The sequence below is a fragment of the Ischnura elegans genome, chromosome 3 (assembly GCF_921293095.1).
Source record: "Ischnura elegans chromosome 3, ioIscEleg1.1, whole genome shotgun sequence".
Taxonomy (NCBI): Eukaryota; Metazoa; Arthropoda; class Insecta; order Odonata; family Coenagrionidae; genus Ischnura; species Ischnura elegans.
The window spans coordinates 70,446,146-70,518,234 of NC_060248.1; positions in this window are offsets into that span (position 1 = coordinate 70,446,146).

Consider the following 72,089-nt stretch of genomic DNA (forward strand, 5'->3'; position numbering starts at 1 on the left):
GCGTCTGACTGGGGCGGGGTGGGGGTGGGTTTGGGTTTTCGGGGCGTAAGTTCTTACACAATGCCCTCGAGTAGGAAGAGACAGAGGAAGCGTTATGGAGCAATGGAGTGATGCAATGTGCTCCTCAACAGCGATGGGACGAGAAGGGGGAGTTGGGATGAGGGGAGGATTAGTAGGAGACAGAAGGACGAACTATGTGTGTCGGAGTACAAAATAATTCTGTCAGCAGCAACCATCAGTTGGAGTGGGGATCTGTGATTTCGAGGAGGCGGTTATCAAGCGTGCAAAACCCGACGCCGCTAGTCGATCTCTCCACGGAGTGAAACAGCGGCCGTCCCAAGAAGCCGAGACACATTCGGTGTAACTGGGGTGCGGGACGTTGTCGGCTCACTTTCGGCTCAACAGCACTCGTGGTGTCTGGGAGAAGTAGACGGGCTAAAGGAGGGGTCAGTAACCACCAGCCCTTCAGTAGAATGTTTCATACAGCCTACACAATGAACGGTTGTAGATTTTAGTCTTCGAAAATAATTATTTTAACGATTAAGAATTTGAAATCGATTTTTGTAGGGTCAACTATTTAGCTTTTGCCCGTTAATTTTGATTATTCTTTAAGCAAAGGGTTTGCGTCCCAATTGCTGCGCCAAATCAAATATAGGGCAATCTGTGGTTTAATAGTTTTCCGTTGCTCCACTCGAGTCTGCCAGAGTTGGAAATAGGTTATAGGTTGACCTCTGCGCCACCGACACCGACGACTTGGATACATAACGACGCGATTCTACTCAAAATGAGACCCTTGATATCCCAAAATTTAAAAAATAGGTAGTTAAAATCCATACTTAATATCCCATCTTTATTTTGCACTTCTTGGCTCATGGAACCCAATATTTAGTCGTTAGTGACCAATCAACACCGTAGAGGTCTTGGAAGCCGGCATGCCACTAAAAATTAACTCCTGACAAGAACTTCATCGAATTTTGCAGGTGGCGTACAAGTTTCTTCGTAGTCACATTAGGTTATTGATAACTTATTGTGAAATTGTAAATATTGAAGATGCGATTTTTTTACACGTTGGAAAGCCAACGAAATCTCATTGAAATAATATATTTCCGATGGTGTGGCGCAGACTCTTGGCATATACCTTTAAAATTCCAATAGTTATTAGTTTTTTTAAGAAAGCGGTAAGTGGTATTCTTTAAAATATCCGTAATTGAAGTCATCTGTTAATGGTTTTATATTATTAAGCATTTTTTTACAATTTTATGCATTTATCACGAATGATGTGATAAACGGTTTTTGATCACTGTAGATTTTTACGCATATAGTTGTATCTACTATCTCATCATCATAAGTGGTCAACAATCCTAAGATTGGTTTGACGCAGCTCTCCACTCGATTCTCCTAATTGATAATGTTATCACACCTACGTATTTCTTCTCTTCCACATCTTTCTTTACCGGTTCCATATATTTTGTTCGAGGTCTTCCTTTTCCGTTCTTATCATCCACTTGTCCCTCGACGATTGTCTTCATCAGGCCATCATGTCTCAAGATGTATCTCAAGTCTTGCCTCTATCCATGTTTTCTCCACTGCTGTCCTTGTCCATACCTCACTTCCATATAGGAAAATACTCCAATGTAGATTCTCATAAATTATTTCCTTGCTTCCATATTTTAGTTTCCCGCTGAAAGCAGGTCTCTTTTTTGGTGGAATGCTGTGGCTTTTCTGCAGATAATTTCTTTCTTGCTTCTCCCATCGCTAGAGATCCTGCTTTCCAAATGACAGAATTCCTCCACCTCCACCAGTGTATGCTTCCCTATTTTTATATTAGTTTCTACGTGACTTCTCTTATGCTGCATACTAATATCTTGGATTTCTTTGCGTTTATTTTCAGCTGATACTTGCCCATTACGGTATCCATATTAACTACAATATTTTCGAATCTTTCTATTTCTGCCTTTACGGCTATGTCATCGGTAAATCTTAGAAGGTTACATTTTTCTACTAGCTATTAAATGTATAATTCTCATTGCTATTTTATTTCATGTTCGTGTCACTGAAAACATGCTAAGGAATAATCTCCTCATTTCATTTGTCACATTTCTTCCCGTGCAATCAAGGTTACTTTAGGTGATAGGCACACTTCAACCCATAGAATGCGACCTCTTATTGCGAACATGAGCCATAAAATGCTTTATCCCATTTTCGAAGTCATCATGATGCTAACTTACTTATGTTTTGATTTCCTGTCGATCCCTGAAAATTTTTCTAATGAACGTCCACAGGTAGCGTGATACTCGAGGATGTTTCGAAAATTCCCACTGGGCGATCGTACCTTGATTAATTTTCTCCGTACTGATTTGTAACTGAGTGAATTTTTCCCGCAATCCGCAATAAAAGGACCCCCATTGCGTTTTATTCGTCGAGGGAGGATTTCTATAAGGAAGGGTAGGGGGACATCGGGTCACATCAATTCTTTGAACTCCATTTTCCACTGTGAATGCCGCACGTCCTTGTGATTCCCTCGTCCCGATGAATGAGCGGTGCGGTGGGGACATAGAAAGGAAGGCTGGTTCGAAACAGAGAGGGGGGGAGGGAGTGGTGCTGAAAAGCTCCGCATTAGCAAAAGGCGAACGCTGCGCCGAAAAGGAATATGAGTTTGAGTGACACGATGGAGGGTGAGTTGGTGCAGAAAGGGGTTTTGGAACGGGAGAGAAAACGAACCCCAAAAAGGGGAGATAGCGGAGGGAAAACGACGCACTATCGGAAGCAAATTTGTTTGAGAAAATGTAAAGGGGTCGCGGGGTTTAAAGAATGTTGTTATGGTGGATCGAGGAGGAAGGGTTTTCCGCGGGGTGAGAATTGGTGCGGAGGAGGAGGAGGAGGGGAACCGAATGCTTCCAGATTCGTAAAGGGTGCGTAACAGAAGCACCGCCGTATATTCGTTGTTTTTCGTCATTTACTGCGCCATTAAGACTCGTTCATCCTCAATTTCGCAAATCTTCAGTTCGGCGGTCGCGTTATATACGGGGGAGAACCGTTTTCCCTCTCTCTCTCCCTTTGAGAGAGCGAACCGTGATCACGCTTGCCGGAGCACGAGAGGTGGAAAATGTTGGGGAGGGGGGGCGTGCGTTCATTTGGGGGGTGGGGGAGATTGTGTAGGGGGAGGAGAGTTTGGGGTGGGTGGCGTCGGTGGTGGGAGTGGGGAGGTTTACGGGCGCCGCGGCGGCACTCAGAAGGACGACTACGGAGAAGAGAAGAAGAGGGATTAGTGCGTTCGTGGTGGTGCAGTGAACAACAAAGTTGACTCTGAATTATATCGCTAAAATCATTACCATTCCTGATTCTGGCTGCCGATTAATACTCCTCCTTCCTCGCTTCTTTGTGTATCTCCCTCACTCTCTCTTCCTCTCAATTCTCTCTAAAGGCCGCAAATGCGATGCTTAGAAGTATTTTCATAGCGATCGTCCGCTATTCACTCACTTCCAGGAGCGTGCCTGTCTAAGAATTGGCTTTTGGAGGGAACGGAGTTGTGAATATAGAAAATTGCCAATGGTTAAGTTACCATTGCTCTGTTTCTCTTTTATTATAAGAAAAATATTTTCGATATTTTTGAGTTTTGCGCTTAAATTTGATAGAATTTGAGCGTGATTAATTTGTATTTTATATGCCTTTAATTTCTCTAATCTTTATTTTTTTCGTTTTTCTTTTTTATCTTCTCTTTTGTAACACTGGTCCCGTTCACAATCACATATGTATGGTTCTATTGGTACGAGCTCCTGATGTAATGGTCACGCATTTCGTCATATATCACGTAACGAGATACTTCTATGCTATCTATTACGTAAAAATTATGGAAAATTAGGAAATTTTCACGATTTCAATTGGTTATTTTGTTGTCTTCTGAAGCTTGCTATATGTAGGCCAAAGCAATTTTTATCTTTATTTAAGCACTTGGTTCTCGAAAAGGTTGTACATTTTCACAACTGCTTTGACGATAATGTAACGCATTATGACCTTTTTTTTAGAGAATAAACGCCATGAAATGTGTCTAGTTAGTCCAAATCATTGCATAAAACTATCATAGGTTTAAGTGTTCACATGTGAATGAATGTAGTTGAATTTCAGCGATATTGGAGCCTGGAGGAGAGATGAGAGATAGCAAGATGTGATGTACTATTATATCACAGTTTTTGAAATCCAACCTCTTGGGTCGATGACCACTAGTCTCACCTGGCTAGTAGCAAAATTGATACTGCATTACGACTTAATTAAATCAGCTGATTTGGTGTATAATTGCTTATGTACGGCATATAACACTCGTTATAAAGTTGGTGGAAACCTTAATTACTACAGGTTATTTCTAATTTATGGTTTATATAGCATAATACCACACGAAAGTACCTACCCCATATCAGTAGTAATATTGCGGTGCCGTTTTTTTCCTATCATGGAGCCTCTGTGGAGAGAGCGGCTATAGAAAAAGTACAAAATGGAGCCGCTCACTCTCGCCTGAATCTATATTTATAGCCATTGTAATGTTTTGATGAATGTTTGATTTAAAAAATTTTCGCTGAAGGAAAAAAGCCATAAACTTCAGAAATTTACACGTAAATTTATTACTAAATTAATCGAAAGTTGCATAGAACTCCAAAGTTTTAGGAATATCTGTTGTGACGTTTAAGGATAACTGCTGCAACAGTTCTCTCCCGTTTAACGCCTCATTTGGTGAGTTGTATCCTTTGAATTAGAACTGGAATATTGGAGAGAAGATTAAAATTTTCTGAAAATGAAAGATACTCGAGAGGAGGGTGGTGGGAGTATAGAGAGGTTAAGCAAAGGAAGAATTTTCCGTGCGTTTTGTGGCTTTTAGGGTTGGCTGAAGGGAATGGGAAAATCTGGGAGAAAAACACTGGCAATGATTATAACTGGGCCCCATAATTCCGTCTTGTTTCCTCTGAACCGTTTACGTTCCGCAATTCTTACCCTTCGATGAACACATGGTTGCCCACTCACCCCTAAAACATTAGCTGCCCGCCTCCCGCCCCTCGAATTCCTTACCTCTTACCTGATCCTGTTGGCGCACCCTGGTGAACGCTACATACTTCCTACGTTTTGTCTTATATCATACGTAGGCCATGCCGTATTCATACCTGTGTGTTATGGAAGTCTCCAGTGGCAAATCCATGAATAAAATTTCTAATGATATTTGAGACTATTGTTGACCGGCTGACTTTTGACGGCTTGACTGAGGGAAAACGTATTTGTATTTTAAAAATTCTGGTTTAGGGCATTTGACTATTCGTTTCCACATCGTCCTGTCTTAACCATCTTAATGCTATCCTTCTTCCTAGGGCACTGGCGAAAATGTGGAAGGTATTTTTATAAAATGTAATTACTAGGAAAAAAACAATACAAAGCAATTTTATTACATATCCATATGCGTTTTTTTTAATTGATGAGGTTTAACTGGTTAATATTGACAAAATATGTTTACGTTTACTCAAATATAATTCTAAAAGTAATAAGCTATAGCCAATTACATAATGGACTACGAAAGAGCCGATATATCGGTCCGCCGCACTTTTCGCCCGAGTGGCAAAAGTCGATTTATCGCCCTGCCGCACTAAAAGGTTTAAATTTTTTGTTACTTCTTGTTATGAGCATTAGTATTCGCCTTTAATACTAACCTTTACGACTATTAATTTTATCCGCTATTCCTGTTATAGGGTAGAAATTAGGCATTATTCTTTAGTTTTATTCTCCCCTAGCTCTAGAAAAGGCATTGTGTCACCTGATTGAATAATAAATTTTTACTCCCTACCAGAACGAGAAAGCTTTCGCTTTGAAACTCAATCCCATCGAATTTCACGTTAAATTCTGTGAGAGAAAATCCGAAAGATGTGGAAATCGACCTAGGATATTTTAAGACGTAGTGGTTTGCGCTTCCATCAGAAATCTTTATGTCCAAGGTTTTATTCCGTCTTGGTGACTTTTTTCCTATCAATTGATATGAAGAGGCATTAGAAATAAGGGTTGATACATAAATGATTGGAAATTGCTGATATTCATGCTTGATTTTCTACACAATGGAGTGACATTGAGATTATTATAGCGCGGATATAATCCATCACCTGCCGAAAGGATTATGACAGCAACGTGGTGTAGGATCGTAAAGGAAAGGCCGACGAAGAGCCCGTTATGGCCTCCGTCCCCTCCTATTCATGTTACAGTGATAGTTCCATTCACTCTTTTCTATATTTTGTCGTGAATATCGCGTGGGAATTTATAGGGTATAACTTATACAATGTGACAAAGACAGCATGTATAACTTATATGGATATACTTAATTGTTATTTTATTTACTTTTTCATCATTTTGCAATTAATGTACCCTCAGTATGCTCGTAGTATATTTTCTTCGTTCCATACTTGCACGGGGAAAATCGCGAGATTTCCTCTTTTTGTTTTCAACCGCACATTGTGTTTCAAAATTGCCCTCTCTCTTTCTCTTTTGCACGCACGCTTACAATGAAATCACTAGTGCAACGAGATGAGGAGATTAGCCTTGTGCATCTGCCCGTAAGAATGGGGGTTAATGTAAAGCGAACAATAACGTCGGAGGAGTTGGAGAACAAGTTAAATGATTTTTTTTCCATTTCGCCATTTGGCGGAGAATGTTTTCGGGCGCGTTGGAAGTGCGGGGAGATATGGCGCGGTTGAGGATGCGTGTGGAGGCTTCAGAGCCGAGGAAAATCCGTTTGGCGTAGAGAATGAGGCAGGCATCGAAGGGGAAAGTGGGCGGATGTTAATCCGCAGAGAAAGGAGTTAAGGAACGCAGAGGGAGCAGAGTCGGTTCATGGGGCTGAAGAGCGAGGAGATTTGAGAAATTTCCCTCCGTTCGGAGGAAAATTAATTCTTGCTTGCCATTCGTGTGGCACTCGCTGCCGTTTTAGCTATACGCCACTCAAAGCAGTCACAATCATCGAGTGGCATCCTATGATACGCATCGTTAATCACTCACTGCTTATAAAGATTGAATTTACTTTCCCTCGCCGGGATCTTTCTATTCCTCCAATTCTCGGTATTACGCTGTTTTAAGATATCGTAGATAATATAAAATACATATAATTTAAAATATTATGATATATATAAATTTAATTATTTATAATAACTTATGGAATAAAATTTTATAATATGCTAATTTTCGAATATGCATTCTATGTTCTTCAGAACGTATAGTTTTTATAAGTTAGGAAAAATCCAAACTCTGGCCAAGCTAGATCTAGGGCAATGATGCACTGGATAAGGTCCACTCTCTGAACTACCTTGAAAATCCAGAATTTTATGCAGGGGTGCTCCAGCAATGCTCCCTTATTTGAACCTCAGACCTTAGGATCAGTGACTCAATCCTTTGCACACGACACCACATCACTTCCTTTTTACCTCGGTAATCCTCATAACTTAAATAGGAAAGAATTGGACTGGTTGCTTGTTAGTCTCTTTTGGTTTATTTGTGTTTCTGTATTAAGTTTAGTGCTGAGAGAATTTGAACATGTCATTCTAACATTGCCATTTTTTATTTGAATTTGATCTGAAATACGGCTTTTGCTTTCTCGATGGAAAGCGTGAGTTCATAGATGGAACGTAGAAAACTGCAAATTAATTCATCGCCAATTTGAAAAATAACTGTTTGCCCAAAGTAATCATAACTCTTTCCATTTAATTGCTCTCCTTTCAGCGTCCTGCCACTGCATATGTGTGACATTTTTCCGCCGAATTCTTACGTTAGGTAAATTATCATCCTTCCCCCTGACGGATTGCCTATTTCTGCGAAATTCAATGAAAAAACTGCAACGGATGCTTCATTGACTGACAGTCCGCTGTCTCGATGGTGAAGCGTTTTGAGGCGCAGTATTTGATTGCGAGAAGGCGACCAATAGAACAAGCCGGGGCGTATAGAAGAGAGGGGGAAGGGAAGGTAGGGCGCCGAAAAAGCATTGAAGTGAGGAAATATGCGTCCGTGCGATGGAACTGATAGGAACTAATTGGAGGGCTGGCGGAGGCGTGAAAACTTCGTCTGGGACAATGAGACTGGGGTGGGGGTATAGTCGAATGAGTGGACGGAAGAGATGTTTGGAGAGGGAGAGGGTGTCTGTGTTCGACTCTTTTCAGCGGGATGTTCCTTTTTTATTTCAAGGGGAGCGCGTGGGTATGGGTTTTTAATGGCGAGGACGAAAGCCGGCCCGCGGTCGGAACATGCTTATCGACGCCCTGGGTAGTGCCCTCACCGACGATTGGCATTTGTCACCTGTCAAGCCGCCATCCCTGCTTCGCCGTCCCGATAGATAGTGGTTCGGGAAGCTTGAATTCCTCAATTAATCATGGGTGGCGTTGTTTTCGTCCGTAAAGAGAGGCTCTTCTTTCGTTTCTTCAGCGGTCCACCTTTTTTTCATTTGGTTTGTGATTCCCTAATTGTGGGGATGTGTGGTTAGTTGAAAGAAATGTGGCACAAATGTCATCGGATTAGTGAGGCATGGGCGAAATTAGGCTTAAAAGCTTTGCTCTCTTAGTTAACGTCGACACTACGTGTAGCGTTGTTTATCTTTCAAGTGGGGCTACGTGTGCCTTTCTTGCCTTGACTCGGAGAATTATAGAAGATTATTTTTACATTAATAGTTGAGACAAAGAAAACGATTTGAAATTGAGAAGTTTTTATCAATTCATTTTTCTTACCAAATCATTAAATAACGTGAAGAAATTCATCAATAGTTTTAATTATAGATTAAATTTATTAATGAAATCGGTATTTACCACAAATACAGTTTTTCCAATTACACCCATCTTTGGATCGTACGAAAGCCGGTCAGTAGTCGGAACATGCTTATCGACGCCGTGGGTAATTCCCCTTCGACGATAAGTGTTCATCACTTGTCAGGCGACCTAATCCTAACGTTGAATCGACCAATGCCATTTGAAGTACATATTAATAAATAAAGTGTTCTAAATTCTTGTAAACGATAAAGCTAATGGATTATGCTCTACTTAGTTGTATCTAATGAAGTATGACAGTTCAAATGGAAGGAACTCCTCTATTTCAACTCAATAAGGACACTTCGTTGCCAGGAATACGATTAGGAATATGAAACGGAAACTTAGTGCGGTTGTTGTGGAAGCCTTAGAATTTACTTCCGAATCTGAGTGTGCAGACTCAACAATCTAGAATTGGTAGAGATTAATTTTCCGAAGTTGGGTGATTTGCGGATTGGCCCCTAGGAGAAAACTCAGCCCATGAAATGAAAATCTTAGCCGAAGTCCGTGACACCTTTCATTAAAAAACATTCTACATAAGATAATAACATCGACGCGGAGTTTCACTCCTCTTCTTTCGTTACTTTCTATGTAACAGCAGATTTCATGAGCATCTCAATGAATCATTTGGGTGATCGGGTTGGTGTGGTGGCTAGAGAGTTGACTTTCCATCTCGTGAGCTTGATATCAAATTACGGCCGTGGCAGAGAATTTTCAGGAACTGCACGGTCCCTGCTTAAATGTTATGTGCAGGACATTTCAAGCTTAGCACTCCGTCCGTCGGATGGGACGTTAAGCTGTTTTCCGTATGGCACCATTCGTTAAGAGTAGGCTAGTACCGATGCCATTCCATTCCACGTTTTTACCATTACCGAATCATTTTTTATTTCGGTTTGGCGTTTTTTTACGTTTAATTTCGTACACTTTTGGTTATTTACTTTGAACATTGTACCATAAATTGGTGCGTGGTAGGTAAACGTAGCTTCCGCTGAATAAAACTTACCAATTTTGCACCTTTCAACACCACAATTTGTATTGCCCCAAGTTCCCGTCCCTTTTTTTACCCACAAATACCAGGCCTCCGTACTCACACAATCGGACTCCATCCCCCGACGACTTCTGAGCACACTTCTCCGACCGCAACTCACCCCTTCCAGCATCCACCTCAACTGCTCTAACTACTCCTTCCACCTCCAGCCCCTCTTATTTTTCCTTCCCCATTTTCCATTTCAACCTGCAGTACGTGACCTGAAAGCCGAATGATTCGCATTTGTTTCCGAGATCCCTCTTTCTCCCTTGACCGAGCTCTTTTCTGAGGTGCGGGTTTTGCGTGTATCGTATGATTACTGTACATGTGAAGTTCAATGATAACGTTGAAGGATCGATGGCCATGGGACGAAAACTTTCGCTTTATCCTGATACATTGTTTCTGACATAAATTTTATTCGCTCCCTATCAATCACTCTCAGAGGAAATCCATTCTTACCAGTTTATTTTCCACAATTGCATACCATAAATTCTATTATTGGCCTCTCGGTCTCTCATATTTAGTGGATTTAGCATGTTATGGCTATTCTTGTAGAAGAGGGTAGATTGTAGCGGATGGATTGCCTAAATCCAAGCTGAAATAATATTTTTTTCCAAAATTAAGGATATTTTCGATGGATCCCTTCGTACATTTGACGCATCACTTAAAATCACTAGGGGTAGATTACTTAATTTCACCGTTTTTTATATATATTTGTATACTCCCATCTCTAGATATTCTAAATCAAACTAATATGCTGTGTTATACACTTCATAGTTTCCCTTTTCATTTATTAGTATTATATTTGCAATGCATCCGCCGAGAGAAAAATTAAGGGGAAAAACCGAATAAATAGAAATGGTCCAAATTGGGAAACTGGTCGCCTAAATGGGGCTTTATAAGTTGGACCGGGGGAGGAAAAAGAAATTAAATTATTCCGAGGCTTACGGCATAGAAATATCTTGTATTAGCGTTGACGGATTAACTGACCGTACTGCATGCTCTTCCCCGTTCAGTAAGGAAAATATTTTTTGATCCCCGTTTTAGGCTTTTTCAATGACCCATCACTCTCACACTACTCAGGCCAGAATGCGTCTTATTTCTCCCTCGTCATGCCATAACCCCTCCCTTCATCTCCACCGATTGACGGAGGGATAGTTATGGGTCTATTTTCTATTCTTTTCTTTTAAAGTGTGTTGGGTGATCTGAGTTTTACTACAATGTTGAAGGATAAAGATGTGTTTTATTGAACACCCTGTTAGCCCAGGTTTGCTCTCCTCAAGCGGGGAACGTGTACGACGAGAATATCCTATACCGACGAGAACCGTTTCCTGGCTCAGAAATTTAAAGGGCTTAATACAGGTACCTACCCATCTCCACAATTGATAAGCGTGCGTGAAAGTTAGCGAAACACCTGGAAATAGGGAAACACCTTTTTAAACGCTATAGAGAGAGCGAGTAGAGGAACTTTGTTTGGAGTTGGCGAGGACCAGAGCGGGAGACGGGAAACGCGAGCGAGGAATGGGATACTGTGAGGATGTGAGGGTGTGGAGATGGGAGGGTGGGAAAAAATGATAAAGTAAAAAAACACGGAAGGGCGATTTGCTCTTTTTTTCTCTCCGTCGAGTGGATCGTTTGGCGAGCACATTTGTATTTTGCGATCGGTGTGTTTTTGCATACCGGAGATAAGACACATCTCTTCCACCGCAATGAATGGATTCCCATGGTCTTGAGAGAGAGGAGACCATGGTTTTTTTGAAAGCGCTACACACACACACACATATTCGCACTCTAAGGCACGCACGGAGCGTCGGTGACTGGCTTTGCTATATGCTAATGTCCGATCGCAAGGTGGGGTGGGTGGGCGAGGTTGTGCTGGTGGAGCGAACATGCACACAAAACTGTTTATGCCGCGCCTGTTTTGGGAATGCCACCTTAGAATAACGGCTGGGAAGAGTGGAAATTCGAGGAAAAAAAGCAAATCGGCAAATAAGCCAAGGGGGAAATAATGAATTTTTGTGTCCTGCGAACGGTATTCGCGGGTTCCTGCTTCAGTATAATCCGAATTTCAGGATTTCTTCGATTAAAAATTACTGGGTACGATAAGTCACCGTTTCCTGTGGAAATTTAGCTCGGTGCTGAAAATATGAAATTTAGGTGAAAGTTGTCCTTGTCACTCTAATGTCAAAGTTAACCCTGGAATATTACATATTTTATTTATTCTACAACGCATCGATTCGCTAAATGTGACGATGTTGCAAGTCTCGTCGTATTGATAATTACCAATGTTTTTGGCACTGAACATGTTAAGCAACTTACATCATTTTACTTTTGGCGGAAGAACGATATGTATCACGTGATAGCAAAAAAACATTAGCACTCATGAGTAAATTTTCGATTTTTACGCTACCTACTTAACACTGTTCGCCTTAGCCATGAATTTTCGGTTAGTTTTATTTTATTACTACGTCAGCTATTTCACCAATTTTTATCATTTTTTTCAATATCAGCTTCGAAATTCTCCAAGTTTTCAACTTTCAGTTGTTGCGGCTTCTCCTTTCTCCTTGGATACCCTAAACCAAAACAACAAGTTTTCTAGTCCCAATAGTTTCATCTTTGTCGTTATTCACTTCGTATGTCCCATTCCAAACGTTCCCTCCACTCACAACGGAACTCAAAAGCTTAACTAATGCTTCTCACCTCTCCCTCCGCAACCATAATCTTTTTCGTTCTGGCCAGTTCAACCCATCTCACGGGTAATACTCACAGCTCTTTTCCTCCTCCTGCTAGAACTTAAGCACGCGAACTGAATTTCAAATGAGCTAGCGGGAGAAGTGCTTGGATCCACCCACGTTCCCCTCATTACGTACACCATTCTCCCGCCATCTCTGTTGAACTTCTTCAGAAACCTTGCTGTCTCTATTTGTAATTTCCTCCCAAAATGCTTTATACTCTCAACTTTTTATTCTTTGAAAACTTTTTCGCGGCAGCTCTCTTGCCACCTGTGTGACGCTCATTCGTCGAAAGAATAATTATGGTTTCACATTTCTACTTAATAATATGGAGTCACTGCTTCAATCTAGTGCACTTTTTCATTTTTTTTATTATTCACTTATCTCAACTACAATTTTTTACTGCTATATTTTGCTGAGAGTACTAATAAATGCCTCACTCAGTTTCCAGTTGGCATTGCAAGATTGATTACATGTTTTTTTTCTCTCTGTATAACCTTTGAGGGCTTTTCTCACAATTGTACTCATAAATTAGTGCAAACTTAATTATTTTGGATTGCTATTTCTCAATTGAATTTAATCTTATGTATGTTGACGTAAAAGTATAATAACTAACAGACACTATATAATATGAATGTATGTGTCTCACCTTTTGCATCTTGGTTGCATATCATTGCGGTCTTGGATTGTAAAGCATATCATGAAATTCATGACAGCTTTCATCCGTGTTGAATTTACAACCGTTACATTCTTAATCTGGTTAAGGTCATAATAAAGCCATGCAAAATATGGAGGAAAGCCATTTTAAAAATAACATAGACATGGAGAAAAAATGAATTGTAACTTATATGGCGTTCAAACGTCGAAATTTCGCTCCGCCTGAATTTAGCAATCGAATTTTGGAATTACCGCCGTGGACGCAAACTTTACCTACTGTTCTCATGTTCAATTTATGATCGAGCGCACTTCCTTCGCATGAAACTTTCGCTCCCTCTTACTTAAGAGAATTTCAATCTTGGTACACCTTGTTAACAGGCGTTGCTCAGGGGTGCTGGAGTAAAAAAAATTACCCTCCCCCGATAAATTCCGGGTCAAATGATTCGAGGAAAGGCTTTTGTTGTCGTAGCATCGGTAGGCAAATATTTGTCCTCTCCGGAAGAGATCCCCCTTTATCGGTCGATATGGCTTCAGCAGCACTCGATACATGTGGTTTTCCTTCCAAGGAAGAAACGACCTCCCACCCAAACCCCCGTCTTCACCATACACACACTTCGCTTCATCCTTTCAAAACTCCTTGAGGAAACCCCACGGCCCATAACTAATCACGCCCCTTTACCCTATCCTCTCATTATACAGTGGCTTTGTTTGCGGAAGGCTTTCCACTTAGGCTAATCTTCTGCCCTCTAGGGTTAAAAAGGGAAAGTGAGACGGAGAGGGAGGGTGGGTTTGGTCCCTCCTCTTCTCCTTCTTCTTAACGGGTTTAGTGGAGGAGGGGGAGAGCAGGGGGCGTGTGTGGAGGGGTTGGGGCGAACGGAAGAAAATAGGCCCGGGAGGAAGGAGAGTTTGCGAAAGACTTGGCGGGAAGAGGTGGGAAAGGGACCCAGTAGTGGTGTGGGGTGCGGGTGGTGCGTCTTGGAAGAAGCCTGGGGTGATCTCTTATGGGCAGGCAGGACGAAAAGGGGGAGAATAAAGACGCAGGGGATGGGAATGGCGAGAGGGTTGATCGGTTTCCACTCCATCGTCTGCGATGGATGTTTGGATGGGTGGATCATTTGTCCGTTCGTATTAGTATTGGAATTTGGAGAAAAGTATCGGGGGCCCAAAGGGAGGTATTACCAGAAACGGAGTTTTGGTGGGTTTGGGGAGAGCCTGGTCCCCCCAACTCTAATGGTTACTTGTCCGATAAAAAGCACAAACTCAGTATATTCAAGTGCAATGTGAGCAAAAAAATCAAAAATTTAAATACATTTTTGGAACACTCCACGTTTCAATAGTCATAATATGTGTTCCATAACCTCTAAACCCCCGGCAGGATTGCTGACCCCCCCCCCCCCCCCAACATAAAACTCTAAACTTCGCCCATGGGTATTAGGTTAGACGATTTGTATCATTTCTCTGCTACCTTTCTTTTATTTAACAAATTTAAAGGCTTTTACTACCTTTCCCCATTCTGTTAAAACTTGCGTAGCATGTACGGCAATATGCTATATATTAGGCTTTTCTACCTATATACCTCTCTTTTATGTTGTTAAACTATGCATTGAATCTCTAGTGGAGGTTTAATTTTTCGTTATTATATGATAACCTCTTTTTGGACACTTCGATTTTTTATATATCGTCTATATTTTGGTTCCAAAGCTCCTTCAAAATATACAGTAGTCCTAAAGTAATTACTCACGATTGGTTGAAAATGCTGTTCTCGAAATGGAAGGAAGGGTATACGGCCAATTTCAATTATAGTAATTTGAAACTCACTGCTTGTATTTGGAAGAGGAAATGACAATTTCTTTTGTTGAGTACCAATACTTCAGACTAGGATGTCTTGTTGTAAATTCTGAAACGATTCTGCCAAGGAAAATCTCCCAGCTGGTATATTTGAGATAATAAACTGTAGTCACGAGGTTTACTACTATACCTACTTCTATTATTACTCGAATTAATATAATAGGAAACTGCGTAATGTGATTCTTCCAATTATAAATTTGATGACGAACGTTGTGGATTACGATTTATCTAGTATGCATACGATGGGTTACAAAGCTACAGCTCCTTTCAGTTCGGAAGGTGTCTAGTCGTGGTACTCCAATCTCTAACTTTATCTCGGAGCTTTGTATATTGATATATTGGATGTTGTGGTAGATTTTTGAAGGCTAGTCATTTGACTCAAATAATCCTAAGATCCATTTTTTTCTCGATGATATATTCCAAACAATAGTTACGTTTGTGCGAAAAATCCACAGAGAAAAAACCATTCGCCTGGACCGGGAATGATTTTTTCCCTGTGAATTTTTCGCACAATTTGTGCATTACGGGTGACTCCCGTAAAATTTATCACCGTGGCTAGTTCCGGTATACTCAAATCAGATATTTACGTTGTTGTTCATTTGTTATGAATGTATCTGCATCGTAAAAGATATTGTTTTTATGTGGTAGAACTTAAGGCTAATATGGGGTGCTCATTAATATAATTATTCCTTTTGTATGTATCAAGTGTTTCAGTCTCGGTATCATAAGCAAATAAGTATGCAAAAAATCTTGGCAACCGCTGTGAAATACCAAATTTCCACCTTTTACGGTTGGCTCCAGACGGGAATTTTTTGGGGAATACCTCATGAAGTGTCTTTTAATTTTAAGAGAGATAAGATGTGAGCAACGAGGCTTCAGAGTGGTGGCCCTCCGTAGGTACCCACGTCCCAGCCGGAAAATTTGCATCCCTAAAGTTTTGCGTGTGGCAGGAAAAGAAAGCAGTGGGCGGGGAGGGTGTAGGGCCTCGGTGGTGGACCTAGCTGAGCTGTGAGAGAGATAGCCGCTAAGGATGAGGAATATACAGGCGATGCCTCTTGGGCAAGGGAAGGGCGTGAGATACTGTGCACATGTTCGAGAATTTTCTCACTAGCCTGAAGAACTTGTATAAGGGTGCTCTCCGCATGAACTTCGAAGTATTTGAGCCTTAAGGAACATCTTATCAAGCTATTCCTGACGTTGGATGACTTTTTGGGGCAGATTATGAATTATTAATTTTATTTGTGATACCGTACTATTTTGGCCTGTCTAATGATCTTCATCACTTTTATTTTCATGCTTCAGTACCTTGGATCTCTGCAAAATTATCTGTCTCGGCTATTTTCTTGCTCATTTAAGAGTGAAAATGTGTCAAAAGTTTACAATTTCAGTCTTTATTGGCAACTTGGAGAGGGCTCTTCATACAATCCCAGGTAACTTGGCATATTTGGGAAATTAATACGTAGTTTTCCGCGGCGTTGTCCTGATGATGTCTCCATGTTTCTGGGTTTCCCCGCGTTTCTGGGTTTCGACCTGAAGACGCCGGTTGGAATACCGGAGAAACTGTCGTCACAAAGAAAATACACGCGGGGAAACCCAGAAACATGGAGACATCATATTTGGGAAATATTTATAAGGTGTACCTTTACTGTTCTAATTCCTTTATCCTTGTAGTATTTCTCTTAAGCTTGGTGCCTTTCAGGTATTCTAATTAACAAAATCCATATTAGGGCGTCGCATAATTATAATTTTTGCCGAATGCTATAGCAATGGGAAAATTTACTTGTTGGGAGTTGGAACTCCTACAAACGAAAAAAATACCATGCTGTAATACTATCTAATTTCATTCATTCCCTCTTTTATTTGCTCTACAAGCTTTTTTTATATCGATTATAAACAGTTGCTAATAAGCGATCAAATAGACACAAATCTTATCTTCACTTGCCATGCAAATCATCAATCATCAGGAAAGTATTATATTCCGTAATTTTGCTCCTTTTATTTTATCATGCGAGTAACTACTGCCACAAAGATTCCCTGCGGACGCATTCAATGTCTTCTTCTTCTCCGAGACCACTTTAAAAGCGATTGATTGTTTGTCGAGGAGGTGCCGGTCAGAGAAGCTTCGCTGAGATCGTGCAGGTATTTCGAGAGACACCTCTGGTCGAGTTGCTTCAACAAATCTTGTGCGAGCGAAAGGAAGTGATTCGTGATGGAATGCTACTTTCTATATATCTCTTCTCGTGATTGTTTTTGGGGACTTCGAAAATAAAACCATTCTCCTTTTCCCAGTCCGCATTGGTGTGATAATTGGGATGAAACTTACAAGAGGGTTGTCACGGAGGTGATGTAGTCTCCGTGTGACCAAAAAAAAGCAGTGAGAGCAAATATTTTCAATCGTTTTACGGAGCGTGATTCTGAGATGTAATGGAATTTCTGTTCCATTGAAGGAACTCATCTCGATAGCTGACATCTACTCGATTACTGGCTAAAAAAATTCGTATATGTGTACAAGGACTAAATTGAAGGTAATTATTTTATGCGATGACTTATGCTATTACCTGCGGTTAAATATCTATATTTTATTAGATGATTGATTGAAGGTATTGGTTTCATGGAAAAAAACATCCACAATTAACATGAAAGAAGTACGTACCTAAGTTTCTTTCGCAAATAAAAATTACTTACGTGGAATCGTTATACAAGCCTTTGCTGATGATAAACTCAATGCGTCATGGATAATTCTTGTATTTTGCCAGGACGAAATGTTGACAATCAGAACATAGTTTCCGTTGTAACAATACAGTTTTATTTATTACTTTTCTCCTCGGAATTGGCTGCGTAAACTTTTATGCTACTCCAGTTCTTTGAAATATTCTTCGAAGTGAAGAGAATGCCGTTGTTCAAATTGACTATATATGACTTTATTTCTATATTTTCAAATTAAAGGCTCTCAGTTTTGGACACTTGAACCCTTGCTAAATGGTATTCCTCCATGTCACTATTCAAATGTTGCCTATGACGTAACTATTTAATTGAAATAATGGGTGTTTTGTAACTCATAAAACTCAATCATGGTAATATTTATTAGAAGGAATCGTGTAAGTATATGGTAGTTAAGTACACTTTTTAACATAAGCCTTTAATGCTTGTTTTTCTTGATATAATGGCATGACAACTCTTCCCGTTTGACTCACACCGTCATTATTCTTGCCGATCCATCACTACCAATTGGCTCTGAAGTTTACTCGTTTCCCCCTCATTTCTAATTGTGGACATGCCTTCTGCTCATTCCTTTCCCAACCAAAAGCTCGCGCAAACATGCAGCCGTGATGATCTTTGGACCGTGACCGAGAAAAAAAAACGGACTTTTCAAGTCGGGGGAGCAATTTGGCAGACGGGAGCCCTTAATTCTAGCTGCCAGACATTCCTGGTCTGCTACAGTTAATTTGCGATTTTTTACTTGCCTTTCAGTTTTACCTTGCAAATCCTCATTTTGCGTGTTTTCTTTCGTCACAGATTTAGCGACTTTAATTCAAAAATCAGCTTTATTTGCCGAGACGGTTAGATCATGAAAACACTTGCGAATAGTTTCCGAACGTAGGGCACTGATGCACTTTTATGAAATGAGCAACATGTGCACAGGTGTTCATTTCTTCACCTCCTAGTTGCTGTAATTAAAATTAACTGTTTGAAATTTACTCGTTGGTGAGATGAATTTTATCTCGTATTCTCTTTCTTTTAAGTACTAACTACTCAGTAGTTTTTTAAAGTCAGAATGGAGAGATCTATAGTTGAATGACTTTAATTTTACGTCATCTACCAATAAACAACGGGGTATTTCCATCGAATTTAGTATTTTTAAGTTAATCATTCAGGAAGTTCACGACGCATCACTAGAGGGGTAAAAATCAAATCTGACCCAGCGTGTACCAGTGTGTCTATTCACAGTATATACCCATTCGTATCTATACTCGGCTACCATCTGTCTTTCGTATTTGTAGTTCTTATTTTGCTTTCTTTTGTTGATTACAGTCATTTTCTCATTTACTGTCTCATTAACTTTCACTATATATTAGCTTTACGGGCTCGTTTAGTTTTTGCACCGGCATTTCTTTGTCCGATATTGTTGTAACAGCCCCAATCTCTGAGATATCACTAAAAATAATATAAACCTGTTACACCAGGCTAATCATATTATGTGCTTCATGAATTCATTTGGCGGTCGCATGTCATGTTCATTGTGATATTGATGTGTGTGTTTTCCAAGCAATTCAATTTTTCCACAAATGAAATATTTCGATTAGTAAGTACCCTTAGAGAAGTATAAAAAGGAGATAAAATGGATATTACGTGAGAAGGAACGCATAGTAGAGAATAAGGTAGGTACGTACACCAAGAGAGAGGGGTAAGAAAGACATTAATACGCAAAGTAGATTTCGGGGTGTCCCCTTCCGTTTAATGATAAAGGCGTTCCATCGGTCTTCATGAATAAGATTATATTGAGGAAAAAATTGAATTCCTTGTTAAAAATTTGAATAAAGTAAAACTATTGCTCTTTTTTATTATAGTTTATTTTTCGTATATCATAGTTTTTTGTGATAAGGTAAATTTCCTTTCCTTATCAATGCAGTGGTTGTGATGGAAGTGCTCCTTCATCAACTTCCTCCCCAAAGTCGTATTCTGGATACCCACTCTTTTCAATTGTCACTAATATTTATTTGGGAAAATTTATTTGATTGTTTAAAAAAACCCGAGAGAAGGGAGGGGGAAAGAAAGGAGGGGGTATGAAATGTTTTAAGCATTGAGGACTGAGAACACGAAGAAAGAGAGGGAGAAAACGGGACGAAACCGAGAATCTATAATATTTTTTTTTAAACTGTCATTAATTTTTGTTTGGCAAATACTATCGTGATTGTTAAAACATAGCCGAGAGAATGAAAGAAGGGAAGGGAAAGGAAACTTTCCTAGCGTTGAAGACACGCCACGCGAAGATGCAGAGGGGTAAAGAGGGTCGAAGCCGAGAATCGATTGATGAACGTTGAAAAAGGTGGATGAAAGCCCATCAGGCGAAGAAGGAGGCTTCACCGACGTTTGCGATCGGTTGAACGAGAACTGTGAGCAAATGGGGCTTTGGACCGACTGGTGTCGTCCGTGCGAAGAGCGGAGCGAAGTGGGGAGAAGACGGCTGGTTAGTGGGCGAAGGAGAGCGACGACGCGACGTGGCCGAGGCGGATTGAAAAGGGCGGAGTGTGGCGGCGTGGGAGGCGGATAGAGGGAGACAGATGGAGAACGAGAGAGGGAGGGAGCGAGGATTAGTGGGAGGTAGTGTGCTAAGTTTGCCGAACAGATTGGTTCCTTTGTACGTCTTCGGAGCGACAATCGCCTGACATCGCCGATAAATTACGGCCCGTGGTCCATAGATTTACGTTCGTCTTCTGTTTGAAGACGGAGGAGAATAAAGTGGGTCGGGCCACGTGGGGGAAAGGAAGATTTTCGAGATGGTGGGCCGAAAAGGTTTGGTGGATGGTGTGCGGTGGAGAGGCGAAGAGAGTGGGAGGGAGAGGGGATGGAAGAGGCTGGGAGAGCTGGCGAAAGGGAGTGACAGTACGAGGATCGCATCTCCACGCTTCTTCGCTCGAATTAGTATTCTGCAATTGAAATTGAAGAAATGAAGAGTACATTACTATACTTCAAATATTACGCATTAAATCGAGGTGCATACGTACACATTTGGTTAGAAAGGATACATCTCATGTTTTGGTAAAATATTCTTGGGTTTTCCACCGTGTGAGTTGCTTGTAGGCCGACATTTCGATGGCTATTCCGGGAAAGAACAAAATCATGTACCTCAGATTTTCAGCCCGATAGTTATATAATATTGGATAGCATTATATCCAAACATTCAAACCGATGATGATGTCACTATTCTTGAAATAACGCATTGAATCGAGATGCATAGGTACAAATTTGGGTAGAAAGGAGACATATCTGGAGTACAGACGAATAATTATATAATCTCAGTTAGCATAATATTTAAACCTATGATAGCGATGGGCGTTGCAGTCTAATGTATTGCATTGCTGCGAGATAGTTTAACAATAGTATTCTGCTATGGAAATTATAGCAATGAAGAGTATATCACAATTCTTGAAATCTAACGCATTGAATCGAGGTGGTTAGATACCAATTTGGTTAGAATTAAGACATTTTGAATTTTCGGCTGGATAGTTATATATTCTCGATTAGCATAATATTCAAATCTTCATACCGATTATAGTGATGGACAGTATAGTCTAGCACAGTGTATTGCGACGGGATAGTTTAGCAATGTTTAATTTACGATTTATTACCCGATAACTTTACGTAATGATCATCCACCGGGGAAGTCTTAGATCCCTCGTCATGTACAAGGCGCAAATTAAGGTAATACCGGAGACTTGTCAATGAGTGAAAATGCACGAACCCCCCTCACTAGTTGAATTTGACTTTCTCTAACCTAAAACGTCGACAAAATATGGATTATATTCTTTGTTTTACATTATATCAGATAGAGAATTAGGAACGAGATTTGCTGCAAAGCAAGGAAAGCCAGAGAAACGCGGATGAAGAGCATGTGTGGCATCGTGACGTGCAAAATAACATCGTGCAAGGGAAAGTGAAAGCGGCAAATACAAAAGTGAGGAACCATTTCAAGGAACGATGCACAAGATTTCCCTTAAGAAACTAGTTTGGAAATATTTAAAATGTAAAGGAAGACTAAGTTATGAGAGGAATGGAAGACCTGGAGGAATTATACAATGGAAGCAAACTTAGCTCAAAAATGATTGAAGAGGAAAGTGAAGTAGAAAAGGATGACATGGCATCTTAAGAACGGAATTTGACGCTGCAATAAGAGACTTATGAAAGAATAAGAATTCCAGCAGAGCTAATCAAAAATGCAGGAGAAAAGGTCTTAACTCAACTGTATAAAACTATCTCCGATAGGTACTCAAAGGAGATTTACCTAGTGACTTCGAGAAGAGCATCATCATTCCCATGCCCAAAAATAAAAGAGCAGAGAAGTGCGAGGACTTTAGGACCATAAGCCTGGCGACACATGCGTCGAAGATTCTGACAAGAATCATTGAAAGGAGAATAGAAAGAAGAGCAGAAGAATGAGGACGAATTCGGATTTAGGAAAAACAAGGGCACAAGAGATGCAATTTTTGCTGTTAGGCTGCTCATAGAGAAGAGAAAGGAGAAATACAAACCGACTGTCATAGGAGTTGTCGATTTAGAGAAGGCATTTGATAACGTGGAATGGAATTCAATGCTTAGAATTCTGAATGAAATCGGCGTACTCTACAATGATCGTAGAATTGTTCATATTTTGTATAAAAACCAAGTAGCTGTGATCAAATGTGGACCCAAATGTGCAGAAGAAAGAATAAAAAAAAAGTTGAGACAAAGTTTTACATTTTCCCCCGTAATTTTTAAAGTTTACATAGAGATAGCCATCAATGAAATCAAAGAGTAAGCTTCGGGTGTCAATATCCACGGAGAAAAAGTTAGTATGCCTCGATTTGCTGACGACATAGCAGGCATAGCCGAGTCAGAGAAGGATTTGAAGAAGATTTTGACAAATATGGAAAGAAAAATGGCCATATATTAGCTGAAAATCAACAAAAAGAAGACTAAGATATTAGTATGCAGCAAACGATAGGTAGCTAAGACCAAAATTAACCTAGGAAAGCATAAGCTTGAAGAGGTAAAATAGTTTTCTTACCTGGGAAGCCGATTTACCAACGATGGAGGAAGCAAGAAAGAAATAGTCAGTATAGGCAGGCAGGCGAAGAGAGCTTTCTACAAAAAGAAGATTCTTCTTACAAATGAGGCAACAAGCATAGAAGTAAGGAAACAATTCATCAGGTGCTACATATGGAGTATGTTTCTCTATGGAAGCGAGGCTTGAACGTTGACAGCAGCAGAAAAGTAAAGGGTGGAAGCACTCGAAATATGGTCCTACAGAAGAATTATGAAGATAAAAGGGATCGACCGTGTAAGTAACGACGAAGTGCTGAGAAGAGTGGGATAGAAGAGAAGTCTTCCAAAAAACCTTAGGCAGAAGACGGGAAAACTTAGTTGGCCACATTTTGAGACATGATGGCTTGATGAAGTCAATCGTAGAAGGATGGGAAAGGGTAAGGGAAGGCCCCTAATGAGTTGCATTGGACAGGTTAAAAAGGATGTAAAAGAGAAAAAATACGTCGCTTTGAAAAGGTTAGCGGATAGGAGAGAGGAATGGAGAGCTGCATCAAACTAATCGTAGGATTATTGACTAATGATTATGATGATGACTCAGACAGTAGAGAATGAGTACTCCCTGCCAGAACATGGGAGAAATTCACGTACAATTTGAAGCGATGTTTGATAAATTGATTCAACGTATGGATACGAGGCATAAGAAATGGATTTTTTCTAAATTTATGCTTAATTTTCCAAATATGATGCTTGTGAGAAAGTATTTTAACGATATCATCATGTTTTAAACCATTTTATCCCCGAGAGATTCATTTTCTATGGCTGTATCTGAAGTTCCACGGCGGACTTCGTGGACATTTATTTCGTAAAGAAATTGCACATTTTTCTTGATTAGCACTCTGGAGTTTTAAAAAATATAGTAACAACCAGTGAAAAAACTGGCGGAATAAAAGCTATTAATGATGGTTCGGAATATTAATGTGTGAAGTGACCAAATCCATGTAATTACTTCATTTGACCTAAAAAATAGCCATACTGCCAAGGTGGCTGGACTATTTAAATAGGCACCGTGGTAAAAACGAGGGAAAAATTAAGACAGTCCGTTACCTCTTCATTCATCTGATTTTATCATCTCAATATCTGCAGCCTTTCGTGCAAAAGACTGTGCGGACCTAAGGAATTCCTGAACATAATTACATTTTGCCCCGAGTAATGAGGGTGAATATTTTGGAACCGGTTCTATGTTAAGAAAAAAAATGTGTAATAATAACAGATTTAGATTTGAAAAAATTGGTGGAAATAATTGCAAAGCTTTTTTTATAAACCTGCTCATATATTTTCCCATCATTTTCCACCTATAATTTCCCTTTGCTTGACATAGGTGACACACATAACGGCTCTGTAAAAATTCAACTTACTCATATTATATCAAAACGGGAAAAATCATGTGCGAATAATTTATTTTATTTAACGTAGGATAAAAATCCCGCGAAATATACTGTTATTGATTATTTAAAACATCACATGTTTTTAATGTTTTAATGGTCTTCATATATTTACAGGGGAGCTAGTATCGTAATTTGAAGAAAAACTCAGCTTATTCGAATCGACATCGGACAGGGAAGTATATTTCCCTCAAATTCACAAGTTATGAAAATATGATCTCACAAAAAATACTCTTTGCTACAAGTGAGATGCAAGTGCATAGGGGAGAATGCAAACCTGGTACAAAATACTTGCTTTGTAGAGGTAAGGGTTGGGAGTAAATGGGGGAGGAGTAGGTGGGGATCTGGAGTGTACAGGTAGGGTGGGTGGTAAGGGTAAGTGAAGTGCGGGGTGGAGGAGGGAAGAGGGGGTGGGGAGACTTAAAAAGAGACAGGAGGTGGAGGGGGAGCGTTCATGGTCTCGAACATTCCGCTGACTTTTCGCTCTGGAAGGCCGTCGTCGCCGGCTATCCCCGCCGAGGGGCAGGACTATCGCCTCGTACAAGCGTTTTTACTCGCCGCGCTGAGACGGTCATGTGTCTTTGTCCCGAAGGTCTAAAGGGAAGAGGAGGGGAGATCGGGGAGAAGGTTGGGAGGGGTGGATTGTGGAAGGTCCGAATGGCGTCCGCGTCTTTCTCGAAACGTGATTTATCCATCCATTTATTTTTCCGTGATTTCAATTAATTTTTCCTCGCTTCGTTTGTTTTCTTTCCACCCTCGCACGATCTTCTCTTGTCTCTCTTTTTCCAGACACCACACCACGCCTCTGCCGTCGTTTTCCCGAACCATTCTCGAACCCCTTTATCCATCTTCCTTTCTCTCGCTCTCTCCAACCCTCTCCTCCTCTTTCTATTCTAAAGCCTCTCTCCAATCGACCTCCCAGTTTTATTTTTCATCGCCTTTTATCGTCCTCCGTCTCTCTCTCCACCTCCTCTTTTCCTTCACATTTTGTTCTTCATTTTTTTTATTTTTACCCGACAATTCGTACATCTACGACGCCGTCTGTCGGCGCAACATGACTTTCATCTCCGGTCCCGTGCATTCCGTTTTTGTTTTTCGGTTTTTCTGTTTTGTCTGTGTGTGTGTGTTTTCTTTGCTTTCCCATTTGCTCCTCCTTTTGTGTCTCCATCCCCGCTTATTTCGTGTGTACGTTTACGTCCGTGTTTTAAATGCATATGGAAGGGTTGTGTATAGCTTTTACCCGAAGATATGTCCTTTTGTTTTTTTTATTGTCCAAGGGCGACAAATACGTGTAAGAAAATTATGTCCGGTGCTATAAATAGGTGAGATAAGATGTTTTTGAGATGAATTTTGTTGTTTAAATCATCCTTCTTAATTTATGTGAGAATATTTTGATCGTTATTACTGAGTGGAGAAGTTAAAACATGCTGCAAAATAATTTTTTCAAATTACTTCAGATTGCGCATTATGATACGATTTACATTGTTAATATTATTTGATACTCGTGTGAATAATGAAATATCAAAGGAAATTTTAAAATGAAAAGGGAAAATTAAGAAATTATGCAAACTATTTCGACGATACCAACCGTAGGAGCCTTCCCACATTCATCAATTGACTTTATGTATGTGACCTATGAATACTCGTAGGCGTTTATTCATTTGCCTAATTAGGTACATATTTAATTTAAAAATGTTAAAATAAATACTTCTTACGCTAAATTCAACAGATATCATTAAACAAAGGATAAATTTCCAGATTTAACCAATATTTCCCATTCTATGGATTTTTATTAATGATCTGGTTTTATTGTCATCATTTTTTAATTATATTACTGAAATATCTAAAGTAGACTTTATATTCCCTTTTCCGGGGCTTTCCATTCGTATATGTCAATAAGTAAGACTCCCTCAAGTGATGCATGCTGATTTCCTGTAGAGTTACTTGACGTATCGCACCTGATGCTTAATTTCCTTGTCGTAATTGATAAATTCAGGCTTAACGGTATGTAACCTTTCTACTATAGAAACCCAATTAATAAACTTTGTAAGGTTCAGTAATTAATTAAAAAAGCACGACCCTGGTTTCAAAGCATGTGTACATCTTAAAATGGGGATCTAACTATGCTATGAAACCGGGGTCGTGCCTTTTTTTAAACACATTTGTGAACCTTACAAAGCTTATTCTTTTCTTTTCCATATATTCCTTGTGTCTAATAGAATTCTTCCGTGGTTTCTATAAATTCTTCTCCCATTCACGTAAGGTTGCTCTTGACGCTCGTCCCTCCGCTCGCTTTCTCCTGCTGCCATCACTACCTACACTTCTCCGTCGCTCCAAATCCCTGAACCCTCCCTTAATGATAATCTTCATTGATCTCCATCGAAACCCTATGGAGGAGGTTCGGTTGATTTTGCTTCTTCTCCCGTGCCCCTTAAGCTCTGGCTTTAATTTTTGGTCTCATTTAACCCATTCATGTTCAACGATTTGAGAGCCGGCATCGATAATTTTCATTAAGATAGCGATTCAGAATGAGTGGGAGAGAATTTCTGATTCACACAGTATTCAACTGGTGGGGATACCTGCTCCAGGAACTCGTTTTGGTTGCATTTTATCGCTGGAGAGTTCTGAAAGCAGATAAACCACACTCGAACAGAGACAGTTCTCTGAAGTTGGGCATATTTTATCACCGTCAGGTCGATGAATAGGGTCACCATGTGGTCATGAAAGCCGTGTTCAAACTAAAGCTGTTCGCTTTCTTTATACTCCCCCTGATTCTTATCCTCTCGTTTTTTTCTCTGTTATAAAATTTAAGTATACCAGGACTAGCCACGGTGAAATCGTTACGGAACCATTCTCAATGCGCAAACTTTGTGAAAATTCCACAGAGAGAAAAATCATTCACCTTGATTGGGATTCGAACCAGAATCTCTCAATTTCCGGTCGAGTGCTTTAGCCAGTACCGGACCAGATAGTGTAGATTCTATGGTCTACAAATTTCCCAGACATGTTTGATTGATTGATCGATTTGACTTGGTAGCTTAACTGGCTAAAGCATTTTACCAGATATTGGGGGGAAATCCAGTTTCGGAACTCATTCAAGACGAATATTTTTTTCCCTGCGGAATCTTCGCACACTCAATTTTCTAATTTCTATGCTGGTGACGCAATCGTTCCTGAAGGTATTTACAACAATTCTGCATGCTGAGCGATAATAGTAATAAAACTTTTCTTCAAACGTGTCTCCAGGCTTAATTTCCATTCCAAGAAGCCAACTCATATTTCCTTTGCATTATGACTGATGTTGACTGTACGGCAAAGTGTTAACTTTTTTTGTTACTTTCGAATGAAGAGATGGTTTTTAGGCATTTCTCAAAATTGAAATTTTTCCAATTCGAAGGTTAAAGTTTTGTAATTATTGTTAAAAACTCTACCCGGCGGTTTAGGAACATGTTACTTGCCATCTAAGAAAAATTTCTGGAACACGTAAGATATTTCTTACCTTTTAGTTCTGTGGCGTTATGTGTTTATCCAACGTGAATACTTAATTTTTTTATTGATGAGAGTATTACGAGATTTGATGTGGGGACATTACCTTCCTAAGCTTCCTCATGTGCTGTCTCTACACAGCAATTTATAATGGAGAAGGAAGGATTTCAGCGAAATTCTTTTTTACTCGTTCTCATTGGTTGTAAGAAGATTGAATTTTTTAATAGGATCGAACCTACCTAGTGTATTAGTGTACTCGTGGAAGATTTTAAAGTTTCGGTTAACATACAGCAAACTTGATAAAAAATACTGTTGGCAATAACATCATTTCTGAAATCGGTTATTTCCACTTCTTTAAACATCAAGGCTCAATAATTCTGAATATGCATCACAATTAAGTGGCATAATAGTTTCATTCTTATTATCCCGTAAAAAGGGTGTGTCGAAGATTTAAAAAAAAATATTTGTCTGTTGTTTTTTGTCGCCTTAGAATATGCGTCATATCTACATTCCAAACATAGAAGATAATGATTAATTATATGCATTAAACCGTATGACTGCGAGGATAAAGAGGCAAGAAGAGGGTGGGAGTTCCTTCCGAATGAATCAGTTTAGCAATATGTAAGGGGTAGAATTTTTTTCCCTGGGCCACCTGCAATTTTGTATGTTCCGTCAAGTGGACGCCTCATCTGAAGAGGAGATGTCAAAAGCTTCTCCCAAGTTAGAAACCAAGCCTAAGCTCCGTGGCCACGCGTTCTGATCTCGAGGTTATGGATAGTTCATGTTGAGCTCTACTCAGCTGCACTCCTCTGGAGAAATTTGCAGTTTTCATTGAAAAGCGACGGAAAGGAATGATGTGATGCGTAGGATCATTACGATGGTAATAGTAAGCGTGTGGCGTTAGTAAATCACCGAAATCATTCTGTTAATAATAAAGAATTAACACAAAAAAATATCCCATATCTGTTTTTTATCGAAAGGTGTTTCAGTATTCGATCAAATAACAATTTTGTAAATATTCAACCTTTAATTTTTTGCATTATTAAAATAAAATTTGTATTGAACTGCTTTAGTAAAACGGGGTCAGCCTATATTTTTTTTACCCACCCGTATCAGAAATTTGAGAGATTTGATAATTTAAGCTTCACCTACCCACACTAAATTGTCGCTGACCGAGTCGTTAGATCTTAGTTTGTCCATCGCATCGCTTTCGTGGTGGTGACGCTGACTCTCACATGATCCCATCTCTTCAAACCTCATCCCTCCGAAGCTACGTACCGAGGGGGCACACCGCGAGCTTTTTTCACCGCAACCAGACCTCAGATAAATAGATTGGGCCAACATTTCCACCATTCATTCCCTGGCCGGACTCTTTTATTCGCCTCCTTCACGTCTCCTCTCCTGCATCCCGATGAATCTGTTATTCTATTCAGATCCCGACTACCTCGCACGCATCACTCATTTGTTTTTCTATTTTTTTTTCCTACACCCTCGCCTTCCTCCCGTCTCCACGTCCGGGGAGGAAAGCCTCCCCTCTCAGAATTACCTCGCAGGTAGGTGTACCCTTCCCTAAAACCCTGCATCCCTTATTTCTTTCCCCAAAGCGTCCGTCACACATGCCTACCGTTAATCCACTGACCCCTCCTTCTCTTTTCGAGTCTTCTCTTCGTTAGGGGATGAAGAGTAGAAATATATTTCCCCGCCCTTATTGTTGTGAATTAGAAAAAAGTACGATGGGTTGGTCGGGCGTTTATAAGTACCTGGCTACGTACCCACCGTAGGAAGTTAAGTAGTTAGTAAGGTAGAAGAGTTAGTAAGGAAAATACGGTTATTTAAGAATTTATGTAGAGGAACACAAACTTTAAGCATTATTATTTGAGGTTAAGCTGATATCTACATTTATAGTTTAAGTAGGCAAAATGCCAAGACCCCAATCATTTCAACAAAAGCTTTCGTCCTTTTTATTACTAAAATAAATACGTCAATCATAAGAGACAATCCTCTGCTGTGAAGACCACCTTCATCCAATCTTCATTTATGCTCACGTTGCTACTCGGGTAAGTTTGGTCTTTAACTGATTATTTTTGTTATATAAGTCATTTTAGGCATACTCTCAGCATCATAAATGTGTTCTCCGGGTATTTTATATTGTTTCCCAATGATCTTACCTGATCTTCTCAACATTCTCGTCTAAGCGGCACAATCGACTTCGCTGTGCGCAGTGATCTGGAATGAATAATTAAAAAACAATGGAAATCTTCTCATAGAGAAGAAATACCTCATCTAAAATAAATTAAGAATAAAAACTCAGTGATATTTTTTTCCAAATATTTACTGCTCATCTTGCGCTTCAAACCGGCGTTAAGGTTATCATTCCAGCTTAGTAAAATAAATGATTCAGATTAAGCAACTTATTATTTTTATTCTCTGAACTAAACACCACGCTGGTATGTATTATTAATTTTGAATTGCCAATTAAACGCTAAACAAAGTTAGATCAAATATTTATATAATAAGGCTAACGGTGTTTTATTTATTTACAAGTACAGTTAGAACCACCAGGTCCTCCTTTACAATGAGCGCAATGTTATCCGCTAAACCTATGCATGCTCTGGGAGGTGGAAAAACCAAAAATGGCGGGATCCGAACACACGACTGCAGGATTACCAGGCGAGTACGTCACCCCGTCACAACCGAGCCTGTTTCCCCACACGCACATGAAACTCACTCACCACGATTTTCTACAGGCCTCCTTGTTATTCATCCCGGCGCTTTCTCTTGGGTCCTTACTCTACCGCCGGCCCTTCTACTCTTACCTTCATGGTAAGCACGAGATTCTCCGGCTATCAGTCCTTCATTGGCCACCGCTACGACTCACCTTTTTTTACTGCGGTTGAGGTGCTAAGCCCCTCTTTACCACCTATGAAATGGTTTTTGAGAGTTTGAGAGAGAGAGAGTGACGTAGGGGCTGAGATATTCACCGGTCTACCGAATTTGTGCGGATTTCAAAACCAAAACTTTTCAATTTTATATTACCGCTCCTCATCTTCATATATAGAAATAAGATCGGAGTTGAATAGTGTCTAAAATTATGGCTTCCTACAAACATGCCCTGGTTTTTAATCGCGGCGCTGACGGAAGGCGTTGGAGGCAATCCAAACATGTTTCGAGGAAGCATACATTAATTGAGTTATCAAAGATTTATTTTATATTTCTTGCTGTGATAGCCGAGTTATGAGTAATTTATGCAAGCGCCTTTAGGATTCATTTCATTAATTTCAATTTCTTTGTGGCTTCAATAAATATAGAAATTTGCTACTCTGGTGAGGCTATAAACCCTCCGAAAGAACAGAAAAATGCCAATTTTATGGCTAGTTTTTCTGAAATTTTGAGTTTGTAAAAGATATTTATTTTTACTTGTATAGGTCTCTCTCTTTTATTTGGTTGGTTTCTTTCATTATTTTCATTTTTAAAGGTTTCCCTCTGCTAATTGTATCTTTCTCAACGTGGTCCTCTGGCCGAAACAATTGTCCATTCTTGCCATAACTGCCCATAATGCATTTCAACGTCTTTAAATGGCTTTATGATACTGAAACTTATCTATGGACGCTAGATTAGCCCATCCGCCGTTAAATATATTTACTTTTGGGAATTCTTTCTTCCTCCCTCACACTACTTCGCCTTGAGCTTCAGCTCAGACAAATTGTCCCTCGGAATTTTGCCCTCAAACACGATTCCGTATTTCATACGTGTTGCCTTGGGTATCCGGCGATTTCTCCGAATATTCCATGTCTCATTCCCCCAGCTTTCGGTGAAAAAAGAGAGCCGAAATCACGTATGCAAGAGTTGGACCCGCACTCGTAACCTTGAGCAGATATATAACCATTTTTTTTCGGGAGATGAGTTCCATTCGGAGGTATGGTGAGGGGGTAGTAGAAAGGAGTCTTTCGTAGTTTCTTTTGAGGTGGCTTTCCATGAATCTTTGACGGGCTATCGTTCATTCAAAATTCATCGCTTTTGTTTATTTCCTTGATGCACGAGAGCAATGATCTCTTTCCATGCGGCTGGTAGCGAGTGGACGTTTTCTACTGGGGTCGATGAGTATTAGACAGAACGGGGTGTGGATGAGAATGAATTTGATGGTGCGATCAAGAAGTGGCTTCGGAAATGAAAAAATAAATCCCTCAAATTCTGATTGTTTCACGAAATAGATACTCGAGAACTAAAAATCGTACTGGAGGTGATACATTCCAAAATTGTGACCGTAAAAATGCTTTTCTTTGCCAAATGCGAGACAATTTTGTATGATCTCATTATGGATACGCTGAAACAATAAATATTTTTATGGTGAATTTTTGAATGATCGTTTCAATTTCTGGCGTGTGATGCTAGAATTCAATTTTAATCCTTCTAAAAAATCCATGGGAACATAACTGACCAATAATATTCCAGGATAAATCGAATACACGATAAATGAAGTAGTTTCCGTATGTTCTATGGAATTATTTACACTCTAAACGGCGCATTTCAATACTTTCAATAGCTTTAAAATAATTTGTAACCGTCAAAATGCATCGTGCATTATTAGGTATGAGATTTTTGTGTGGAACCTTCAATATTTATTTGATTCAGGTTGGAACGGATCCCCAAATCTCACCCATTCTTTATTTATAGGAGCTGTCACAGTCGGAGAATTGTTTTTAGAGTATGTGAAGTGCTCACCTAGTCTTTGAATCCACAACCTTCCTGTCAGAAGCCAACTGCTCTACCCACTAATTATTAACTTCCACTTTTTAAAGCAAGAGTCAGCATTTTCATGATGCAGTAGTTTCTAATTTAAAATCGGAATGTTGATTAAGAAACTTCTTTGTTGCGTTGTGCCCTGTTGTAAATGAATACTGTTGAAAGGGCGTGGGTAAGGCAGTTCTTTCCTAGTACCCACCCATTTGGCTTGGCTAAGGGCATGCTAAATGGGTACCTATGTATTGACAATGCTGAGAAGGTAAAGAAGGTAAAATAGCTGTTTAGATTGGTGAACTACGGGAGGGTTTCGGGGGATGGGAGCTGGAGTAGAAGTCGCGTATGACGGCGAGGGAGGAATTTAAAGGAGTGCACCCTTCCCGGCATCCCCTACGGCCCCATAACTCGGTCCACGCGCCACCTATCAACCCCCTCGCGCCCTCCAAGCGGACGTATAATGGAAGGGAGAGGAAGGAGAGTGAGCTAGTCACCAGAGAGAATTCGGCGGATCTCCGATTTCTCATCCACCTCTGGGAGAAGCATGTGTACGTACTTATATACAAGCACATGATTGTGCTGTGTGTGTATATCAGGCAGACTCTCTAAAGGGTAGGACTCGCACGCACGTCTTCTAAGCATTTCTCTCCTGTCCAAACCCCAATCCGACTTATGCACCCATTTCCGAGATATCCGACCCGCTTATCACCACTTTTCCCCTCTCCTCCTCATGTCCTTACGTTATTCTCGCCATTCCGCGCATCTGAGTAGTCCCGTAGATACAACTATACCCGACACGTCCGGCTCCAAACGTCTCCTTGTTATTCATTCTCTCGCGGCGCCTCAATTCTCACTCACCCGCAGTTTTGCATCGCGTTCCTGGGACCATCTCTCGTCTCTGCGCTATTTTCGTTAGTCATTTGTCTACCTGATGTCTCTCCAGTTAGTTTGCACCCTCTTCCTTTGCGTTCCTTGCGTTATGCTTATTTTTTTTACAAAAGAGAATAGTTGTTCCAAATTTTTTTCCTTCGCCTCTTGTTGAAGTTTGAAGCTGTATATACGGTTGAAAAGTATCTAGAATTGACAATGAGAGGTAAATGTTGGTGATATATAGTCCGTTGACTGTCTGATAATAATAAAAGTGTTGTTACGATACAAAATATCAAGTCTTAGTTTTAAGAAATTTTGCATTCATGCATTCTGATTATTAATCTAATTCACCAAAGACGGCTTTTATCGCTATTTTGCTCTTTTTTTACATTCACCTGTTTCCTGTAGTAGGTACGTTCAGTAAATGCTCAGTATTTTTTTAATGTACTTGGTCGGGCACTAACAAGAATCTCCAGTTTCAGGCCAAGTTTGCGACAACGTGTCCATACCCTGTTCTGAATAATATATAAATTTCTCCCAAGTATTCACAGCTTTCGGTTTTCATGTTTTAGGTGGTGGTCATTTTCATATTCATGAGAAATTATTGAGAATATTTCTTGAAAACACATTTAATTCATTGGCATATCAATCGACTTATTTTTCATCTAGGCTACTGACGTGTATTTCCTTACTACAAGGTTAGTTAAGTTAGTTAGGTAGACATTAACACTTTAAGTTATGAGTGAACATTTTATGGCAAGTATAATTTGATAGTATTAATTGTGACCATACGACCCTCGTGTGGTATTTGTTCTTGGTAATGTGTATGCACTTATTCATAATTCATTGCTGCCCTAATCGTAGAACTCAAACATTTATTATTCGCTTAAATCTTTTTCATTCCAGTTTGGCTTGTGCCATTGGCCATTGAGAATTGACCACTTGAAATCGCCAAATTAGTGTCATGTAGACTGGTGCCATGTTAAAGCAATTCATTTAAGCAAAAGTAGTTTACGCTAACGAGATATAGTGAAAAAGCATCCTAACTGAATTAATAAACCATTTATCCTGTACTTATTACTGAGCCAAGCTATTCAACCAATGAAAAAGGTCAAAATTCCTTGCATAGTTATTTTGAGCTGGTTTTTATGAGATATTCTTATTAGCGAGGCTCATACAAAGCTGCCCACACTTCTTCAGGGTCAATCACCGTCGGTGAAGGTTTTGTCCAAGATCTGCATGCAGGCAACAGTTCGGTACATGAAATAGTGTGTGGTGGGTGGAATAAGCGGGGAGGTTAGAGCCGAGGGAAGGCGGGAGAGGGGTTCAAGGAAGACAAAGGGGAAGGGGTGGCAGTTTCTTCCTGAGTGGGGGAGGAACAGCGGAGGAGCATGGTTTATGGCCCTTTGCAGAGTCACGGGAAATGGGTGAGACTCGGCATGAATTTGAAAATAGGGCATATGAGACAGTCGTTGTCGGGCCTATATGCGGAGCTCAAGTCGTTGGCAATGACATGTGGTCTGGGTGGGTGGGGATGACGATTTAAAAGAATTATGATAAATATGGGTGCGTGCCTCGAGGTATACCCTGCAGGGGAATGAGGAATATGTGCGAGCGATAGTCTCGAAGGATCATATGCCTTATGAGGTGAGTGAGCAAATGCTCACGGATGCAAATGAGATTGTTCTATTCACTTAATGCTCTTACGCCCCGATAATGCTCTTTTACAAAGTATCAATCTTTCACTATTTTTATCGGAGCTTTACTATTATTTTAAACTCGAGGAAAACATTTTGATGACCATCACAAGTATTCGAGCCGTATGTTCTATTGTAAGCGTGCATAGTCTAAACAAAATACGGAAATAAGACTAAGAAACAGATGAAGAAAAAGCAAGTTCTAAAAATAAATATGCGAAAGAAAGGATTAGCCCTCTTCCTTCAAAGAGAACCGGTAATGAGCGAGTGCAGACGAAGGAGTCTTTTTCTTCACTACTTCCTAATAGATTTTCTTGAAAATGTACAACAATTTGAGGTTGGAAAATGTGACATATTTTTCATTGTCGATGTGTATTGGGGATAACGCATTAATTTTGACCCCAATAAATTTTTATAAATGTTTTTTTTTTAGCATTAGTATTGATATAAACTTATATCTTTAATTATATCTTTTTGGACATTGTTTCAAACCATATTTTTGTGCTGACAATGAGTGTATGTATACTTGCCTAGAACTCGAAAGCAGGGAACTGAGGTAATTATTTTTGCTGAGCAGGCGGCCCTTTCAAATCACTTCATCTAGACTTTATCCATACAAAATTGACTTTCTGAATAACGTTACTATGAGTAAAGGCTCCGCGGTAACTGGGAGAACCATATGCCTGAAAAATCAATGAAGTAGCTCATTGTCTGTGGTGGCTTTTCGCAGCTCTCACTTTTGATGCGCCCTGGGATGATTATCACGTCTTATAATTTTAGGCAACCCAAATTTTTGAGTCTATGAATTATGCAGCCTCTGTGCTTGTTCATAGCACCACCAGTCACTCTTCATATGCATGGCAGTTGATTCCTTGATCGCCTATCGACTTCATTTATGGGCCTTCGCCCGAGAAAATAAGTATTTTGCGGTGAAAGGAGGGAGCTCTAAAAACTGTCACTCTTCGGTAAATTTAATGCGCGGACGGCTTCCTTTCCCTATCTTTTTATGTTTCCATATTGTTTATGGACGCGCCACTCCTCTCCCATCTAACCATATATCCATCCTCGTTAAAAACAATTTGAATTTCTGAAATATGGATCGAGATTTCTCGTGATTAGGATATCCACGGAGGGTTTATAATTTTTTTCGGACTCAGGGAAAGAGAAAGAGAGAGAACCAAAGGCTTTCCCACGCGCATTCCGTCGCGCGTCGCCCCGCATGCTCGTAAAATCCTGATTGACGAATGAGGAAGAGAGGTCGGGTGCGCAGCGGGAGACTCCCGCGGCTTTTTCAGACCTCACGTTGCCGCACGGCACAAGGAGCCCTGTCTTCAAATCGTTCTTCCTCTCCCGCTTGCACCTTTCCCTTCCGTCTCCTCAACCGTTTGCCGACAACCGAACCTTTTTTCTTCATTTTGTCCACCATGTTACCCATCTTCCTTCCTCCTTCGTGGTCGTCCTCCTCCTTGATTGTAGGCAATCACCCTCGTATCATTTAAAATTTTTAAATTCTTTTTTAAATGTACAGTGGACCCCTATTTTCGCCGCATACTTACGCTCGATTAATTTTAGCTTTAAATTTTTATAGAGTAATTTATTTCAATATCTTAGGGTTTCCTCTACATAATATATTTCGATTTATTCGCTAGCTAACTGTAATAGATCTAGCTATTAGCATGCATTCTAAAATCGGTTAGCACGCTAACTTTACGTTTTCTATTATTGAATAATAATTTTTTTGCGTGGTAGTATGTACGTATCCTTAGTTTCTCACTCTCTTAGTTTCTTGTCTGACCGCGTGTCGTTGTCCTGTGAGCTTGGCCTGCGTCCGGCAAGTGAGTGCGTTTCTGATCAAGGCAAGGATGAGTGCTGAATGCCTGTGTGTAATCAAACCTTGCCACACGGCCTGGTGGATCCTTATTTCTCATAATGTCGCCGGCAGTGTTAAGAAGCGTACATATGTAAAATTTGCTACTTTTTTCAGGTTAGGTCTTCCATAAATTACTAATAATCTGGTACTATTCCTAGCTCCTACCAGGCAACTTTTATCGTGGTCTTTTCCTTGAGATGAAATTACTATGGCCGCCTTGTTTATTTCCTTCATGACATGCACATTTCTACGTCCATGGCTTTTAACAGTATTCAAGCATTGTTCTTTTCTTTCTTCCATGCTGAATGGTGTACGCTAAAAGTTCTTTTAGACTTCCTTCTATGGCACCACATCTTCGTGGCTTTAATCGGTCTAACTGCCTCTTGCCGAAAGTGGTTGCTTTTACTCCGTGCATTTTGATTGTGAAGTTGTGTCGTCGCGTCACACTCCTCCCAAGTCTTCCCACCACCTTCTAACCCTCGTGGCTGGGCACGTCCGGGGATTTGTAGGATTCGGGCAGGTCGCGTTCATTTTCTGCGGTTCCATATGAGGGTCGAAAGAAGACGGCTCTCCTCCTTTTTTATCTACCTTTTACCACGTGCTGGGCACGGCGGAAGATGGAAAGATTTCGGCGTGGCGGCGATAACATCGGACCCTCCGAACACGGGTGCGTACGTGAGTGCGGGGGTGGGGGCGTGTGACTGTTGAAATTGCGTTCGAGGGAATAGCAAAGTGGAGATGCAGGCGAGGAGTGCCGAGGTTTACCCCACTCCGTGTCTTCGTGTCCGTGTCCGTTGTTTCCAGGCTTATGCCTTGTACTATTCTCATTGACGCCGTTGAATTAGCCAAGGGGACTGCATATAAGAAGTCCAATTCTATCCCGTAGAAGGCTGATTTCTGTTACTACTTCGGTCGCGGCGCGGTGATGAGAGCATTGCGATCCACTTTTTTCCAATATTATGCAGTGTAGTGTTTATCATTGCGTGGAATATCTTGAATAAGATATTAATTTGATGTAGCACATCATAATGTGTATAAATGTAGGTCAAAAACCCTAATTATAACTTATTTCACCGTGAAACTCGGACCAATTTGTCCGACAGCGACACGAGTGGTGACTTTTGAAACCCATTTCAATGCGCAGTGGGTGACGACACATCTTGACTTGAGCATCTCTTTTGTAATATTCGAGCACTGAAATGTGAATGGGCCTAAATCAGTTTTTTTGTACCTATCTACTACGATTATTTTGTTAACGATGTTTATCTTTTTCTTAAATTAATGTGCGAGGCCGTGGATACCAATTTGTTTTAGCTTCGTCACATCGCGTCACCAAGCTTTTTCTTGCGTCGCGTCTCCATGCTTTTGCTCTCATCTGTCATTGTTGTTTTTTGAATTTCATATTTTGATTCAGAGACCAGATTTTTTTATCCTTTGCAATGTTACTTTTGCAGATATATTTAATGTTAATAGTATTATCGAAGTATTCATGTCTGAATACATGTTTAATTCTTTCGGATAGAGGGAATGGAGATTATTCCTCTCATAGCTGGTATGAAATCGAAATTTCAAAATACATACATTAATTTTTTTTCATTATTTATGTCTGCTCACGGTATAAAAATTGCCGCAGTAAAAAGCAGTTTTGGTAAGCACAGAAGGTAGTTCCCGTCTCATTCAACTTTCGTAAGTTGGGAAACCGTGAATTCTTCTCTAGAGTATTTGGGACAATCGATACAATTTTTTCATTCACCACTGCATCCAAAAATTCTTTCATATCTCTAGAAAGAAAGGAAAGAATATCTTATTGTATTCACTTCCTTTAGCATGTGCGTGAAAGCAAAAATATCCCAGCAATATTTTGTGAGTTCCTAAAATCTTATTTTCACCTAACCTTTCTCCGAATGTGAATAGTGTTCGAGATATTTATGCATTTAATCTATTTGGTGATAAGCGTTAATAGCTACTGGAAAACGTGGGGTATTGAGTGAAGAAATGTTTTATGCTCTCTACCAATGCATTGAAGCTATTTACTCTTTATGTTGCGATTGAGCTCTGCACTATGGGGAGGATTGGAGGCCATCAAAACACAATTTTGATATCTTCTATCTAGGTAATACAATTTTAGCTGAGTATATTTTCAGGTTAGATATGTAGCAGTTTCGTATTTTTTGATTTTAGGATTAAAACTAAGATACCTATTTAAAGTGATAATTGGTCAAATGAAAAATTACTAGCTTATGTAATGTTAAAAACTTCAACAAATTCACTAGAACCTAATCACTAAGTTGATTCCGATACATTCCCATATCTTTGTAAATGTATGCATTGCACCATTTCGAATACGTTTTATTGACCTCAATACCGGGTGTTTCAAAATGAATATATATATTTTTAACGATTTGTCATATTTATTACACTTAACTTACAGCTATAAATGATAAATCAACTTAAAGAGCAACTCACGCAGTTTTGTCTTTCGGCATCAAAGCGCATGTGTATCCAATGTTTCCGCCGCCATCAGCCAGACAGCGCTAGTAGCAAAGATTGTGGCTAGTGAACAAAATCTTTTAGTGTTTTACAGTTTGCTAGGACGGAATCTGTTGCTAGTTTACAACTTGTGTTCCGTATTGAGTGCGGTTGTGATCCTCCAGTTGATAATAACATCCGAGTCCTCTGGTGCCAGCACACCTTCCCGAATTTAGAAATAGGATTGAAGCAGCTGTTACAATAATAACTCGAAAAACACTAATCAACATTTTGAAGAACTCGCATATCGTCTTGGCGTGTGCCGTGTGACATATAGCACCCACATTGAACACTTGAAGCCTATATGTGCCACTGTATGAGTTGCTCTTTCTTCTGATCATCCATAGCTGTAAATTAGTGGTAATAAATATTAGAAAGCCTTAAAACCCCGCTAATCATTTTTAAACACTCAGAATAATTCGTAAATACTATGTGTTGAGATAGAAATTATTTCTGGGATAAGTATATACAAGCTCTTGATATTATGCTAGATTTATATGTAACTTAATGTATAATTATGGGATGCATGCATCAACATCGTTTTAGCAATAAATTATCTGATTCTCTGGGTAGTTCGTATTTTCTTTCATTCGGAATTAAACACTTTAAAGATTGTATCTCGGATCACTAGCTACTATAGCATATGGGTTGGCAAAAGATATCCTGAATTGAAACAGTTAATTTTCTCTCTTTCTCTCTGGAGGGAAGTACCTCCTTGGTAATCATTTCTCTCACTGCTTGCATGGCATAAGACTCTTTCTCGCAATATTTGTTTCCGTAGTTCTCCTCAGCTCCGGTCTCTTAAATTTTTCCCATTGAAGGTGCTCATTTATCAACGCACATAACCATGAAGTTGAGGTAAGCAGGCACTAAAACTGGAATTGTGGCACGCTTAATAGTTCCTTTAGTGGTGTCGTAAAAATCCTTTTGGTGATCATTATAGCTCAATAAATCTCGTCTTTACTACTTTACCATCGTAAGCATGAGCAGACTGAGTGTTACACATAAGCATGTGTTAAAGATGGTCAGTTTCAAGGTGGATAGAAATTATGGTTCAGTTAAGGAAAAGGCGAATTCGAACTGTTTGTTAGAGTTGACAAAAAGGTTTGGGCGTTTGTAGCATGATTTTACTCCCAATAGCCTCATTTATCATAGTTCTTACATCATATTCGAAGCCATGACCTCAGTATAGTCCTAACGCGGGCTTCTAATGAAGGAAGGAAGTTTGATGTAATTTAAGATGTAGCTAGCCCATTCGGGCATTACTCCGCGTCGGTTCATAGCTAAGCCCAAATGGACTGGCGAAAAACATTCGAAGAGGCCAAGGTGATATCCTAAGAACGGAGATATTTCCAATGATAGTACGGAAAGCCATAGAGATCACAAAGAAAGAAAACAACTTCAATGGTGTAGTTAACCATTACCTCGCCCTAGCATGGAAAAGTGTTATGAGAAAATGGGGTATCTCCAACAGACGATTAGGAATAGGGGCTGTTGACTACAGCCCATTCGGAGCAGATTGACCGACGGATAGGATATGTAAGGCGAAGAGGATGCTACATCGTGAATTCAGTGGCTTGATGAATGCGGTTACTATATCGGAGAAATTGTCACATATAGCCCCGGAGAAATATGGACTAACGCGGAGTAAATCCCGGAAGAGCCACATCTTCTCTCAGTTTAGTATTCATTATCTCACGTTGGGAATTAAAATGAAAAATCTTACTTGCCTCTTCATAAAAGAAACTCTACTTAACATACATATTCTCGCTGAAATCTCAGGTGAATAAGATTATTTCGTCTTAATTATTACGACCACACATCAACGTGAAGTATAATTCTTTTGACGATATTTTATCGCATTTTTTAGGAGCTAACCATCAATATGTCCATAATTGTTATTTGAATGGAAGTTAATGTTTCACCTATTTGTGTCTGTAATTTCTATTTTACTGTTATCCATTGAAACTCTACTCTAAACCTATTGCAACTAGTTGGTTTTCTGTCAGACTCTGATATTTCTAGAAAAAGCATGAACACGAGGTATATAACTCCGTTTTTGTAGTTTAAATGTCGAATTTTTAATATTGAAGATCTGGAAGTATTGAAGGAGTTGGTTAAATTCATTTTTAGAATCAGCAATTTTTATAAATTATCAGGCAACGGTAAATGTAGAACGTAGCTGGTAATAGCTACAAGTGATAGCATAAATTATCTAAAATGGTAGACTTGAAAAATTTGCAATTAAATGTTGACATTTATTTCACTCTACCGCAAATGGTTTTGAGTAGATATAAATTGTGCCATAGACTGCACTTATTCTTGCGAAAAGTTTTTTTCATTCCGCCTCATCTCTTGAAAAGAATTAAGAAATCGAGTCCGTGGAAAATAGATTTCATGAGCGTTATTTCTTCAGTGTCAACATTTAGACCATCAACCATAATGTTGATCAATTTTATTTACGTAGCTATAGATAAAGGGGATGTGTTCAAATTAAAATACTTATGTCTGTACACATATTTCTGTGGTGGTAATCAATAAAATTCGCAAATTTTTGACTTTGTATGGTTCCTGATCATAGTTTTGATAAATTTAGACACATCAGGAACAATGAGCCTTAACTCTCTTTCTATTCAGCGAATAGAATTTAAGCACTTCCGAATCCGCTAATCCGAATAGTAATCGAGAGACATTAATTTATGGTTACAACCACTTTTAAACTTTATTTGAAGTTAAAAAATCTCCTGTAAATTAAGGTAAAAGAAGCAAAGCTAACTGTCAATTGTAAAGGAATATTTCAGATAGTACCGTTGTCGGTGTGACTCAAACACCTTATTTTCCTTTCCGTGCCCGTTTCAGCTCTCTGTTCTTTCTTTTTGCCTGTCCCATGATGTCTACATATCTTTGGTGAACATCCGTGGTAAAATAAGACAGCTGTGTGTGCTATTTCCCTAGCGCCCGACTAACCTCTCAAGTATCCATTGAGCGTACGCCCATCCATGCATTCCAGTGTCATACTTTCACATGAATCCGTGCTGTAATTGTGACGTAGGGAATACATAGCGGTAATGGTAGCGGAAGTGGGAATTTAGTTCCATGAAATCGGTGCGTTGCCCGCGGAGTATCCTCAAAAGAAGGATGTTGACGCTTTTCCCTCGAACAAAATCAACTAAACACTTCCTTTCTTCTGGGAATAATTGCTTAGTTTCTCTTTGATTCATTTTCTTAATTGCTGTTGACAATATATTTCGCAGGAATTTTTTCAGAGGCATACTTAATGCCGCTTTATTAAGAAATCACTGCCAGAAAATTTACAGAAAGAGTGTCGAGTCTTCACGAGAAAATTAAGTAATGCTGCAAATTTAATTTAAATAGTATATGTAATAATTTGCATGTGTAATAAAAATGTATTATCATCGCAGTATATAGTATGCATAAATTTTCATGCATTATAAATCATTAATCCATTTAAGTCATATGGATTTTCTATGCTGAATATGTGTACTCATGGATATACTCAAGTTATTAGGGAAAAAAAACTTCCTTCTTTGAGATGATTGGGGTTCATACATTTGAATTCTGTTGAAAGATCAATATTATTTCACTTACATGTATTTCCATTAGTTCATTCACACGAATGTAAATAGAGTGAGTGAGTACTTCCGTCAGGGCATTATCGATGTAACCAAATTCCTTCGTTCAGCGAATAAAATGGCTCGTGTACCAACGTTAACATTTTTATTGCGTATCATTTGTACATAATACCTTATGAAAAAAAGTATTCTTATGGATTCCTGCGTTTTTAAATACTTTGTGCTGCGTTAGTGTTACGGGCAGCGGTATGAAGGCGTTATTACATCGTATTTCACCAATGGGCTCAGCCGTTATACTTACAGTGTAACTATCTTCAAGCTATAATATTTATTTTTACGTTTATCTTGTATCTATAATCTAATATATCCTGTCTTTTATCCTATCCCATATTTTAGTTGCCTTATTTATATTCGGTTTTGGTTTCGGAAAAGGTATACGTAACGTGATTATCTTCTCAAAAGAGTTCTCTAACGCCATAATTGCTATGTTGGATTTTACAGGTGTATGCGAAGGCTTATCTTCTTACTAAATTGACTAAGTAATTCCCTTTTGACTTTTCAAAAACAAAAGCTGAAGTTCCATGACTGAGCATAACAACTTTCCATGGTTCCACAGTTCTCCATCTACAATCTTAATCAATTTTTACCCTTATCCGTTGACCCATATTTAATACAAATTACAAAGGCTTAGTTGATGCATTTCATTGAGCGTACGCCCATCCATGCATTCGAGTGTCATGTTTTCACATGAATCCGTGCTGTAATTGTGACGTAGGGAATAAATAGCGGTAATGGTAGGCGGAAGTGGGAATCAAGCTCCATGAAATCGGTGTGGTCATGAGCTTTCGTTTCTGACACTGCGTATGTGAACGCTTGAATATACTAGGTATTCAGCTTTTATTCTCTTTTCCTTTATGAAACGTTTCGGTGAATATTCCATTATTTGTTTTAGCGTTAATAAGGGCAATAATTAAAAAAATGAGAATTGTTTGAATCAAAATGTCATCCATATTTTGTATCATTTTATGGGAAAGTTCTGATACAATCATTTGTAGGATCGACATTTTAGTATGGTGGTGGTACTCAGAGTTTCTTTTATTTAGATAAAGTAAGGAGGGAAAATACCAATTCCATTTTGGTGGGCTGAAATTACGTCGTAATTATGACGTGCTTGCCCGTGGATATTGCCCTGTTAGATTTGCTAAATTGTAGATTTTTCTTACTACAAATTGGAAATTGTGAGTTTGCTATTTCGGGTTATCGTTGATATTATGCAAGAATTTGAGAGAAAACTTTTCGAGGACATCGATACAAACAAAATGAGTTCAGTGCAGTGAAGAGAAATAAAAGATTTCAATGTGAGCGTATCATTGAGGGAATAGTTTTCGCCCACTTAAAGCCGTAAACTTGTTGAAGTATTGCCAGCTCGTTCTTGAGTTTTTAATTGCACGACCAACCGACAAATGTGTATCTGTTGTAAGTGGGTCTTTATTTATACTCTGGCAACTATTGAGCACGGACGACATTTTATGAAGCGGAGAAATTCATTTGAATATATATGTATTACATTGGTTACTTTTGCAGTACTCCATAAGTTTTTTTTAATTGGAGCATAAAAATGTTAGACAGCTTGCTTTATTTGTAATCCGTTTATTTGTTTTGAATGCATGAGAAATTGCAATAAGGAATTCCCTTTCGACTTTTCAAAAAAATAAAACGTAAATTTGCATGACTGAGCATGACAACTTTCCATGGTTCCACGGTTTTCAATCTCCTTTCAATTCAAAAACTCGCCTACCACGTCAATTTAAGTGCAAGAGCCGCCATAACAATATTTTTTATTTTACTTGGGGCGTAAAAGTTACGGGCTTAAACGTTTTTCAATATTCCCACGGTCTTTTTCAAGCAAGGAGGTATATGAGTGGTATAGCGGTTGACTTTCGAGTGGTTAAAGCACTCATCGATGGCAGGTACTTTTCGTTATTGGAATTTTCCCGTCACTGTTCGAGGGAAATAAGGAGGGAGGCATAATTTTTTTTCCAAAATTCAATCAAAAACCTCTCTTTGGCAACGTTAAAGAAACTGAAGCGGTGAATGGCAGTGTTTCTGAAGTGTCGAAAAACTCCAATCGTGGATCCATTCCTTGGTCGGAAAATTTCGGATTTTCTTCCTCGCATTTCGTGAACGAAATTCTGAAGTAAGAGTGGCTGAGAGAGAACAAGTGCTGCTCGGAAATATTTTCAATGTGATCATACAATGCTGCATGAAAGAATGGCGTTTAATAGTATGTAGGGCTATCTTCCATCGGATCAAATTAGTCTTTAGACACCAGCGTAAAGCTTCAAATATAAAATTACTCTTCATAATATATAATCATAAATTTTATCACGTTTTGTTTCCTGCACGTACCATTAATCGTCATCAATGGTAGCCTTTTTTATGAACAGCAACTGTCTCGCCAGTAAATATTGCGTCTCGACACTATGTTTTAGTCATTTAATTTTTTAATGACGATACTGTATTGGAAATATATATGCCTTGGTAATAAAGATTTAGGAAAAATTTCTCTACCTTTTTAAGGAACTTATGATTTATTTGAGCTCTGGGAAAGAACGGAAAACGAGAGCTAAACTTCTCCAATTTTCAGTTTTTTTCCAGCATTGTATACTAAATTCATATTACTAGGTATATGAGAGCGAAGATAGTGTCAATAATCAATATATGATTGAATCATAACTGTTCTATATTTAATTTGTCTTCTATAAATGTAGAACTTATTTTTCATACTTCTTTATGAAATAACGACTCTTTAGTTGCATTCCTAATGAATTTCATTCTTCTCTTCCAAGTTGCAATACAAAATCCTTTTTTGTGTCCGTTTTGTCTGCGTTTATCCGACTAAATTCGAGTATATAAACTCCTCTACGAATCGAGATCTGATGAATGAAATCCTTTACTTACGGTTAGTCATTCGTCGACTTTCTAAATTATGAGGTGTCGACCATAATTCATGATTTCTTCGTAAGATACCAATCGTGACACAGTAATTCCTGATTTTCCGATAATTTTCAACAATAGGGAAAGAAATAAATATTAAATAGTTGCTTTTTTCTATTAGATTGTGAGTATAGTCGGTTTCATTGGTATCTGGTATTCAAAATTTATTTGGCACTTTCCAGAACTATAATACCAGTTTATTTATGTTTACTTATGTGTAATAAAGGCATTGTAACACCACTGATATGACTCCTTATTAATCAAGTTAAGGTCTTCTTTATAGAATTGTTTTCAACGCTTCCGAAGCCACGAGGTTTAATCGTGAAATAATAAATATGGTTTACTGTGTTTTTCTTTGTTGGAAGGCATTAAAAAACGTATATCTGCTAAGTTCAACGCAATCGTATAACAACGGTAGATACTTACCAATGAAGAACACACCAAGTTACATACAGGCTAGTATTTATGATCTATACCACAGCTAATTTAGTTAATATCCATTTCTAAAAATTGCATTTCCATAACAGAGTCTCTTTCATCTCTTCATCGAAAGGTGAGGGAGGTGCAAGTCCAGACTACTTCACACCAGAGGTCTTTCTGTCTTGTCGTTCTGATTGTCTTTCAGCGTTGTTCTCTGAACTCAAATTCCCATTTACCATTGCTTTATTTACCATATGTATATTTTGGTATATATTTTCACATTTTAACTTTTGTTTAACTGTCGCATTTTATCTATTACGCGAAGGAAATCGGAAAAAATTGTCAAACCTAATTTGCCGTTCTCTAGGAAACTCGATGCAATTGAACGGATGAAAGCTGACAGATAATTATTTTAATAAATTTTAGTTAACGACATTGTAATGTGTAATTATGCATTTCTATTTTCCAAGGAAAAAACTAACGCAGGTATTTCAATGGCGCAGGGTGACTGGCTTTGTTAAAAAGTTGAATATATAATACTTTAATTTTATGAAAGCTTTTGGCTTCCCAAAATGGCTTCCCAAAGTTTTTAAATTTCAGTGTAATGTATTGAAATTTCTGAGGCACTAACATGAACTGGGAACTTGGTGTCATGAAAATGTCTCAGCGATGTTTTCTGTTCGTCATCGTGATATTTCCAGAACGACGCGACGTTTCTTTGCTTGGAATGCACACTGTCTTATGTATGCTCATCTAGCCGTGTGAGAAATTGTGACAATCCTTGTGCCAAACGGTGGCTTCCCTTTGGAAAGGTCATATTCACTACTGGGATGGCAGGTAAAGTGTATAATTCCAAATGGACTAAAAAAAATATCAAGCGTTCGTCCGTCCGCTATGAAGAGCTTGTATACTTACGTTGCTTGTGCTACTTTTTGTTAGTTTTTATGGCATTCAAATACATATTTGGCTTGATGTTTTTATTAAAATCTAGTATTTAGACGTTGGCTCTATTCTTTTATGTGAGAAAGTCATGCTGAAGGTTCTTTCATTATAAATTTCAAAATACGGAGTACGCACCTACATATGCGATTTGCCAAGAAAAGAGAAAATCCGTTTCATACGAATATTAATTACTCTGCTGCGAAGCGGTTCAACGTTACTCTATTGAGAACGGTTTTAAAAGGTCATATAGCGTCATAGTTTGATCAAATATAGTTATTACTGATCATTATTCTAAAGGTCTAGAAAGGTCTATCTATAAAATGAAAAAAAAACCTTCAAATCTTTCCCAGTATAATGAAGTATTTCAAAAGTAAACTTTCCACTGAAGAATCGTTCCAAAATGTGGCCATACTACAATAAACGCGGCACATAAAAACGGGTCCAGCAGCGTTGTAGTAGTCCAGTTTTTGACGTCCCATGTCTTGATCTCTCAACATTATAGGGTATCTTAACAAAATTCGTACCCATTAGCAACCCATTTTGAGAATATTTCTTTAGTGGAATTCAGCGAGCAGTAGGATTTTTGACGTGACTTTAATCAATGCGATACCACATCGGTCGCAATTATGAGAAAACTTAAGCATATCTAAGAATTTGAGAGACTCTGTTTCTCAGCTGAAGTAGTATATTAATAGCTTGTATCAATTATACTTTTTATTTTATCCGAAACACATAATAAAATATGTGTTTCGTTCGATTTTAGGCTTCAAACGGGAGTAATCCTACCTCGACGACGAATTCTTATCACAAAAACTTATTTTGTTCAATTTCATTTATCTCAATCATCTGATTCCTGTGTTGCAAAAAAATTACAAACATTTTAGAGGGAAAAATATTTTAGAACACTCGAAATATTACGTTTTCTCAGTATTTCAAATGCTAGCCGAAGTAGAATGAGGTCATTGTGAGTACCAAACCCGTAAAATATAATTTTTTCGTGTTTTAATTGAGAAGTCGGAGTAATAAATTGTTTGAAGTAGGTATATGATTCGGTATTTCCATTTTCAAACTTCGTTTTTGAGTCCATATGTCAGGAGTGTGCTTTCTTCTAGATTAGTTATATCACCCTTTTCAGGAAAATTCCTGTCGACCAAGCGATTAGTTAAAACCTACAGCAGGAAATAAACTGAATGCATATTTGGGTTTTAAACTAGTTTTCGGAAAACAAGGCATTATTTCTTACCTCTTATGGGCAGTATTATTCACTGTATTCCTTATCCTCCACCTTATTTACCTGAACGCAACATATCAAGTATCACTGTTTGATAAATCCCACCACCCTCTTTCCCCACCTGCATCCCAACCTTTTTGGAAATCCGCCCCCAATATTCAACCCCCATTCCTTCTAACCCGCCACCCCCGCCTCAATCCACGTTATGACGAGTTTACTGCATCTAGCTGCCGTTAAATCGCTGAAAAAATGGATCGTAAAAAACGCGTCGGCGGTCGTGTTTTGTGGTATGAGTGTGGGGTGAGGTGGTGGAAGAAGACGAAGGGAGGGGAACTATTGAGGGGAAGTGTACGAAGAGGTGGGGGAGGGGTGGGGAAAGGAGGGATGTGTACAAGCAAGCGCGGACCTCACACGGGGGTTGAGCCTTGAGGGGATATTTAGAAAGTTGGAGTGAGAGGATGGGCTTTGAACAGGGTGGCAATGAAATACAAAAAGATGCCCTATATATCTTCCACCCCGTCTTTTCTCCATCTCTCTCCCGTGCCTCCTCTCGCTGAAACCTTTTCGTCTTACATCCCCCCCCCCCCTGGTTCGAGTCCTCCCTCTTATAGTCCTCGCGATCGTCCACTAAAAGTTTTTAGAGATCTTTTTCCGTCTGGGTCCATCTCGATTTGAAATCCGACTCAAGTTTCAATCATTCCCTTCTCCCCGATTCTCTGTTTTTCCAGGCAGTCTTTTTTATTATTTACCTCCTTCATTTATTTTTTTCCACTCTTCCACCTCACTTTCTTCCTTCCTTCCCGACAGTGTTGTCACGCGCGTGGAATGTGGGTAAGAATGCGTCAAACTTCGAGCGAGATGAGATGGGTGGCGGAGTGAAGTTTGAATCATCTCCGTGTGGAATCGAGATATTGTCTCTCTTTCCACCGCTAAGACGTCCCTCCGCAGCAGTTCTCCGATTACACACGCCGAAGTAGTATATGCACACAGAAAATATCCGCGCGGTCTCCCCCTTTCGTGGTTCTAGACGTGGAGTGAGGGAATGTATTTTTATTTCCATTTCGAGTTTTCGTTTCGGTCGGTTTTATTGCGAGTTGTCATAATTCTAGGCGAATTTTTGGGATCTTTTCCGTCTCGGATATACGTCTCCCCTTCTTAACTCCCCCTCACCTCTCCCCATCCCCACCTCCCCCCACCCCTTTTCGCCCTATGCTTCCTTTTCCTTACCATTTTTTCATTCCTTCCTTTCTTCTGAGACAGCGGATTTTTACGGCGTCTCCGTCTTTTAACGGCGGCATAAATTTTGCGTTACCCTCCATATTCGTGCCTAATGTCCCCGAAACGGAAGATACAATGACACATTCAATACGTTGCATAATTTCTTTCGCTCTCGAGAGTGTAAAATCCTTGAAATGCAAGCTTCATGTATCGAGGATTCAACCAGGATATTTCGATAATATGTTTGATCTTCGTTTGAGTCCCTTTGCGTATGTTTTATAATTGAATACCGTTCACATTCATCAAGTAATCTCTAGTGGAAACGATCAATACGTGGAACTCTAATAAATGGTTTTCAAGTGCTGATGTACTTATTTGGATGTTTTTAATTGTTTTCGATCATATAAAACAAGTGTGTTCATTGATCAATCACAGAAATCAAATCTAAAGCTACAATATATATTAGGTTTATACTCTTCAATGGTCTCATTGTGCAGCAGTCATTTTTAGTTGAGTTTGGGAAATGAGATTTTTTACGGAATAAATTAAGCAATAAAATTTCGCGCATGTTTTCTTTCTGTATTAAATAAACGGTTTTGTTGTGTTGCAGCTGGGAAAGCTTTTTACATTCACTCCTCGGATATTAGAATGACATTTTCAAATACAACAGTGATATTGGTTCTATGTTTGGCATTTCTAATAATTATTTGACGTTATGATTTAACTGGCCAAAGAGCCAAAACTATAACATACGTTTGGACATAACTTATGTAGAATTCGCCATAATTTACGGCAAAAATGCCATGAATACTTCCAATATGGAACTAAACGCCATTATATGTGACTGAAGTATGTTAAAAATATTGCTAAATAATCAATGAAAATATTGCTATATAACTGTAATAAATTGTTAATAAATGTATGTCTGAAGATGCGTGAAACTATTCTTCGGCTTGCTGCCTTAAGATTATGATGAAATGGTCTCTCTCCGATGTTGGCTTCTATCGGCTGCGATGAGGAACGATTGAATAAAATTTCATTCTTACCAAATATTTCGATGTATATTGCAAATTTATCTAGTCCTGAATTCATGTTTAAGATGAATCGTGGCTGAATTTATGTCGCAGAAAATTATCGTAGAGCACCTTTTATTATTTTGTAAGTAAGATTGACAAAAAATAAAATCAATCAATCTATCATTCATTCAGTCATTAGATAGATGTCGTATCTCACCTGGGCCAAAGATAAAATCACTGATTCGGTTTTAGGCTCTTTTCTCCCGAATACCTATTTATGTCCATCGATTATTTCACTAAGAATCACCACTTAGTTTGGAAACGATGATCTTGTTACTTCACCTTTTGCATCTACTACCACTCTCATTTCTTACGACCTCTTTGAATTACAGTAGGATGAGATGAATTCATAAAAGAGAGATTCTCCCATATTCCATCCCCTGGACAATCCGATTCTCTCGATTCGCGGAATCGGGGAATGAAAGATAAACCGCTCGAAGGAGACTTAGTCTCCGTCGATTAAGGTCGCCATTCTGACTAGACAACCAATCACGGGCGGCGGCTGCGCAACGCGATTGTATTTTTCTTTTATTTTCAAATGCCCCACAGTGCCTTTGTGTGCGCGTTCGACCGCTTCGTAACAAGGGGAGGGGAGGACAGACTGAAATACGCGACGAGGAAGGTTTTAAGATTGCGAGAAATACATGTGGACGGAGTGTGCAAGACAGCGCGGGGAGGAGAGAGAGGGGGGTAGAATAGGGTGGGTATCAGCCGGCTAACCACCATTTCTTACAGTTCGCATCTTTGCTTCAGGAAGCTCATCGCTTTTTTCCCCTCACAACAGCGTGGCCTTAAAAATCCACCGCGAATCCAACTTTTTTTTTCTTTTCGAACCGAGGTACCCCCACCTTCAGGCGATCGTCGTGAGTCCGAATCGTTTGTTTCGAATTCCACGCGTGCCGAAGTAATTGTCCTTTTTAATTGGAATCTCTTCTTTTTCTCTCTCAGCCCTTTAAGTCACTCACTCCCCTTTCCACCACTCATGTCCGTCTCTAGGGTAGTCATCTGGACTCCTCCCTTTCGCATAGCCTCGGAGGGAAGAATGCGTTTGTTTTTCACGCTGAAGCCCCATGATTGATGAGTTCGTCTTTTCATCCCTTAAATGTCGGGTAAAACTTGTTAAAGATCGACATTATATCCCGACGGTGTGAGGTGCGGAAAAAAGAAAAGGTTGGTTTTGAGGGTAAGAAGCTGGATTTGATGCAAGGACGACTTCCCTTGGTAGTATTTTTTTTTCGAGTAGTCGACGCATTTTTTTAGTGTGCGGCACTGTTGAAAATTAATTGGTCGTTTGATCACTTTTAAATTCAGAACTCTCTCATTGTCTCATCCTGTGTCTGTGAATTATTTGTTGTAGACTTTACCGTTGATATTGTTTTCATTTCATGTTTTCAAAGTAATTATGAAGCGTGCAATGTTCGATTTTTTTTATATCAAATAATATTATGCACTATGAATAATAGTATGCGCTCAAGATGATTTTTCACACGATTTATGCGAAAATACGACGACTATTATGGATACTCGCATTTTATTAGCTCTTTGAGTCTAACTTAGATAATGTATTAGACGTATGAGGAATTATTTTTCAACAGCCCTTGTCCTGTAAGCATAGTTAAAGCATGAGGCAAGTCATTTGATAGCAAGGGCAGGGGATACAGGAATATTTTGCGCGGAAATGAGAGGGGATATAAACAAAAAGATATAATGCGCAGTTTGGATCTTTCAATGAGGAAGGATATTCTTTTAACAAGGAATTGTTGGAGATGCATGATTTATCAATACGCTGTCATTTAAAAACTTGGCATCTAACTGCAAAACATTACTAAAATTTGCTTGATGCATGGAGTTTTTATTCAGAGTTCACCTCGCGGAGCACTCTATTTGGAAAAGCATTTAAAGTCTCTCTAGTTTCTTTTTTAAGGAAATACTCGCTGGCAATAAAGAAAAAATGCTTCGCTACTCGCTGTTCACGGACGCATTTAACGCGGGAATCCGTATGACAAACGACCCGTGGAAGACCAACGCATGTCGTTCGCTGGGCCTTGGAGATGAAAATATCTGTGGACCGATGATAATAGGCACTTCAGCATTAGAAGAAAAATCTTTGCGACGAGAATGCCTTCGGATTCCTTTCATTTCCTCCGCCCATTGGAGTAAAGGAATGGCTGTAACACTTCACTCCGCGTCGATTTTCCCCGGCTATTTACCCGAGGTACTTGGAATTTAATAACAATCATAACATTATGAGGGAATCCAGTAGGCTGGGGAATGATAATGCCGGCAAAAATATGGGGAAACGACGTGGTTACCCGAGCGTTGGTGTGAGGTAAAGTGGACTGGTTACCGGTAGGTTGGGTTGGTTGAAGGAGGTCGAGCGAGGAGGTCAAGACTGTGGACTCCGTTCTCATATTGTCATATAGAGTCGGAATCATGATGCTCATTCCTATCAAATTCGTGAGTAATCAATTTATGGGAACTCTTATCATCGGTCTACAGATATTTTCATTCACCCCCAAGGTCTATTGGAAGCCTGGTGTTGGTCATCCACGGGTCTTTTGTCTTACGGATGCCCGCGTTAAATACGTCTATAAAGCCAGTCGCAGAGCATTTTCTTATTAATTAAGGAGCCATTTTGGAGTTCGGATGAAATATTCGATCACGTAAACACTATGTGCATGGGAAATGCAAAACATGGGTCCCAGCATGAAAACGTTTTCTTCAAGTCTTGATGAGCTTAATCTTGACTATGAGTCTCGTTGCGCATGCGCAGATTGATACAACTAGTTAAGAAACGTGTTATGAATAGGGTTCTCAGGTGAAATTATGACTAACGTGATGTTAGTAGATCAATTTGATGCCAGGACCAACAGCCTCGATGGTCTGATTGGCAACTTGACGTTGACGTGATTGAAGACCGAAATATCCGCTTAAAATTGATTGGTTTATTAGTTGGTAGTAATAGTTTTTCTTCCGCCTCATCATCATCATCTAGAGACAGCAATCAAATAATCAATTCTCCAGCAGTTAATATTTTGTAAACATTGCTTAATGCTTTGGTTTTATCTCTTTCATCGCTTGCTCCTTATACTTGCTCACACAAACGATCCATTTGATATTCATCTTTCTTCTAAAGCACCACACTTTGAAAGCTTCTAACTTTCACTTCCATATTTCCCAGCTAGTACTTAGGCTTGCAAAATGAGGCTAAATTGAATAAATCGTTGATATAATTTAAAATAGTTCACCAGCAAGAGTTCACCTAAAGGTCTCATAATAGTATTTACGACATTTATTCAAGATATGCAAACTAAACTTCGGTTAGAATACTACTGCGGACGGAATTCAATTGAATACAAAACATCACAGAAAGTTTCACACATTCAATGTCAATATTAATAATTGCGATGCTGGATTTTTTCTGTCTAATGATGCTGAAAGAGAAATTGTATAGATGGTGAGTTGCATCTGCTAAAAGTTACGATGGTTAGGTGGCGCTCACCAAAGGCTGCTGAAGCCACTTGCAAAGATATCCTCTAACAGTTACTGATTGTGGTTGCCCTACGAGTAAATTCAACACATTTTTAATGTTAAAAAATCCTACACCTCCCCTTGTTGAGATTTACAGCTTTTTTATGAAGGACGCATTTAGAAGGGTTCAATTGATTGTTTTTCTTTGCATTTAGCTAATATAAATAAATAATATGATAGAGAACATTTTTGCATTAGAAATAAATCCTAATATTATGCAATAAATTTACGAATGTGTTGCCATCAAAACGAAGACTACTCATCTTCAGATGAAGTGAAGGGTGCCATGCGTTATGAAACTCAGGTCGAAAAACTGAAAGAACCTCAGACTGTACCTGGATAAAAAATGTTTTCATGTTGCTTACATAGTTGCTTTTTTATTTATTACCTATTTTTATTTTCTATTTATCATTTAATTCCTGTTTTTGCCGAAAAAAACGTTATTTTACCTTTATATCTGGGTTTTCATAACTTATAACAATGAAACGTACACGAAAATCCATGCTCTGAATAGGGAAAACCTACCCAGAAGGGACTCGAACCGGCAATCTTCGGTATAGTAGACGAGGACTTCGCCCGCCGCTACCGAAGCCTGCTTAAGTAATCGTATTAGTGAGTTATCAAACCCATTTCATATTCTCATATAATGTGACATGGGTTTTAGTCAGCAATCATTGCCCACTTGCTCTCTTACTTTGAAAGGTCGACACGATCTTCGCGTCCATCTTCTTGAGAAATCTCGTCGGATCGCACCGCACAGTTTGAGGATGAAGGAGCGGGGGTAGGGAATAGAGAAAGAACGATTTTTCATCCCGGGAGCACTTTTATCCCAAATTTCCATCCCTCTCGACTCTTTCCCCTAATCGGCTTCTTCCGCCTTGAAAACCTCGGGGACAGACGAGAGAAGAATCGCATCCAAAGAGACGCAAAGACTGCGGAAAGATCGAACGCTTCGATAAATCTCGAAGTTCCGTAAAATACGGGCGCTTCCTTTTTCCCTGGGAATAGGGGGAAATTCCGTTAAAAAAAAAGAGAAAAAGAGACGAAGGGAAGCCTTCAAAGGTGGGTAAAGTACGACTTTGAAGACTCGTCAGTGATAATGGTGAACCTCTTAAGTCCCTTCCACTCGAAGTGGGCCAAGGCACTAGTGGCAATCGCCATTTCTTGGAAAAAGCCATGTTTGAGGGAGTATACAGGATGGAAATCAAAGCATCTGACCTTTGACTGATTTTTGAGGAATAAATTATCATTCATTCGTCTTTGAACTGCGTCTAATATCTTTATCTCACGTAAGAAATATCGTATAATTATTACGCCGTAAAACAAATCGTATCGAACAATGGCCAGATTTGTTTGTTTTTTTGCATTTATTTAAAAGATATTTAATTGTATAATAGTTTTTGTAACGTGACTGTACCAGAATTTGATGCTTGAATGTGTCTTTACATCTGCTAGTAGTGTCAGATGGTTCACCATGTAAACATTTTGGCAAAGCATCCGGCGTAATGCTGAAAAGGTCTGGGTTGAATATGAGTATTCCTGATCAATTATTAAGTCTAGTATCGTCCGTTTCCATCGTTTGTATTGTATTATCTATCATGTCTTCTGTAAACCCGTTTTTTATGCGTAGAAAAACAACTATAAAGATGAATGATAGACTTTAGATTGGAGATTCAACTTGGAAGGAGAACAGACTGCGAGAATTCAAAGCACGTACCGTGTAAACAAATTCTTATATTGCTTGAAAATTTGTATTTAGAAGGGTAAATAATAAATGCGCCGAAACATTATTTATGACAGAATCTTACTGAAATATCGTAAATTGAAATTCATGTGCAGAGCTGATAACCGATTAGGTATGTCTAAACAGAATGATGATGGTAAATTATCTCTAATAGATATTCTATCTTTGGTGAATGGTAAATGATCTGGTAGGATGTAAATTATCTTCAAGTGGTGGAAAAATTGCGAGTGAATTTCGCTTCTATTGACAGTAATGGTTTTACTTCTGTAATTTTGGAAGGTTTTGAAAGGGATCGTGGGGAGGTGCTTTTTTATTGTTGCAGGAATGCAGGCAGAATTAGAAGAGACAGAGTATTGAAGAGAAGAAAGGAAAGGTTCTTAGAAAAAAAGGCAGATTCTACCCTCTTGCTCTACCGGGAGTGCCCTGGGTGGTAAAGACCGATTTACGCAATCATTTATTTCATAGTGGGAAAGAGGGAATCGCGATCAAGTCGAAGATTGCTCCACTCCGGTTTCTCTCATCTCGACTTCTCATTCCACTGCGTCTTTCTCCTTGTCGACCCCAATTTCGTCCCTTGTCCGATATGTTGCTGCATTGAATGCCGGACTTGATATTAGTTAATAATCAGAATACAATACGTATTTTGCCTATAGAAAGAATTTTTTTTAAAGTTACTCTGATATTGTGCCTGTACGACTTTGAGTAGAACTTTTAGTATCCGCAAATCACTAGAAACTATGCAGCGTAATCTTGATTTCGTAACAAATCAATTCAGAATATGAGTATAGCTTTACTACGAATTTACTCCTGCCGGCTGATTTACTTATTATCTTAATTCACCATGGCGTCTTTTGAAAGGGATAAGCACTTTGTAATCCCAAAAACAATCGCGACTGTTAGTCTCCCAAGTTAAAAGGGGAATATTTGACTGGATAAGCAATTATCCTAGTCATTGTGCGATTTAATTTCAGAACTCAAGATTGTCTTTCTACAAATTGTGACAGAATGATCCTTATGAAGGTTTTTTAAACAGAATTTTTGGCTACATCGTCTTTGAGTAACACTAGTCTAAGGCAGATCATGATAATGGCAGGTGATAAATTATTTCATTAACTTATAGAGTTTTTCCAAAATTCACGATAGAAAAAATGAGCTTGAAGAGAGGGATAATTAATGCGATATTTGTAAGAGGTAGAAAGCTCCTGGAATCGAAACATCAATAGGAGAATTGTTTGCTTATTTTAATCGGCTACAATGCGTTGTGGAAGACGGATATATCCACCAGCTGTGCAACAGTAAAGGTAACGGCCAACGCAATCAAGTAATATCATGTTATCAATTATATCGTTGAAATATTTAATGTGTTCACACGGCGATGATAGCACTAGCATATCATTCTGTACTGCCGTCTTTGTTCTCGCTCTATACCCTTGCTTTCCCTTCGTTCCTTCATCATATGTTTTTCGTACCATCCCCTCCTCCTACCCACCGTCTTCCCGTCTTCTCCGCCCACCCTTTTGTCGTATAACCTTTGCTTTTTGTCGTACAGCCAACTTGACTGACAATCGATTAGCAGTCCGTACCTCTCTTCTTCTTCGCTTATCGAAAGATCGGAAGGACGCGAGCTCTTCTCCGGCTTTTTTCCGTTCGCCGATTTCTTGTAATCTTCCTTTTTCGTCGTTTTCCTTTGGGAGGAGCGTTGTAAGGTCTTTGCACCTTTTCAAAAACGACAAGACATAGTAATGAAATTGCGTCTAGCCATAGATCAGCAAGGGGCAAATACTCAGGACGAGCAAATACGAGAATTCTCGAAAGGTAAAACCTTCCTTTTTACTCACCATCGTTTTTTGGAGACGAAAAATTTAGTTTACATATGTAGAGAGCATCCCTACAAATGAGCATGGTGTCTTCATTGTGTCATGATATTTTATCAGTTAGAGGAATGTGTCCTCACGCTCTCATCCCTTGGTAGAATTTTTTTCGCTTCTTCTCAAAACAGTGGAAATTCAGGGGCTATAATGAGAGTATACTTTTATAATGAAGAAAATGCAAGTTGAAGTTCTCTTTTACCTATATCGTCTCAATGTATTCAGTCAAAACACACTGAACGTGAAAATGGGAAATTAACTCGGCGTTATTTTCGTAATATAATAACTTAAATCCAGGTAAATAGAAACCCATAAGACAATAGCTTGCTAGGAAAATCAGGCAAGTTGTGGCAATATTTTTCTTGATGAGAGTTTTAATATTTCTCTGATCTGTTTCAACAATATGCCAACAGTATCCATCACAATTCATAAAATTATCATATTTTTCTCCAGTAATGTGCTCCTAAGTCCAAACATTGTAATGAAGTTAAAAAAACACCCATTTTCTGTTCAAATTAAATGCTTATATTTTGTTAGAAATAATATTACAATAACAAGAACGGAGAATTAAATGAGTCTTCATTGTACTGGCATCACTTTTTGTATGGGTTATATGCTTCATGGCTATTCTTGAGACTTAGGCACTGTTGATTAATTCTTTTAACGATAAGAGGATGTTTTTCTAAAGTGCTATAATAGAATTTATTGCTTATTCGACGCAAAAATTAATGATGTTGAAATTTAATTTTGGCCTTCCAATACACTGGACGTAGGGTAGCTCTTACGATCACCTGACGCCACAATTTACGAAGAAGAAATAGCCATGTGTTGGGTGGGGATACAGCTAGAGGAGGCAGAAGAAGAAACGAAAAATTGAGGAGGGTTAGGGGAAGCGGGATGGCGGGGAGATCACCGCAGAAAGGGGTGTCTTGAGTGAGGACCGGATCATTTCACAACGGTGCGGCATTCCGCCTGAGACGCTGACGCTGAAAGCTTATTGAGCGGAGATAAAAATGGAAGAGGGATGCCGGCAATCAGAAGTAAGGTGGATAGGCCGAGGGGGTTCAGCAGAGGGGAGAGCGATGTCGGTTATCAGGAAGGAAACGATCGACATGAACTTATAGGAGGGGAGGAGGTCATTATCGCTTCCACTTGACGGGGATCGATTTGGACGAAGGGAGTGTACCCCAAATCGCCGTACATCTTTATTTTTCACTACGAAAGAGCATGTAAGACATGACTGTAATTATAATTGAACACATATTATCGGGAATATTCAACTACTTCTCCCAACGCTTTGCTTGCTCAACACTGGAGTTTTATAATGGCATCATGTAAGTGTGTGGAATAGAATATTATACTGCGAAATCGTGTCGACATTTTAATGAAGAAAGATACAATGACGCTTTTTCTTGAATTATATAATTCTTTTTACTTAAAAATTTCCTTAAATTAGTGTTTGGCGGTAAAGGGGAAATAATTTTTTATTAGCCTTGAAGGTCATACTTCATGAACTTATTTGAGCACTGTCTTCCTGTACTGATTGTGAGATGAAAGTAGTATATACTCCAGTATATTTAGTATGGCTTGCGCTTTCATGGCGTCTATCTATAAGCAATGAGTTGTATTATTGGCGAAACTCTAGTAAATTAATAATTCATTTTGGATTCAGTATTCATTTATCTAGCAAAACGCCTGCTTTGATGAATACAATCTCTTATAGGAGTCATGGCTCTTATATTCTTAAGAAGGTTTATAACTCTCCTTGTTACTCATTTTAATAACAGTCAGGAAATTTAAAAAAATACCTGTTTATCTGTTTAGGAAGTTAAATTTTTCCCAATTTTTTTCTTTATCGTAATGTCAAACTTAGTGGTATATCTGTTAATTTATGGAAGTTTATATTTTCGTGAAATGCAATTTTTACATTAATTTGTAATGCCATTTAGTCACGGTCAAAGGAATCATACAATCGAAGGAGGGAAATGGATAGTCTGCGATATGCAGCTGCGTTCCTTCGATTTTCACCATATTCAAAACTGTTCGGTGAAAGTGATTGGACGAATCAGCTTGCATACACAGCCGTCGTTCGAATATTATTTTCGCTATTTCTGAGGTTGAGTTTCGTTCTCACAACGAGTCAACGCCCCCGGGAAGTGCGCGGCTTCTCAGCGGGTTGGGAGTAGGCACACTACTGGCACAGATGATACCTCGGCTCTTGACATGCCGCTTAGGGTGTTTCTCGCTCCTAGCCAAACGTCCAGTCGCCTGCATCCGGCGCAATCGTTTTAATCTTGGATCACATCCCATTGAGATTCGCGTCTCGCGGGAAGGTGTTCATATCGGAAGGGAACGGGTTCAACGCCCGTGAAGAGAGACGCAGTCATATCGGAATGCGTGCTCTCGAGAGAGTGCCGTGCCTTTGTCGGGTTACGAACGACGATGTCTTCTCGCGGTCGACACTTACCTTTCGTCATCCGCCGCTTGGTTCTTTCTCGCCGGCGTTCGGAGTTGTGCCGCGTCCATCCTCTTCCCTCTCGGCTTGCAACTTTTCCGGCCGGTCTCGCTATCCCTGCACTGATGAAATCCATCCCCCTTGGAAAATCATGCTTTATTTCACGGTGAATTTCCCCCCTCATTTAATTTTCTGTGGTCGTAACGGAAAAGATATGGCCTAGGATGAGGAATCAATGCCACTCGTAGTATTTCCCCAAGCTTTTGACTCTCATTCGCCGTCTTGCGTCAGAACTCTACTGATAATTGTGAAGGAAGCTCTGATGTGCCAACGCGATACAAAACAAGTACCTACTCATTTTAGCACCATGATATTTGTTCCGTTTTTTATAAATCTTAGCATTGATACATTTTTATCACCTAGTTTATAAGCAAAGCAAGGGTAGATAAGGCTTTCAGTACCTACTGTACTGTTGCATGTAAATTATTTATAGGCATGCTTTCAATACTTTCTTAAATTTCAGAGTATATATGTTTTTAGAAACTGTGCCTGATGTTACTTGATGAAAATTATGCCCACACCTTAATATGATGGGAAAAATTTGCTAGAATTTCGCATGATTCCATAAATTTAAAAAATTCACTCCAAACATTTTCACGAGTATCTGCACGTGAATCATTTTCAATGTATTAATTAAACGTGATGAACCTGGTTTATTTCATTTCGCGAATAAATGGTTGCTAATTAAAAGTAAGCTTTAATTATGATCGTTAAAAATTGGCCATTTCAAATTATTTCTATTCATGAAAAGTATTTCCTTTATTTTCCTAATATTTCATGATGAACTTTCAATCAGGAGGAATAATGCAAAATACAGGAGAAAATCCATATCTTTTTGTGGCTTTTGAGGGCTATTCTTTCTTTTGACTGATCTTTCACAAGCCGAGTCTAATGAATTCAGTTACAGTACCATTACCATCATCCCAAAATCACTGGAATAAGAAAAATATTTTTTTTGTCAATCACTTGGGATGATACAATTTTCTCCCTTATTTCTGATTGTATTGCTTATTTCCTTTTTCCCTTATTTTCTTTGGGGAAAGTTCAATCTTACAATAATCATGACGTAGTTAATTTCTTACCAATGAAACGGAAAAGGAGCGAGATTTTTATACACAGATGAATATCGATGTGTTTTGTTTTAAATATGAGTATGCACTTGATTTGTCACTTAAACTTAAACCATATCTAAGTAACAGAGTACATTTGAGGTAACTTTAAGATTAGATTTGCTTTAGCGATGTTTTTCCGGCTCCCGAACTTATTTCTTCAATTTAACCGTTTTTATTTTTATACTTTTATATTATGATGTCATTTCTGCGGCCATAGCGCTCCCTGACGTTAGCTTCTTAAAGTAAACTTGGGTCGTAATTTTAAGAATTTTATCGATCAGTTTCCTTCGAGTCATTTTAGCATGATCGTAATCGAGATTCCGTTTACGTAAAGATAGCCTGTGTCATAACTATCGGTAGGATGCATGTCGTGGGTTACATTTTTCTTCCGCTTTTACTCATATTTCCCCGGCCGGTTCATAAATTTGAATTTAAAAATAGCTTTCACGAAGTGTTATGATTTTCTCCTTGCATTTAACAGCAGATGCATGTACTGTATTTTATCATCCTTAGGAGTTTTAGTTAATTTCATCCAAGTCCTTGCAGTATGTAAATTAGATTGCCAAGCGTTATACATTATCGCTTTGAAAATGCATGGACTTGAAATCATTTGAGAAGCAGGGGGGAGAATATGAATGGATTTATGCTCCAGTATTTCATCCGTAATATTTCCAAAATCCAAACACGGTAATAACCAACATGCCGTATAATTTGATGACGATGGCTTTCCGCTTTCTCATAACCTTCAATATTCTTCTTAACCGTCTATTTTGAATTTTGATGCGTCCTGTCACATTCGTTTCGCTGTATGATACTCGACCATTAATCGAATATTTTTACCTGCGGAATTTTAATCGACTCTTGCCCGTCTTTTCCGAGCAGATGCTTAGGTATATTCCTTGCCCCTTTGTCTTTATACCTCAGTCCAAGTCATCAAGATAACCGGTTTTACCCATTTCCACTGCTCGGCCGGCGATAATGTGAAGTCAAAATATGTGTTCTCGCGAACAATCTTCATCCCCCATCTGCCTTATTCCTTCTGAAAGTCAGAAGCGCAGGAGAATCGCAATTCAATGCGTTATGAAAGTAGCATTCACGCTCATATGAAATCAAATGAACTGTACCCGTTGAATGGGAAACTTTCTTCTGCTCCTTGACAGTTGGAACTATAATCGCGCTTCAAACATAGGGTCTTCCCTTTCTCCACCAACCCATGAAAACTAGAAATGAGGGAAGAAAGTCTCATTTGCCATCCTAGCCAAGGCAAGGCAAGAAAAGAGATGGCTTTCTCAGTAGTTTGTATTTAATTTGATATTTTTCGAATTTTCGAATTTCGTTATTTTGAGTTATTAAGCTCGTAGTAGATTGATTTTATAGAAGCTTGGAGACAGCATGCGTCAAAAAACCTATCCATAATCATGTGGTATTGGTACCCCGAATTCGTTAATGCGACTTGCTCCATTTTCAATCATGAACCTGAAGGCTGTTTTACATGGGAAATGCGATCGCACTATGCAGAACTGTATTAGTTCTCAATCTGGTGAGCAATTGCGCAATTGCATGAACAAAACTATATCATTACCTTCGGGACAAAAGAGAGACAGCAATAATTTTGCCATCTCGCGTTAATGCCTGCTTGCATCCGATTTTTTATTCCAATACATCCAATTTAATGTACGTATTTTCGTTTTTTATGTTCTGTATCCCTCAATTTGTTGAAAAGGCACGTGGCTCCTAGCGTTATCTCTTAACTAAGACTTGAATATAATCATCTATGCTAGTATCATAGGAAAACATTTATATGAAGAGCATGATAATTATTAGACTGGACTCTTCTGACCAAGAGTTGTGATGGTGTTTCGTCGCTATGAAACATGTTGACAGTCTAATAAAGTTTATACGCCGACAAGACCGAAATTGAAAATTGCTGGAAAACTATTTGCATTCTATAGAAGAAAGTTGTATTTCACGAAGTATCGGCTTCGACAGTTGATTTTAGAGCATAATTTACTTTTATTAGAGTTGTTTTTCTTGTCTATATGGCCGAGAAAAATATTAAAATATAATTTTGTTTTCAGTTGCATTCTTACACACCATTTCTCTCTTTTTTGCAGAAATTTGGCCATAATGACCTCTTAGGACACAATCCATGCCTAAACAATCGATTCTGGTCACTCGTGGCGTCAGAAATACACTACAATTTATGCTATGGTGGTTGGCGTAACATAGTGGAACTCCTTCATGATGCACAAAGGTTAAAAAAAAGACTTCGCTGTTCCACAAAATAAAATATATTTGCGACTGGTTTCAATACTGCGTATCATCATCTGGCCAGATGATGATACGCTGTATCGAAACCTGTCGCAAGTATATTTAATTTTGTGGAACAGCGAAGTCTTTTTCTTGACCTTTGTGCATCACACTAGAATTTAGATTTTATGATATTTCTTGGAGTTTAGGTCAATTTAATTTTACTAGAATTTAGTTGTTTTGGACATTTTTAGCGGAGTGCGATTAACAAGTGAAATATTTTCATTCGAATCACATTTGATAATTTTTAAACAAACTTTTTCTTTTATGCATGTGCCTGTGATTGCTTATTTATGGTCTCGTTTTTGCTTAAACTCTGTTTTTACATACATTCCTCAAATATTGAATTGATTTAAGATAACGTTGGCATAGAAATTGTTCAATTCTTACCCTTATCCTAGTAGCACCATAACTAACCTGAAGAACCTCCCAGTCTTGGGAAATAGTCTCCCTGAAAAAAAAAGATGTTCTTTTACTATTGCAAAATAAAGCTCCGCGTGGATGCTTCTTATCACCTCTACCACACGCTGTCGCAGGGCTTTGGAATTGCATACTTGGCCTTTAAGTCCTGCAGTCTCGAGTTTAAAATTTAGGTTCGGCAGCCAAATTACTGCGTACATTTCTTCCGAATGAGCGAGTCGACATCACGGGAAATTGCTCCACAAAAGGGGAGTGGAACCGTGACACAAGCGATCGCTGACCGCTCCTGTTGCCCGGCCTGATAAAGCCGTAAAGGAGCTCGTACATATCTATTGTGCCTTTAGTTTACGCTTTGAACAGCGTCCTTCGTTCCGGCGGCAAAGAACACCCACCTCATCGCTTGTAAACTCTCTCGGACTTCTTTCCTCCCACCTCGAGCATTCTACCGTGAGTCTGCTTGTTTGCCGAAACCCTTTGACCGCCAATAACCGTAGCTCATCCTCTTCCCCTCTCTCCTAAGCTGTTCTCCCCCTCCACAACCGAACATTTCCCCTCCTCCCGACACGTCCCAAGACTCGCCAGAGTTGACGCGAGCCCTGACCGCTGGACTTCCAGTTTCCCGCCCGGCATCGCTGGGAAAGCGATACGTTGAGTCTGGTATAGGTATACTGTATCCATCTCTTCGCTCTCTGTCACCCTCACGCCGGGGGTCCATCGCACGGCGAAGGGGGCGTCGAACGGGCGGTGGGAGGGTGTGAGATGCTGGAGTCAGGTCTGGTTGGTGTCGAGAATAAATGAGTGCAATGGTTCAAGTAGTTGTGATATTTATTAATTTGTAATTACATGATTACGCTTAAAATTGTAGTAGATATGGAATTATGGGTGTCAAGAATATTCATTGATTTTACGTGGTGAACCGGGGAGAAATTATTTGAAAGGAGAGGATCGTTTTCCACTACGCATTACTGTCAATAAAAAAAAAACAATCAGTATCTTATTTTTATCTCAATTTCAGGTGCTTTCTACCTCTTATAAATTTCGCATTTCATATCCTTCTAATGAATATCGTTTTTGTTTTCTTGAATTTGAGAGATTGGAGATAGTACGTATTGATGAAGGATACTAAAGCACGCGCTTGTGCCTCAGTCCGGGGTGAGCTCCAGTCTCACCTATTCAAATCAACATTCGGGTCAAATTTTCGAGGGAGAAAGCGTGGTTAATTGCATAAAAAAGACTTGAAAAAGCTAGATTTCATTTTTTTTATAATGACGCTGTCATGATATGGAGAAAATATACAAGCGAACATATTCATGCTTGGGATATCCCGGATGCTAAATCCTCTGTGGGAATCGTCCAAAAATAACTGGCTGGCGCATATCTACAGAATAAAAAGTATTTCAGTGCATATTAATCCATTTGCACCCAGAAAAATGTCTGCATTTCCGATATGCACCCGTCTTCTTAAGCAAGTGGGATTATGTACACCACCTTCAAAAATAAACTAATCGATGGATTAGGTCAACAATATATTTAGCAAATCATTTGTAGCAATTTGAAAAGAAAATAGAGCATAGTTTTTTATCAAGAGCCTCATATACTCAGAATCGTAGGGTGTAGCCATATGGCTACGATAAGTGGAAATGGGTGAAAGCAGAGCCGAAATGTTAAAATAACATTAGAAATAAGGTTCTATTTCATTTGTTTCATTTCGAATGCTCCGTTCAGGAAGAGCCATCAAGCCGTTAATGCTTGCCTATTATTTTTCTGATAATATGTTTTGATTGAGGTATTTGAAATTTATGAGGCACAGCTTTAAGCTATTTGTGACCTGATCGTCGCTAAACAAGCCAATAAAACCCGAATCGCCCCAAGAACGAGAATTCCAGCGTTAATTTCCTGGTTAGAAGTGCCATTAGCAAGCGTTGGCGTTCCTACATTGGGCAAGTAATGCGAAGTCAGTTCCTTAATTATTGGCACGTGTATCGAACCCGATGGCTGGTCTTCGGTGGGTACTCTCTAGACTGACTTGATGTTTTCATTTGCAACTTTATCTTGGACCCAAATGGATCCGAGCTACAAAACGATAAATATTCTCTATCCTGTTCCACATCGGTATCGCTTGTTCATCGTGACGCTAAGGAATTCGGAATGGCAGTAAAAGATTCTGAGGTTCGACCGTAGGAGAGTGGGACTGGGCGGTGCGGAGGATGAAGGTATGGGGTGGGGTAAGGCGAGAAGTGGGGTGAGGTGAGAGGGGGAAGGGTAGTTGACATTCTCGAGGCGAAATGCGATGGGGAAACAGGTAGTATTTATTCGGATGGCGTCATGTAGCTGCGCAGGCCTATTGAAAATAGATTCACGGGTCGAAATTAAGGGGACAATTTTGTCACAAAATTACCTGGTTCCTGCCAGTGTCAGTGTAATTCCGGTAACGTTAAGAGGTGGATGAATGGGAAGAGAGAAAAGAGAGAGAGAGTATTGAAGAGAAGCCAACCGAAGACAAATTTTGTTCTTTCGTCTCAGCTTATACCAAAGTCCCTATTCTGCTAGGCTGCAAAGTTCTTCAGTCTCAAGCATGACGTTATGTTTTCGTCAGAAGCCCACAAAATTCAACGAATTCCATTTAAAAGGGAGGATGTGTCAAGTTTGAATTTTCCTCCGTTAAATTTGGCAAATCTGTGCGCTGTATAGTGTACTTAGCAAGGCTGGTCGAGATTAAGTTTTGAAAGGCCTATATAGTAACTATTTTTAGGCAATTAAACTATATGAAACATTGATTCATGATATGAACGGTATGAGTACACTTCATTATGACGCGAAGTTAAGAAATACTCTTACAAAGAAATGCGGAAATGCAGGCAGCAGATAGTTGTATTTTCAATATGTGAATATGTGCATATCTTAATGGTATTTTGAAATGAAACAAACTCGCTTTTATTCCTTTTGTGATAGCAAATAGGCATTATAAAATGTCGCTCTTCAAAGATTTACGCAGTTCGGTGTTTAAAATATTTAAATTGACAGCTGACATGTGGGTTTATCGTCCTTCTGTTGGTGATTGACTTCAACGTAGTCGCTGACAAAAACGAGCAACAGTCATATAATTGATTATTTAATTGTCCGTTGTGCTTGAATAGTCAACTGATCTTTTCTCATGCCTTACATTGATATCTTGAACAAATATGTAAGGAGAAAATTAATTGAAAATTAGAACAATGCATAAAATGAAAACTTTGTTGATAACCATTTAAGTTGTACGCGGTTCTTATTTCATGTATATTTACGTATCTGTTGTCACATTCTGACTTCTAGCTTACTGTGGTAAGGGTTCACATGGCCGGTGAACGGAATCCTATTTTTAGCCAAATAATAACTTTTATATCACTCTTATCAATCGTCCTCTCTAGCCATCACCACCACTGCTACAATTTTTTCCCGATCCTTGCAACGTCACACGTTTCCTAAAACAAGTCATGTGTATTAATGAATACTTCTGCACCCGTTTAACTTGATACCTCCCATCAGCCTCCATCCTCCACACCCCATTTATGTATTAAACGTAACCTCATTTGTTTCTTCTTGGCCTTTTCATTCCATCCATTTAAATTTCAAAACGATTATTCACTGTTTCTCAGTTCGCAATTCGGAAATATTCTCTCCCGTGAGTCTCAACAATGCCCCACGCCCGACAGAGGCATTAATAGTTAAAAGAAAAACTAATTATCCCACTTATATGGAATTCAAAGAATCACACATCAATAATCCCTGAAAAAGGCAACACTCTCAGGCTATAACTTACCATTCGTTCTGAATGCGAACATTGCTCTCAGGTTGATTCGGTCGGGTATACACGAGCACTCAGTAAATCAGAAAACACTGAATCCCATCGAATTCGTACCGTGTTCCTCGCCGCTCTATAAATCAGGCAGGGCGGGTGTATTTCATCCGAACTGCTCATGCTCCTCTTGCCTCCGAGAAGGAAGAAATACTGCCGAGATTTTTACTCACAAAACGGACATTCCAATTTGAAATAGGAATTCCTTTGGGAAAGGGAGTGGGGTAACAAAATCGCGGCCTTATCGAACAAGATCTAAACACCCGCGATGGTCAACATATTTTCAATTCAACCCTCCACTTCCACGCCAGGGGGACGTCAATCCTTCCTTTTAAACATCCCAGGTAGCGGGGGAGGCGTTGGGGGGAGGAAGGATCTTCGTGTGGGAGAGAGGAGGACTCCTGTCCCCAAGACCCAAAAAAATCATTAAAAAAATAAAGAAGAAAAAAAAACTCCAAAACGTGACGTGGGGAAGGGGGAGTAGTTGAAAACGGGCTATGAATACATTTTACCTCGCGCACGTTCCCCTAAAAATCTTTTGACCGTGGCTACCCTTTCCAGGTACGAGTCGTTTGTACCTTATAGTATTTTTTCGGTGTTTTATTCTAATATTCCCTCATTCCCCCCCTACCTCTCTCTCATTCCCTACTGCCTTTCTTCCGATCAAGCGTTCACCTTTCTTAATTTTTTTGGGTTTCCAAAACACTTCTAACCCCTTCCACGCGAAGTTGGGCCTCCTTCCATATTCCACGGGGCGCCCTCCCGATACGCCTCGTAACATTATCTCTGCGCCTCCCTTCCTCCTCACCTTGGAGGAGACCTCACTTCCGACCCTCAAATATTTTTCCCACCTTATCTTGAGTGATCTCTGCGTGCACCCAGGTCCAGCATCCACTTGCCTCACTTTACCCCTCTCTGAGTTCCTGGCTCGCATTGGACGTCGAGGGCTCGGAATTCTTACCGAATCCATGGCCCAGCGAGGCTCCTAAAACATTTATTATTGCCCTTTTATTGTTTAAAATTCTCCAATTATGCGATCCCCACCCCCCCTGTGCCATCTTACCCATTTAAGCCTTATTTATTCCTTCAATATTTTCGAAATGAAAGCGTAGGGTAGGGGTTAGAATGTTTGATTTTTTCTTTTTTCTTATCCCGGAGGAGACCATGTGTGGGAGGTAGGATGGGAGATGGACGAAAAAAGAATGGTGTCAATAAATTAACCTACGACATCTCACCGTTTGGAATTTGACCTTGAACCGAAGTTTCCCTCCCATCCGCCTTTCAAGCATTCCTCCACCCTTGGATTCAGCCTATCTGGACCCTCTTTTCACCTGCATAGATTCGATTTCCCTGACTCCGGTTCGCCCAGTTCTACCACCCATATCTTCATTTATGAAATCCTCCTCACTGTAATTTCTATAATTTCCTTTGTCCACTAGCATCTCTCGCCAATTATCGAGTGTAATTTTGCCCAAAAAGGTATATGAATGTGTGCTGTAACTTCACTTATGCCACCGCTCAACTCAATCTAATGGGTTGAGGTTGGATGTTGTTTACATCTAACTCCTTGTTACTCCATTTGGCCGCCTAAATTTCCCTGTGATGCAGAAACTCACAAGTTCAACTTTGAATGAATTTCACCTGCAATAGTAGGCACCTAACGATTGTAAATAACTTTGTATGGTTCTTAAAGTTTCTAGCTCCATATTAAAATTGTATTGTATGTCAGAGTAGCTCTTGTTAAAAATTTGGTAGCATCAAGAATGTCTTTACTAAATGCTCTGCAGATCTCCCTTTGAAATATTGTAGATCTAAAGATAGGTGACTAATTTTCCTTCTGGCTTTCCTTCTGGTGTTTGTGAATATATTAACACTTCCCTTGAGATTTCGTCCCACATCAACACCAGTGTTTGATGCATTTAGAATCTTAAAAATTACATGTCACAATAATCAGTAAAATTTTGAAAAATGTTCCTGGCGATACAGATATTAACGCAAAAGAAGTAACCGTGGTTGGAAAGGAGGGCCTAATTGAGTATTTACGTAATTAAATAGGTAAAACCTTCCGTTATCTTCCAACGGCCTCTTTCGACGAATCTCTAAACACTTGGCCGTTTTGTTAACTCTATTAATATTTGAAACGCCCGAGTAAAATGTTGGCTAGTTTGAAACTGCATCTATAATTTGCCTCCTTTGATGGGCTGTCTTGTATATGTTCGAAATCAAAGATCTCAGGAAGCCTACCCAGTTTGTGGGTCAATAGGCGCAGCTAGGCTTCCGGGTCATTAAACAGCGAATTGTATACACTATCATCTTATTTTTTGTAATAATCTGTGGTGAAGCGTAAGTTAATCTCTGGATTCGCCGATGTCTAAACTAAATTTATAAATACTATGAAAACTTAAGAAAAGGTCGGAAAACTATTTAAAGTCAGGGTATATTGAAAATTGCTCCGTGTGTTGCCAAAGAAACGACATAATAAGATCGAAAAAAGCCTAGGAATCGCTTGTTTTGGAGAATCTCTTTTGGTGGCATTTTTGCTCCCCGCGTCCACCCTCGGCTATTCCCTGCGCTAAAGACGACTAAGACGCTTGAATAGGCTAGTCATCGCCGAGGCCTGCGAATCTCTGCTCATTCGGCATCTTTCGGTCATGCTCGGCAGCTTTCTTTAGGATAGGGCACCTCAACTTCACCGCACGGTGTCCTATTGAGAGTTCAGCACTTCTCACCCAGTAGCGAAGTGACACCTGACGTCAAGGCAGAGAACACCGCTGTCGCCGACGCTTTGGCTCCCAACGGCACAGAGGGATAGAAACAGGTGTGCGGAAAATTCAGGCCTGTCAAGTACTGCACCATAACTCGTCAGCATACCTGCGCTTCACTTCACTGTGCTGAGGCTATCTATCGTATATTTATTTTTTTCAAACTTTCGTGTGACCTTTAGGTCGACAACACGAAGGTGAAAAAAGGCAGCCACCGCACCCTCCCTCTCCCGAGTGGACCAAATGGCATAGTGTCGAATTAAAGGTGAAAAAAGAGATGCCCATTTTCGAGTTTTCTTGGGAGCGATATCTCCATAGCAGTAAAAAATTCTAATAACTTAACTTTATACGGCCATGACTACGATTTTCACAAGTTATATCTTTCTCTATTTCACGATATAACTGAAAACTAACTGCGGTTCATCATGTCAGCTGGTATCCACAATGCTTTTGGGTGTTACGTTTGTTCCTTTACCAAGAGTTTCAATCCTGCTATATCCAATATCTTTAGTTATGCATCCCTTGCTGTCATACTAATTTGTTCATTGGCCATTAATTTGCTCCAACAAATACATTGCATGGCCTAGCGTGACTTATTGTGTTCGAAATTAACCATATCAAAGGCAATTATTAAAGGTCATTTGCCTGGCATTGAAAAACTTGGAACTGACCTCACATTTTTATCCACGCGGTGTAAATTTCTGGAACTAGGGGATCCTGGAAACGAGCCACCCGCAATGTATGCGATGAGTAAGCTTGAACGTTTCGCTTTGCCACTGGTAATAATGATATTCTGGTTGTTCAACTTTAAGCAGACAGCCATCATCAGGTTAATTCGAAAACCGAGAAAATCTATCGCCAAGTTAGTATATGTAAGATATAGACTCATTAACACCAACATCTTCCCGTCTCTGCTAAATTAAACGTAAGATCTTTAATCGATTCATAAGAATTAATTCACTCTTATATTATATCAGGTATCTCAAATCCGATTGTATAACTTTAGCTCAATAGGAGTAGGCAGAGAAATTTCAATAATATTTAGACTTCTTTTCGTTTGTCATTCCATT